General features: G+C 41.9%; 3 protein-coding genes across 9 annotated transcripts in view; all 3 read right to left on the bottom strand.

Moving 5' to 3' along the window:
- LOC308370603 (serine/threonine-protein kinase DCLK1-like) overlaps positions 1-7451 on the bottom strand; it is a gene marked incomplete at both ends in the record, with an annotated part of 47812 nt that extends 40361 nt beyond the window's left edge. For all 4 annotated transcript variants that reach the window (XM_080845280.1, XM_080845281.1, XM_080845282.1 and 1 more), the window contains 2 exons: positions 5693-6042; positions 7091-7451. In XM_080845280.1, the coding sequence (XP_080701406.1) occupies positions 5693-6042; positions 7091-7451 (711 nt within the window). The remainder of the gene's footprint in view (positions 1-5692; positions 6043-7090) is intronic.
- Positions 7452-20727: 13276 nt separating this feature from the next.
- LOC308370565 (spartin-like) lies at positions 20728-30742 on the bottom strand. 4 transcript variants are annotated; one of them, XM_080845228.1, is made up of 8 exons: positions 30606-30742; positions 29136-29962; positions 26195-26500; positions 24172-24310; positions 23658-23852; positions 22995-23153; positions 22735-22825; positions 20728-21802 (listed from the first exon to the last, which is right to left on the bottom strand). In XM_080845228.1, the coding sequence occupies exons 2-8, from the start codon at positions 29958-29960 to the stop codon at positions 21559-21561; spliced, it is 1959 nt and encodes a 652-aa protein (XP_080701354.1). In that variant the 5' UTR covers positions 29961-29962; positions 30606-30742; the 3' UTR covers positions 20728-21558. The 4 variants fall into 4 exon arrangements, with proteins under 4 accessions (XP_080701354.1, XP_080701356.1, XP_080701355.1 ...); XM_080845230.1 differs by having other exon boundaries at positions 26303-26500; XM_080845229.1 differs by having other exon boundaries at positions 30617-30732.
- Positions 30743-63574: 32832 nt separating this feature from the next.
- The window catches only part of postnb (periostin, osteoblast specific factor b), a 14677-nt gene continuing 6162 nt past the window's right edge, over positions 63575-72089 (bottom strand). The window contains exons 7-21 of the mRNA XM_080844194.1: positions 71791-71932; positions 70374-70586; positions 70106-70240; positions 68242-68390; positions 67900-68036; positions 67527-67657; positions 67275-67405; positions 66371-66473; positions 65951-66018; positions 65702-65747; positions 65583-65612; positions 65202-65426; positions 64981-65001; positions 64586-64675; positions 63575-64292 (exon numbers count right to left, since the gene is read on the bottom strand). Coding sequence (XP_080700320.1) covers positions 64225-64292; positions 64586-64675; positions 64981-65001; positions 65202-65426; positions 65583-65612; positions 65702-65747; positions 65951-66018; positions 66371-66473; positions 67275-67405; positions 67527-67657; positions 67900-68036; positions 68242-68390; positions 70106-70240; positions 70374-70586; positions 71791-71932 — 1689 coding nt within the window. The 3' untranslated portion in view covers positions 63575-64224. The remainder of the gene's footprint in view (positions 64293-64585; positions 64676-64980; positions 65002-65201; positions 65427-65582; positions 65613-65701; positions 65748-65950; positions 66019-66370; positions 66474-67274; positions 67406-67526; positions 67658-67899; positions 68037-68241; positions 68391-70105; positions 70241-70373; positions 70587-71790; positions 71933-72089) is intronic.

Here is a 72089-nt window from a genome sequence, read left to right as displayed (position 1 = left end):
TTGGCAGCGCCCTGTCGATAGATGTGCGTTCCGTCACAGTGAGTTAATGAGGGAGCAGGATGACTATGGAGGCTCCAGCTTGGCTGTGGGTGTTCATGAGGTTGAAGTTCACTGAAGTTCATTCAATTATTGTGAATTTAAAAATTGAAAAACTTGTGAATTTACTTTGAATACTAATTCCGCAGTATATCACTATTCGAAGTATGTCAGCATATTTCATGAAGACCTATCTGGACCACTGAAGCGTTTTATAGAAGGAATGCTTTAGGGATTGTTTTTATTTTAACTTTGTTTTCTTCGCTGCTGTAGCTTGTCTTCCTTCTTGTTTTGGTGCTTTTTTCCTTTCATCCTTTAGTCCGTCTGTGTTGTTTTCCTCATATAGACAATAAGGATGTTCTTAGTACCATAGAAAAAAAGGAACCCCATTTTGAGTGACACAAACACTTTCATATCTTTGATGCTACACACAAGGTTTTTTTTTTTTTTTACCGGTTTTTGGTCGACAATCTCACCTACATAGACTTAGACATCCACATAAAACTCGCCATGATTGTAGCTTCACAAAGCAACTAATAATCCTAAATTTTATATAGACATGCATTTTTTTCCAAAATGTAAATAAATGGTGAGTACAGTTAAGCAATGAGCTCATACGGTGGCTTATACATAAATAATATACATGTGTAAACTTCACAAAATACTCAAATTTACCACAACAATATACAGCCGCGGAAAAAATTAAGAGACCACTTCAAAATTATCAGTTTCTCTGGTTTTACTATTTATTGGTATGTGTTAAAGTAAAATGTACATTTTAGTTTTATTCTATAACCTACTGGCAACATTCCTACCAAATTTCAAATAAAAATATTGTCGTTTAGATAATTTATTTGCAGAAAAATGACAATTGGTCAAAATAGCAAAAAAGATGCAGTGTCTTCAGATCTTGAATAATGCAAAGAAAACAAGCTCATATTCATTTTTAAACTACACAATACTAATGCTTTAACTTAGGAAGAGTTCAGAAATCAATATTTGGTGGAATAACCTTGATCTAAAATCACAACTTTCATGTGTCTTGGCATGCTCTCCACCAGTCTTTCACATTGCCGTTGGGTGACTTTATGCTACTCCTGGCGCAAGAATTCAAGCAGCTCGGCTTCTTTTCATGGCTTGTGACCATCCATCTTCCTCTTGATCACATTTCAGAGTTTTTTTTATGGCATTCAGGTCTCGAAATTGGGCTGGCCATGACAGGGTCCTGATCTGGTGATACTCCATCCACACCTTTACTGGCCTGGCTGTGTGGCATGGAGCATTGCCCTGCTGGAAAAAACACTTCTCAGAGTTGGGGAACATTGTCAGAGCAAAAGGAAGCAAGTTTTTCTTCCGGGACAACGTTGTACTTTGCCTGGCTGAGGTTTGTAAAAGACCATAAGAATTGAACCAAAGCCAACTGGAGGGTCTCCTAGTTCGTCTTCTCTGATGAGTCCAATTTCACAGTAGGTGCAAGACTCTGTGGCTTGTAGGCCTCTCCAGGTCTTCGTCTAACCATCAGACGACCATGTGTTGGGCAAAGCTGAAAATTGGACTCATCAGAGAAGACGAACTAGGAGACCCTCCAGTCCGCTTTGGTTCAATCCTTATGGTCTTTTACAAACCTCAGCCAGGCAAAGTACAACGTTGTCCCGGAAGAAAAACTTGCTTCCTTTTGCTCTGACAATGTTCCCCAACTCTGAGAAGTGTTTTTTCCAGCAGGGCAATGCTCCATGCCACACAGCCAGGCCAGTAAAGGTGTGGATGGAGTATCACCAGATCAGGACCCTGTCATGGCCAGCCCAATTTCGAGACCTGAATCCCATAAAAAAAACTCTGAAATGTGATCAAGAGGAAGATGGATGGTCACAAGCCATGAAAAGAAGCCGAGCTGCTTGAATTCTTGCGCCAGGAGTAGCATAAAGTCACCCAACGGCAATGTGAAAGACTGGTGGAGAGCATGCCAAGACACATGAAAGTTGTGAGTTTAAATCAAGGTTATTCCACCAAATATTGATTTCTGAACTCTTCCTAAGTTAAAGCATTAGTATTGTGTAGTTTAAAAATGAATATGAGCTTGTTTTCTTTGCATTATTCGAGATCTGAAGACACTGCATCTTTTTTGCTATTTTGACCAATTGTCATTTTTCTGCAAATAAATGATCTAAATGACAATATTTTTATTTGAAATTTGGTAGGAATGTTGCCAGTAGGTTATAGAATAAAACTAAAATGTACATTTTACTTTAACACATACCAATAAATAGTAAAACCAGAGAAACTGATAATTTTGAAGTGGTCTCTTAATTTTTTCCGCGGCTGTATCTGTAGCTGCCACACTCATCCTAAGGTCTCAAAACCGCAGAACGTAACTCACACCGCATCAGTGTGCAGCCAGTAAGTCCAAACTAATGTTCCCTACATTTTCACCCGGAATGGGATATACAACAAACGTTTTTGTCTATTGTTGCCAGAAATTCTTTTCTTGGAACAGAACATATCTTGTAACTTCACTTTATTCTTGCTCAATCTCTCACTTTAGTCAACACCACTACTCATTAATTCAACACTGTGGATTTCCCTAATTAATATTAAAGAATTTTGCATCAATAATAATAAATATTGTCTATAAAGCACTATCACTATAAATGCTGTCATCAGTAAGACATGGAACAGGTCTCAACAGTAAAGACAGAAGTAGACTGGAACAGATAAAGGCCACATCAGTGCCAAAACTGATCCTGGATCAGTTGCTCTCAGGGGAAAGTCCCTCATTCCTGTACTGCAGCTCTGTTCCTGCCTCTCCTCCAGTACAGGCCTGTGTGACATCACCACTGCACCTTTCTGCCGCAGAGGCTGTTCCTTAGCAACCAGTACCAGCAACCATATCACCATAGAAACCAGACAAGGGTAAAAAAGGAAAGACCAAATCACAATTTCTTTGAAATGGCACCAACGCAGCAGAGAGGCAGACAGTCTAATAATAGGCCCCACGCAAAAAAAGAAATGACAGCAAAAGGTGGAAAAAAATGTTTTAAGAAAGGGGAGATCATTGTCTGATGTTATTGCCACACAGTCCATATGGCCTATTTTGTTGAGTTCCTAGCTCTAATAAGGGAGTTATTATCAGTATCAATACACCATTAGGCCTACAGTAAAATGTAATATTTTGTATGGTTCAAACCTTGCGGCTTAAAATCCTTTTAATTTTACATTTCTGCATTTTATCCTCGCTAATTAATTTCATTGATGGAGCCCAGCCCTTCTTAACCGTTGTCTAATTGACTAATAAAATGCCTAAAGGGTTTAATTAATTTCTGTGGTTTTAAAGAACATGGCATAGAAACTGAACCAGACACAGCGTGTCACCATTCCATGTGACACTGACCATGTATACCATAACAACAGAACCAAAATCTCAACCAAACACTGTCCCAGTGTCTCCGCCTCTACCTCCAGATTAGTGGGTTAGCAAAGTGTGACAATGCTGTAGGGAATCTGCAGGCAAGGTTCCCCAGCAACCCACATCTCATTTGCCTCTTAAACAGACATTTTCCCACACAGATAATTACCGTAGCCCACTTCCCTCTGCCTCCAGAGCCACTGCCGCCCTGGGACACTAGACAGCCTACTGTGAGAGACTCTCCCAAAAACCTCTTCCTGTTCTACATCACATCACACAAGACACAGTTATGCGTGGAATTTTATGCTTAGTCACCAATACTGCCATGTTGGATCAGATGAGACACAAGCATTACAAGGGCCAATTCCACACTGATGGGGAGAGAAGGGGGAGTGGGCGCAAAGCCATGCCTGACAGGGGTGGAGCAAGCCTGGCTAGCAAGGTGGCACACACTGGCGGTGAGCCACAAGGTCTGGAGCTGACAGAAGGTCACAAGCTCAGCCTGCTCCAACTGAGACCAAAGGAAAGTAAAGGTCACTGTTGCGGCCTATAGTGCCTGTGCTAATGTCTCTGTTAGAATTACAACATGTCTGCTTGCATGCAAAGACAAGATGGGCAGATGCATGTTCCCTGTATTTGCTTTTGAATCATATGCGCTTAGAAAGACACTAATGCACACGTGCAAGTTAGAAGCTTATGAGCTTGTATACAACTGCATGTAGTCTCTCTCTTTTTATCTCTGTGTCTCTCTTACACATGTCACAATGAAACAGAAAGAACTAGTTTGATTAGATTAGGACGATCTGTTTGGAAGAACACATACAAAATGCAGCTAATTCCTAATGACATTAGGACACTCAAAACACATTTATGTTCCCCTCATATAAATCATTTAGCACCCTAAAAACTTCAGATTAATGTGCAGCCACACTCCCTACCCCACAGATATGCATGCTTCTAAATATGGACACCGAATGTCCCCCAAACGCCTCGAGCTGAGAGGAGGGTCATCTGGAGGAGAGAATGTGAGCTGAGGACATAGTCTCCCTGTCAGCTTTGGCAGGATTTTTTATGAAAGGGAACAGCCTGACCCCAATCGGGCTGCCGCTGACGCAAACACCACCTCACCTCGGCGGAAAAACCAGGGCAGCGTGCTGCTAAAATCAGATTGCCCGGTGGTAGTCAGAAGAGCGAGCAGAGGCGTGGGAAGAGACACGGCGTCTCTTACTCTCCCAGTAAAGGCCCAAGGCGGCAGCCTCGACTAATGCCTCCGGTATCATGGTAAGGGAGGCCAAACACTAAAGCTCTGAGGAATATTAGAGCTTAGTGGAATTGAGCATAGCTGTGGGGATAAGTGACGGACTACACAGGAAAAACTGATGAGGAGTCACATTCGTTTCATCCTCAGTTCTGCAAATGTGAATTTTGAATACTCAGTGAAAAAGGGGATTAATAGTCTTCCTCTGCTGTGGGGCACACTCCTTTATAAAAGAGAAAATTTATCTGTAATTGGGGCAGACTTCTTTTCCTCACAGCTCCCTTGAAGCAACTCAAAAACTTCACAAAGGCTGTCTTTCAGATAAGGGATACATCATCATCTCTGCTGCCAGCTACACAAACGTTATTTAGAGGAGACAGTAAGACCTCTTAAGTATTAGAAACCCATGCTAGAGCAGACTTAGGGTTCCCTTAGTCATGAAAAGGGATGGGATCTGAACATCAGAGCACAGTCACGATGGAGGACAAGTACAGAGAAAGACCAGCACCTAAAACTCTAAACTGCTGAAAGAGTTTTCAGACTGAACCATATCACACTGCTACAATAACACAGTTCTTAAGCCATTTAGCATTCTGCCTCAGGTTGATGTTTCTCTTTGTAAAATGCTGAGCAGCTTGAGAGCCCACCCAGAAACGAAACAAACAGCTGACACATTCTTGTTTGTTTAAATTGTAGAGGTGACACACGCTGAAGTAAAGCCAGACATAACACCCTCCAGAGTACGAGCACCTCAGAGCACCACTGTATGAAATGCACGCTTAAAGCTGGAGTCAGCTGTACTGGCGGAAGTAACCGATTTGAAAGCTCAACAGCCAAACAATTGCACCCCACATCTTCTGTGCTCTACCCTGTTTCCATCCACACACACTGCCTTGGCTCTGACACATCTGAAGGCCAGACAGGATTATTCATTGTCCTTGCTGATTGAGTCTCAGGTCAGAAGACATGAGTGTAGAGTGCAGAACTGGACCTACCATTTTCCCATCAACGGTGTAGAGCCTCTTGACGACGCCTGAGTCCAGCTTGATGGCCTCGGTGATGTCCGTGAGCACCTGCTCGAACGAGTGGGCCGTCTTCTTGTTGAGCAGGATGCGCACGGCCTTGCGTGGCTTCACCCCGCTGCGGATGATGGTCACCAGCTTGGGGCGGATGAAGTCGTGGGACTCCCTAGACTCGGTGGAGCTGCCTAAGGAGCTGGCCAGCGAGGTGGGAGTGCGGCCGGCGGCCAAGACCGTCTTGACGTTGACGGACCAGTTGGGATTCACATTCTTTGTGTAGTCCAGCTTCTTGTAGGGCTCTATGGAGCCACACACATAGCTCTCACCTGTGGATTGGCAGTACAGTAGTCACTTACAAGCTGTTGATGTGGGTCACAGAGCAGTGTGGCATTGTGTGTCTGTGCTGAGGGCTGTATGCATTAGTAATGCTTGTTTAAGTGGTGCGATCACAATCATGGACAGGGCCAGGAAACATATACAGCTGTTATGTATGCATCTTTAGTCATTACAGGCACTTGCCAGTAAAGTATAGCAGCCTGGGACGGCAGAGCTTAGACATACTTGATGAAGTGAAGGAGTGGCAAAGGGTCATCCTTCATGGCCACATCCATCTAGCCTACTCTATTATTTTCAATGTGGTTACTGTTACCTTAATTATCAGTAAGGTCAAAGCTTGGTCAGTGGTAAGGGGTAATGGGTTAGCACAGCAGCAGTCCATTGAGGTCTCCTCTAGACAGATTGCCACCCCTGACCTCTCCCAATGAAATGACTACACCAGGTTAGCATTAAGTCACCCTAAAGACCATGCTCAAGTGAATAAAACATTCACAGGCAGTGGTATCCCTTGACAGATCAGGCCCTAATCTATCACAAGATAAGGTCTGAATCTGTTTTAAAGGATATACTTTACTTTGTGGAACGTATGTGATGAAACATTATGCACACAACTAAATGTTTAGTCTGATGTGTTTGTTTGCTTGTAGGCCCTAAACATTACACTACATATTGTTTATTGTATACAATATGTGTATACTATAGCAGACATAACATATTGGTAGTCAGGGACTGTTGATGTTGTGTGTGTGAGAGGCATGTTTGTGTTCAGCATGACAAAAGACTATCTCTACAATTTGTGGCAGGATGCATGTTTCCTTCAGATATACACATAAAGACAGCGAAACTGATCTGTATAGCATTCACACTCTCTTATCAAACGTCAGATTCTTCATGAATTTGTGATGAGAACCTTCTCCTTGTCATGTTGCAGCAGTCTGAATCTTATCTACCCATAACAGCCATACCAAGTACTGTTGTCTACATGTGAGCTTTCACGTTAACATGCAGAAGGGGAAAATCCAGCTAGTTGAGCCTCACCCTCCTCCAGCAGTTCCATATCGTCGATCTTCACTGCCCCATCAATCGAGTATATCGTGCGGACACCTTGGGGCAAGTTCACATTGTCGGATAAAGAGCGTGTGAGGTCAGCCAGCAGGGCTTCGAAGGACCTGAAACGGTCCTGGGATATGGCATACACAATCCCATTGAAGTACCGGTCCCCGTTGCGGTAGAAGCGGACCTTCATGGCTTTCTTCTCTGAACTCAGGGCTTGGAGGGTTCGGGTATGGTACAGACTACAATGTGCGCTGTGCGTGGGACTGGGCAGGCCGTTCGCTCGAGTGCCCCCACGGTTGTGCCTCTGCGCTTTGTCCCGTTTGTCAAAATGTTCCAACTCCATGTCGCCTTAGCGCTGGAATAACCTTATGATAATCTACAAGGGAAGAAATAATGTCCGTTTAATGATGTCGCGTGAGTTAATGGATATCCCCATAGTCTTCACAACCCATTGTCATAATAATACACATGCCGCACAAATACTATGTTGGTCATATAGAATGTTGATTAAATGCGAGATTATAGTTGGCAAACACTCTTTTCGCGATAAATGAGACAAAGAAAAGTTTTGCTTCTTGTTTTAAAAATGAAGTGGTTAAAATCATGCAAACACGCCCAATCTCGGATGTCCACTGCAGGACAGAGAACAGTCCATCTTCAATGTAAACTGACAATTGTCAGAGAGCGCAGGTGTATCATTTCATTAAACAATGAAGATTTAATTTAAAACAAAATCTCACCTCAATGCGCTATCTGCTTCTCTCTCAACGAAAATCCCAGTTACTGCATGCAGCACTTCGGTTTCAATGGTTTGGGGTTTGGTTAAGGCAGTGGAGAGAATCGTGTGCCTCTTTGTTGCCCTGTGGTTATTACTCGTGTTCTCCCTGCGAGAAGGAGGCTGGGCTGCAGCTGGTGTTCGTCCCCCTTTTGGCAGTGATTTACATTAGTCCGTCCCTCAATGAGATGCGGAGCCTCGGAAACAGCACACGCCTTTACCGGTCGCCTCGGTTAGTATCCCTGGAGATGCGCTTAATAGGACGCGCTGCATTAATCTATCTAACCTATCTAAGGTAGTCCAATGTCTCATTTAAGAAGATACTGTCGGCGAAGACACGTTAGATTCAAAACTACAGGGTTAAGGAGTCTCTGCAATGGTTTTCCTGACCGTGAAAACAGTTATGCTAAATGAATATGTCGTGGCCAAGCAAATTGATGGACATGAAATGCGTGACACTCAAAATGTATGGATGTTTAATTGTGGATGTGTTAGCCGCTAAGGACCCACGTTTCACATGTTGAAAATTGCTGTTAGATACTACAGTTGCTTACATTTGTTTCCCACCATAGCCACACATATGTCCACGTGTTTGACACACCCGTTTCATTCTCCCCATCTTCCCCGCTAAACAGCTGAGGGGCGTGGCGCTAACCGTCGCATAGATTAACGGAAAATATATCATGGATTGGGTAGGATAAAACACCCTCTTTACCTAATCGCATTCTAATCTGAGTGGACCATGAGGCACCTAAAACCCCATGTTCCACACAGATATTTGTGCAAGTGATGTCTATTGTCTGTAGCAATATACACAGTATCATGTTAAAGTGATCTTTGTCCACTTAAACTTCCAAATAATATAATATATTATAATTAAGAGCAAATGTATTAAATGTAACCGAATAATTAAGCACACACCCCTTTTATTACTGCAAAACAAGTACAAGTACTCCCAAACACCATACCAAAGAGACAATTACTCCTATCTATTCAACTTCATTTGTCAAATATTTGTTGCAAATCTATTGTTTAAATACCCATTTAATTTTAATTCCTCGTCATGACAGGAGGGCATAATGTTAAACTAACACTTAATCAGCACAACACAAAGAGCGCCAGCTGCACCTGGATGAGATACAGTATATCTCCGGTGGTTCTTCCCTGTTGTACCATGGTAGCTTCACCCCCTCCACCCCCACCGTGATGCTCCTGGGTGAGGGGAGGCTGATCCCGGGGTCCCTGGCATGGCAGCTATGGGGTGGGCCGGGCATGCCACTGGAATCGACCCTGGGTCTCTGCGGAGCAGCCATGTCTGCGATCCAGCACTGCATCAGTGGTTTGACGTGGCCGTTGAGCGGGGAATGCTGGATCGGCGGTGGTCTCACCTCTGCGGGCTCCAAGCGGGGACATGGCACCAGGTAGTCTCATCGAGACTCTTGGAATCTGTGCTTTCTGTCCCCTCCTGTTGTAGCTGCGCAATGAGCTCTTCAATCTTCTGTAGGATCAATCTTCAAACTTTCTGACACCAATGCAGCGAGCTGGGTTCTGTTGGATGCAAGCCTTTTATTATGACATCGACCAGACACAAAAGGGAAACACAAGCTTAATAATCTGGGGACAGAACACTAATGAACTAAGCTAAGTGGCAGTCTCTTGCCCCACGGCAAGCTGGGAGGCTACGCAACAGACTCTCCCACCGCCAGGCCACCCCCAACACACTACAAGGAGTTACAACATCTCATATTCAGTGAATATTTGTATAAGGGAGGTCTGGAGATAGCAATGCCCACTGACCTAATTGTGTGCCACCCCAGGTGTTTAACCCCCACAAGAATGAATAGTGACACAGCATGAAGGGCCAAATTTGCCAGTTGTAGAGTGACTACCATGCCCCCAACTAATTTAGTGATTTTTACTTAAAAATGATTAAATAAACATCCACTCAAATCAAAAGCAAAGAGAAAAGACCAGCATCTTTTATGATCAGCATCAGCATCTTTTACGGAGTCAGTCTAAGCTTGAGAACAATTTCCCTCCCATTCAGAATAATTACTTTAAATATACACCAGAGACAAAGAACGAAATAAATGGAGTAGGACAGCTGAAATATAACTGACAAAATATGCCCCAATGGAGGATTTAATTGTGTTGTCATCTTTTAAATGACGAAAGGTAAGTAGGCATGTGGAAGATTCTACAGAATTACTATCAGCCTCACTGGTGGTTAGTTAAGAGGAGGGGGACTTGGCTTGTGTGTGACTTTGACTGAAGGAGATTTTGACTGAAGGAGTGGATGAACAGAATGTTTTGAAGCCCACAGATATGAACTCCACTGACTGCACGTTCAATAAAGAAAGTGCCCAAGGTTATTTTGTTTGTTCAAACAATGATTTACAGCCTCTCTTCCTGTCCTCAAATCTTCACTGTCCTGTCCAAATAAATGCATAAAAGCCAAAAATAAATCTTGATATACAGAATGGCAAATCAAAAAATTTCAAACTAAAATTTTTAAATATCAGGTATTACCATTAAAATGATAACTAGCTCCTGATCTGATGAAGGGCCTCTACCTCAGGATACTAAGGAGAAACAAGTACAGCATCAAAATGCATCACTTTTTTCCAAATTTCAAAATAATTATGCCTCTCCATCATCAACTCCTAAAAATGTGAGATGTTCTGTCTGTGTTTGACTACTCTGACCTAACATCTCCCAATGTTATCCATTTCAGCCAGCCTGAGATTTGTTCAATGCAGTTGAATTGTATTTACATTGCTATTGGACGTTTTTAAGTAATCAGATAATTAAGTTAGACTTGCACCCAGATTCAATAGTATTGAACATACCATTGAAAATGTGTAGTTTTTATTTGTCTCCTCAGGACATTAAGACGTCCAGTTGGCATTACTAGTTTACAGTACTACTTTACTTCAAATGAAGACATCAATATGAAGACATCAATAACCACAAAATGACCATCAAACATTTTCTATGTGTTTAACTTAAAATGTATACATTTGTGAGTTACATTTGCTGAGAATGTAGACAGACAATCAATAGTTGTACTGGATAACCAGGGTCAGTGCAATAATCTGTGTTTGTACTAAATAGAGTTACATTTAGCCCTTCCTTGAGTTTGAAAAGTACATGTGACTGATTGATGTCATCCAGTAGTCTGAATATAGACTATATATGTAATAGTCTGAATCATTGAGGCTAGAAGAAGAAATCTGGCTTGTAACTTGATATTGCTTTATTTCTGAAGAACTGAGTTTCTTCCACAGCCTCTTGGCATACCTTTGTTCACAACCTGGACCATCAAGCTGCATATCACTATCCCCATCAAGATCTCGAGAACTGGACGGATTCACAATGCTGCCCATCTAACCCACCTCAAACGCCTTTTAAGGTTTCATTAACATGTGTGATGTGAATGAAGACTGGACTTAAAATTACTCCCTTTAGAAAAATGTATTTCCTGTTTGTAGTTGTTCAGTCGGCTACACAAGTTCGCTACATCTTCACACTGTAATTAGCAAGTCATTTTAATGACTTAGATTCCGATGGCTATGTTTATAGTTTATAATACTCGTGCTGTCAAACCATAAAAATATTGAATCGCGATTAATCGATTCATTAATTTATCTATTCAAAAAATAGATTTTTATTTGAATGCTCTTATCAACATGGAAAAGTGGATTGGCTTGCTTTATGCAAATGTTTTATTTAATTGAAAAACAACATTGCCAAACAGGGTGGTACAAAATCTAATTATAAAGTGCACATTTCAGGTAAACAAGGACATAGCAGTCAGTCAAAATATAAATAAAGAATATTGAGTATTTGAAAATTAAGATTATACAAAATAATATGTTATTGAACTAAGCTTTTCTGACTGTGTAGTTAGGCTGCAATATTAGGAAATTCACATGTCATTGAGCCGGGCTGGAAATCAATCAAGAGGGTGGCACCTGCTAGCCTATATATATTTATTGAGGTATTGTTCTTATGTCGACACTTGTTATATTGGAACTTCATTCATGAGCCTATACATGGGTTTCTTGTATACAAACATTGAAGGCTGCACGCGCAAATCCGCGGCAGAAAGCCATCTACCCTAATACAAATGAATACAGAAAGCCCAGTTTAAATGTATTGTTTATTACTTATTTAGCCTACCGTTCCATATTCTGTTGCCATGAATGCTTGCACACACCCTCAACATATTCCCAAACGTAACCTTGTACATTGTTGAGCCTTTTTCTATATTTGATTCGATTTGATATTTTATTTTTCCTGGCAAACGGATGCTTCCTCCTAGGTATACTGAACATCTTACCAGCTCTGTTAGAGCAGTTCACCACTCCCTGTCATGTTGCCTTCCTCCACAGCTTTCTCATCCACTTCAACGTTATCTTGCTTCTTTCTGCCACGAGCTTGCGCACGCAACCAGTGATGACGTAGCCGAGAAACCCATGTGCAAAGTCATGTCGGATATATTTTGAATTTTTTTATGGTTTATTCCCAAAACTTTGTCCGTATGTATGTTGTACCATATCTAAAGTACACATATCTAGTAAAAGAACAGTCAAGTTGTATATTGTATTTTCAGAATGTGTTGGAATGTTTTTCCTCTTCCAAAAATTGTCACTACCGAAACATCACATTTACTATAGTAAAAAAGTATTATTATTGACCTGTTCAGATTATGTTTCCTTCCCTTCTCTGAAGAGTATTTTTAAAAATATTTCTTGAAGGTTTTCACAATGAAATCCATAGAAATGAATTTTTTACCAAATTTTCAAGTTCAATCAATTTATCTGTTTCGGTAGTGACTGCACTGTTTCGGTAGTGACTGCACTGTTGGATGGATGTTCATTTCTCTCCCAAAATCATCCAAAAGGTGCTCTGGTCCGCCCTTTAGTCCACACAACTCATTTATTTAAAAATGATGGGATTGAACTACTTACCATTTCATTTTGTCACTACCAAAATCATCTTGTCACTACCATATGTTTCGGTAGTGACTGTTTCGGTAGTGACAATTCTAGCTAACTTTAAGCATAAATAAAGAATTCTAGCAAGCATACGGCTTGCAAACACATCTTTGAAGAGGTGAACACACATACAAACATAAGATTTTCCATGAAACCCCAAAAGGTTTACTTAATTGAAGAAAACATGCGTTTCGGTAGTGACAATTCTTAAGGTTACACGTCGATTTTCAGACTTTGGAGCACATTTATATAAAAACTATGGGATTTAGCTACTTACCATTCAACCATGAGGGACAGAGATGCAGTGTCACTGCATGGTCAAAAATGCAGAGTCGTGGCTAAAACACAGGCTCAGCCAATGGACTAAAACGCTTGTGTTTCGGTAGTGACATGAAAACTAGGGACATGATTTTTTGAGTATAGTAAATTGATTTAAAAATTAAACCCACAATAAATCTAAATATTCCAAGTTCTGTTTCAACCCAATCATAAAGATCTTTGAAATTAAATCATTGAAAAAAATTTTAAAAAATTGAAAAGTGCTATTTAAAGGCATTGAAATTTAGATGTCAGGGTTAGGGACAGCTACGTCCCAATAGAAAGTACCCTATAAATGATGATTTTGTATATATTTAGCTTATCACTATCTCATGTAATGCATTGGGTTTATATAGACCATAACATTTTCTAATTAAATATCTATGCCTAAATACCTAATTGTTTTGTAAATAGTTTTTATTGTTGAGGGACTGCATATTACACGAATTCGGTAGAATGGCCCATACACAAGTGAGAAAATCGACTCGTCTGACATCAATGAACAGGCGACCTCCACCCTAAGAGATACTTAAGAACTTGTGCACGTGGCGCTCTAAACCTGACTTTAAGATAGTGATTGGAAGTTCGGATCATTTTACCGACTCGAATCTTTGAATCTTGTTCAGTAAAATGAACGAATCTTTTTTCGAGTCATTCGTTCATTTCAACAGGGTTCATTTTATAGCCAATTCCCTGGCGTAAATACGTCCACTACAAACACGTATCATATTTTCATGGAGGTTACTGCATGTAAACCAGCAGGGGGGGGGGGGGGGGTGCTGCTCAACAACCAGCAGATACTAATTTAAAAGAAATTCCTGCATTCAAATAATGTATTATGAAAGTTTGGATGAAATGGTCATTTATTATCACATAAGCATTTAATTATCACGGCAAACAATTACGCTGCACTGAACTGTAAGTAAAGTTTTAAAAAGTTACAATAACTAAACCTGTAATTATTTCTTGTGAACGAATATCATTCACGTCTTACTAAACATAGACACTCGAAAGTGAACGAGGTTAATAAGTCCTTTCTGTTTCATCTTCTGAGCATATGCAGGTTACGTGAAAAAATATCCAAAGACCCGTATCCGAAGACCCAGTCAAAATGAACGAAACATTTCGGTTTTCTCTAGCTTCCCATGCTGAGCCTATGCAGATCACGTGAAAAATGATCCAAATACTTGCATCCGGCAGATGACCTAATCGGTCACCTCCCGAACGTGTCTTTGGATCAACGTTTCGTTCATCTGCCGGATATGGGTCTTTCGTTCAATGATTCGTTCTATTGCCGGATATGGGTCTTTCGTTCAATGTTTCGTTCTTTTGCCAACCGTGTCTTTGGGTCAATGATTCGTTCTTTCGCCAAACTGTGTCTTTGGATCTATGATTCGTTCATCTGCCGGATATGGGTCTTTCGTTCAATGATTAGTTCTTTTGCCGGATATGGGTCTTTCGTTCAATGATTCGTTCTTTTGCAAACCGTCGCTCTGTTCCGATATCCATACCCTCCGTACCTACCATCCTTAGTTTGAGTATGTAGGGTGTTCCGATTTCGATCGCGGCGAAAAGAAGTATACCCAAAGGACCCGTATGTGTACTCATAACGGACAAAACGCTGAGTTTCCATTCTCAACGGCCGCTATCTTGTCTACGTAGCGGAAGAGACGGAGCCAGGCAGAGCTTTTCGTTTTATTTCAAAATCAATGGCGGACATAATGGCTACGGTGGCTACGATAGCAGAGTCAGTACACCACAAGGCTACAGACCGTAAATGTCAATATCAGCAGTAATTAAAACAACTGTACTGATATTAAATGTACTACTAACATGCCATTCTCAAATTAAAGCCAGTGACATGAGTATTTTGGTGGTTTTTAACGATGTATACCGACAGTTAGCATACCTAGCTAGCCTAGCTTGGTAGCATTACCATTGGTTCTGAATGGCAGTTATGCTAAGCAGCTGCTACCCCCCCACCCGGGACTGTTAACTCTTTGTAGAATTGTGGGAGGTATACTCTGTAATTTCCGGTAAGTGCACCACGGAGTATTAGATTTGGAACAACACTCACCTGCTGAGAATCTGCGTACCTAGTAAGTGTGTACTGTGTATAAGTATACTCATGGAGGTAAGGATAACGGAACATAGCACGTGTCTTTGGATCTATGATTCGTTCATCTGCCGGATATGGGTCTTTGGATCCTTTTCCACGTGACCTGCATAGGCTCAGTACCATAGATATATAGGTAGACGCCGCCTCCACTGCTTCAGCCCGTTGCCTCATAGACCCATGCACATGAATGACTGGCGATTTAACTAGCGAGATTCAAAGTAATGTAGAGGCAAATCTTTTTCACACACTTCACGTAGAGCATAAACCCTTGAATACTCCATGAACTTGGTTGCGAAATGTAAAAGGTTATCGTGATTTGTATCCAGATAAACCGCAGCTCCTGGCAACTTGCGGTTGTTTGACACGTTTGACAGACCTCTGGCGTCAGAGAGCTCCTGTAACAATATGGCGGCGACGCGTTTCGCCGAGAAGCAGTGGAGGCGGCGTCTACCTATATGATGTCTATGCTCAGTACAGTCAGCTAGAGGAAACAGAAATTATTCGTTCTTTTTCCGACTGGGTCTTCGGATACGGGTCTTTGGATCATTTTTCACGTGGCCTGCATTCAACGAATCATTTCTGTTTCCTTGACTTAGCCAATGCAACAGTCCAGATGCGCAGTCATGAACGAGAAAAAGAACAAATCTTTTTTTGAGATGACTCGTTACTCTCGAGTCGTTGTAAGGATTCGTTCAAAATGAACTTTCTTTGAATGAAAATGAACTTGAACTTTGAATTTTCTGTCTTCAGTGTATAAATCAGCTAAGGAATCGGCAATCATTTGACTGCCCAGACTGTCGAAGAATCTGTCGAGATAGAAAAGAGATTGTGAGAAACTTCAGACTCCAGAACATTGTAGAAGCATATCGACAAAGTGGAAATACCCTGGTGCGTATACGATGAACGAAGACAGTCTGTAAAATTTCGGACTTCTTTATATTTTGTCACATTAGATGGCTATCGTGTCAACTCATTGGCAGCGTAGGCCTATGCTGCGTCCCAGACAACTCGGAAATCGAGATTGAAACTCCAAGTCGTTACAAACTCGGGCCAATTAAATCTACATCGACTTCACAGTCGGAACCGAAATTTCAAGTCGACTTGGAGTTCCGAGTTGTCTCGAACGCACCAGAATGGTCACCAATGCATCAACAACTGTTTATGAAACAGGTAGACTATTGTGAAATACTTTTTCATACAACGGTGATTGTCCAGCTATTAAGTGTGTGAGTAACCTCATTATTGTTAATGCTGTGTTTCCTTTACTAGAACATACGTCCACCTTTACCAGCAGGAGTGCAGCCAGGAGCACATAACTATTATTGGGTTCTTCTCGTCATTTTACTGCTGCTGTTAATTTCTGTGTTCTGTGTCTTCCTCTCTCTCTCTCTCTCTCTGACTTTTGTTTTGTCTTTATTTTAGATATCTTGTACAATTGGAGATATGTTGTAAAATGTGTTAAACTCATATTATTCTGTTGAATACTTCAAAGAATAACAACCTTATATCCTCCATCTGCACAGGTTTGTTGCGGCTACAAAAAACGGACCAAATCCCTCAAGATCCTCAGTCTGTGTTAGACTCAACCTCTCAACCTGAACATGTAGACCAGGTGATCCCCCCCCCCCCCCCCCCTTCCCTTCTCATCACAAATTTGTCCGCACTTTTGACATGTAGGCTGTGTCGTGAGAATGTATTTCCCTGTACATTTAATAGTTGCAACATGTGACACACACTTTTTGTTTATGTCTCCAAATTACTTTCAATTTCAGGCAGCTGACTTTCAAAGGCCTCTCTTCCTTCTCCTGGCCCCTCTACTATGGCTCTGGATACTGGGGGTGTATGTGTTCATGTGTGTGTGGTGGCTCATCTCCTCTCTCCCATGGCTGGTTTACCTATGTGTGTGGTTGGTGTGTGAGTTTGTTAAACTTGTGTTTGTACATATTTGGGAGCTTTTCTATGTTGTTTGTGGTGTCCTGATCCATTCCTACATTTCTCCAATTGTGGCGTTGCATCGATAACAATATTTATTTTGAGCGTTATGATGTTCAGAAATGATTAGGGAATACAGAAACCAGGAAGTGTGATTCATTATCCTATTGTGCCTTCTTAAAGCCCCATTCTGCAACAATTATACTTCAGGATTAGGGTTAGGATAAGTAGTTTAACCTTAAAATAACAGCTTAAAAAAATTTTGGGGCGCTACAATGACTTTTAATATGGAGAATCGCCTCCGTGCCATTGCCATAGCATAGGCATATAACTGCGTTCTGTAGTTTTGCCTGCCGCAGCCCGCCGGCCTGACTTGTTTACTTTCTGCTGATCTAGTAAGTAGCTTATTTGCCGTCTTGCTTTGTCTTGTGTTGCACTTGCTTGATGTTTGACTGTGTAAGGACAGTCGTTGAGTAACTAGTTTGTCATAATGTCAAAGCCAGCACAGTAAAATGTGGAGACTGGAGTCAGCTGAACCTGTTCTTTAATTTTTAAGGTCATAATGCTGCTGGAGTCAGATGAATCTGTTCAATTGTTAAAGTAACAGTTACAGTATGCAACAATTATACTTCAGGATTAGGGTTAGGATAAGCAGTTGTACCTTAAAATAACAGTTTGAAAAAAATTGGGACGCTACAATTACTTCTAATATGGAGAATCGCCTCTGTGCCATTGCCATACCAGGGTCCGTAGGCATATTACTGCTAAATGTAGGTTTGCCTGAAGCCACTTTCTACTGTCAGCACATTTCAAGAAATGTGTTAGTTTTAGCCGCTAGCATATCGGTAGCGATTAGCAATTGCTCCGGAATGCTACTTTAACAACTTTGCTGTTAGCTACACCATCTGCTTCGCTTATTTTAGAAACCTGACTTAATGAAACAGACCTAAGTTAACATCTGAAATGTCAACAATTCGATATAAATGCAGACAAAACAATACTGGACAATATCGGGAGATAAGCCTTACGTTACCTCCTTGGTTAAACTCCACGTGGACTGCTCTCTTACAGAAGCTTTGCAGTTGTGCATCAAGCTCAGGAATAGCCAGTCAGGTCATGTCGCTCAAAAAATAGTAGTATGAGCAGTTTGAGCAGTTGAGCAAAACAGAAACATTAGTATTATGTTCCTGGATACTAGTGACTGAACCTGTCAAGATGTGATGAACTTAGACCACACCTTGACAGAAAATAAGGTTTACTGCAAATAAATTAGTTATCTACTGCTATTGGTAAACCATTATCTGTGGATTTACATGAGAGGGGATGCCTATTGAAGGGTATTTTCTAAATATTAAAGTGTTGAAAATCCACAGTACAATTACAGTAATTCTTTATAGCTGTTTTGGCAATTATGAAACATTAGAAAGCATGACACAACTGCTGACATGTCAATGTCAAAACATGAGGTAATGAGTTTCACATTACGAATCAGTCTACATATCCATCATCTGGTGGTTTTACTGACTACAAGTCGACTGGGATAGCAAGTTCTGAGATCGTTCTGTAGCTCTAGAGGGCACCTGCCTAAAAAAAACCCGGCATCAACATTTCAACTTAATGTTGCCAAATGTTCTCAACGGTTTAGACACTGTTGGTAGAATGATGGGAGGGATTAGAGCAAGAGATCTGTGTTGTCAAAATGTGACCATCTGACTGCAGAGAGGATCAGCCCAGAAGTGTGTCAGACACATAGTAGAGTGTTGGACATGACTTCCATCACGTCCGCACTGGATCAGTAAGTGGCCTATGTAATCTGCAGAAGGATTTGTTAGAAAGTGGGCAACTCTAATTTATTTCTGAGCTGAAGACATTTTATCATTAGCAACTACTGCAAGGAAGTCAGGCTGTGGATGCAAACATCTGAGCGGAGGTTCCATTCAGTTGTGTCAAAGAGATGCTGGATGCATACATTGTCGCACTATTTGTGTAAAAACGAATAAGTAAAAACTAAAAACGATTTATGTTAACATCCACGGGTGTATATGACTGTATAATTCTGTAGGCTGGTGTTATAACAATATGACACGTGTGTTATGAGTGCCATAGTGGGACTTCTGTTTCTTTGATACATTATGACCACTAGGTGGTGCACACACTCTTCAATGACAGTTTGAGGGTCTTGAATAAACTACATTCTAGTGATCAAATATGCACAATTTCAAAACTTGCGCAGTTGGGTCAATGGGTCTACACTGTACATCTGAATCAAATGACAAGGAATTGAACTGAACATTTTGAACACCTCCTAATTTTGAACTTTGCAATCTTCCCAATATATGCATAATGAACCATAGGGTCAGATCCATTCCTCTATCTGTAGACACCCCGCTCCCTGTGAACATGTTCTCCCTATGTGTATGTGACTTATGTATGTATATGTCTGTGAGTCGCACAAGTGCATAAGTGTATAAGTTACTATGGATGACCGAAATTTCCCACAGGATTAATAAAGTATCCATCTATCTAACTATCTACTGACAAATCCGAACCATTTCATATATAGTTATTACTGGTTCACCCCCTTCCATTGCAATCGCAGGAGCCTAATTAGGAAGCAAATAGGGGAGAGTGGGGTAAGATGAGTGTTTTTGTTTACTTTAGTTGACCTATAGGCAAGGGAACATGAGAAAACGAAAGCTTAAGTTCAGGAGGTTCAAGTTCAGGATGTGTGCAATCAATTTAAGCCTTAGTAGTGGGCCTAATTCAAATGGGGTACCAAAAACATGTTAAGGGTAGGTTGATCCAGTTAAGAGGGTAAGCTGATAATCGCAAACTTTGTAACCAATGGCATAAACACTTAAGATGTCACTTACACAAAATGCCCCTTTATGTAGCAAGGCTGCTGTTATGCTACATCTAAAATGTGAAATGTCATACTATAGGTCATCTTTAATTCATTGTTGTATGCAACACTGATTTCATTACCAAATATTTGACTTACTTAATTTTATGCAAACCGGTGGTTCATCGTACCCCACATTTTCCGGCTCATTTCGCCCAACAGCTACCATTTTTGGGAAAGATGTTAGTAACCCAGAGCAACATTTTCTAACACAGGGCCAGTTTAATGTCTGATATAACTTATTAAATTGAGATAAATTATTTGACTCATTATACCTGATGTGCCTAAAAAGAAATCATGAAAAAAATATGCTTACCATTTCAACATGGTTCTTTCTCTAATCTTTCTTCCAAAGCAAGATGGAAACTAAATTTAGGGTCACATGACAGAAATTGTGTCAATTTACCCTGACTGCTATCAAATATGTCATACTATGTAAAGGAGAAGTAATGTGCAGTTTGACTATATTACATATAACTATTAAAAAAGCTCACCAAACAATTGTGTGTTCAAACAGTTTGACATGTTTATTATACCTTCACCTTCAAGAGGCTTTCAATTTAGCAACACGTCGCGTGGATGATGATCATATTTAGTGGACACAACATTGCAGTTCAGGAATAACTATTTAAGCACACATCTGTAAGTGTGTTTGTAATGAGAGACAACACATCAACTGTGCTAAGTCACATTTTTCTTCACAGGTTAAAAAGCCAGCTTAAAAATGTTAAAAATGTCAGGTTCTAGGGTCCAACTCATGTTCACTAGGCAGCTATTTCAAATGTCGTCAGTTTTATCAGTGAGAATGAGAAGAACACTTCTAATGTCAGTGTTTAATTTACAGTGAGGACTAAAGAGAGGTGTTAGTGGTGATATCGGTCCATTAAACCTGAAATGTTTTAAGGCTCTAGAACATGTAGTTAACGTTACCGTAGTTACCGTTTGTCCCTGTCAGAGTACCAAAGCTATCGCAATCAGGTGTCAGTAGTTATCCTGACTTTATATGGTGGTCTCACAACATTTTAAAAACATAATTTTGCCCATGATCCCTCTTCATACTTTACCAAAAACAGTGTAGACAAAAAAAAAAAAGACAAGAAAAAAAAAAAAAAATCTTACTGGTCCTTCCTTCGTCATAACAAGTGCTAAAGTGCTCCAGGATGTGATATCAAACCGCAGTAAGACATTTTAAATTTTTAAAATCCATATCAGCAAAATAGGTGTAGTAGGCAAATAGAAAATATTTGAGTAATATAAATAAATGTCTTTTTAAAATAAATATATCTTCATAAAATATGAATATAGATAAAGATTTTATAATTACTATACTGATATATAGATATATATTAAGGCTCTCTGGAGTAATAGCACAACCATAAGGGAAGTGAGGTTGTGAAGAGATATTCATGACTTTTTGGGGTCTTTCTGGGGTTTCGCGACTGGTTTCACGGCTGGTTTTGTGACTAGTTTCGATGGTCCAGGCCCCTCCTGGATCTTGTAGTCCTCCAGAATGGCGACAGCCGTCTGCTTGCCTGTCTTCTTCACCATGGCCTTGATGCCCAGGTTCTCAATGTTGAAGGCGGTCATGCCCACGTTAATGGCCGAGTTGACGGCGTGGTCGGTGGCCTGTCCAGCCTCTGCCCCGTACCTTCACCGCGCATGGCCAGAAGGGAGGTAGGGGAGGGGGGGAGGGGGTGAGATAGCAGCAGTGGAGGGGAAAAAGAGGGAAAGCAGAAAGCGGTGATGAGATGAAGAGAAGCCCGTGGTGGGTTAAAGAGAGAAGAGGACAGAGAAAGAGAGAGTGTGGATTAGCACATGCAAAGCCATCAAACCTTTGTCTGTGTTGATGCCTGTGTGAAACGGTCACTAGAAAAACCTCCAGCAGAGGGGTAAAAACGTCCGTTCATTGAACAAAAATCCTTCAAATTGTAGGCATCCCAAATTTCAGGAAAGGCATATTATTAGATAATGAAAAAGCTAAATAATTAATACCCAACAATTAATGTATTAATTAATTTATCTAGGGATAGCGGTATTCTCATTTCAGATGCCATCATCTGCAACTGCAGCATGTGGGATTTTAAAACCAACCACAAACACCAATCCAACTTGTCAGACTGTGAACCGCCTACTGAAGCCTCTGTGCCTGACAGATTGAGTAAAGTCAGACAACTCAACATCAATTAGTTGTTGTGATTAGCAGAGCGGTGAGCACAGCCAAGCTAGGCAGCACACGCAGAAGCACATCACTCATCGTCACGCCAACCAGTGACTCACTGCATTACCCAAATAGCCAATTAGAGGCATTGCACATAAGCCTGAGCCATGCCTGTTGCAATGACGGGTTGATTTGGCATTTAATCGTTTTAATTGAATAAAGGACAGAGGGAATAGGAGCTACTTCTGTACTGGAGGGTCTAGGGCCGCATCTAGACCCCATCTGTAAGTGAATGGGAAAAGGTATTGTGAGCACGTATTGTTTTGATTAAAGTACATGAGCATTACACGTAAGCCAGCGAGCAAATGTTCATGGTTAAGCAACAACAAAAAGCAACCTTACTAGACGGTCAAAGTTCTCACTTGTGTTTGACTGTGGTGACCGTCTCTGATCCAACATTTTTTGCGATATCTTTAGCTGCCACTTCCAAGCCTGTCCACACCGTAGCAAAACCTGTGCATTAAACAGGCAAGCAGACACAAACACACAACGAAAGACAAATATTAGCATTTAAATATGCCTCTAGGTTCAAATGGTTGAGTATTACCTTGACAGATTAAGGTCAGATGAGCAATGCGTGTCTTCACTACAGTAAGGTCACCAGTAGGTGGTGCTGTTGTACCTTGAACGCCACTGGCAGCCACCACCATGGCTCCGTCCATGTTTGAGCGGCCGTCCTTGTCTTTCTTCATAGACTCCGGGATCAGTTTGCTCCCGTGTTTTTTCACATGGGGCGCCAGCTCTCGCCCAACGCAGCCTGCCACCGTGCACACCCCATCCACTGCCAACCACAAAACAAACAAACAAACAAACAAATACACAAACAAACATCAGCATCCACTTTCACTAATAGAATAGAAACTGCTCTACAGCAGTACTGGAATGATGAGCTGGGGACATCCTTTACCTGCTGATATCAATAGCTTACATAGAGAGTCTTCAACATCAACAATGTTATTTTCAATGACAAAATGTTTTACACATTCCCCTCAGTTATTTACACCCCATTTTACATGTTTAGACACCTCTAACCAATTCAAACAATTGTTTTTGACAATAAATGCTACATTTCCTTATAATGAAACTTTTCTTTGCCAGTTACTGACATTGCAAAACAGAGTTTAAAATATTTGTCTCTGGCAAACACAGGAATCTCAACCCATAATTTTTTCCCTCACAATAATTATTGCTTCTGCAAATCATGGACAGGGACGAAGAGCAGGCAGTCTCTAGCGTTGTCGTTCCTAACCCTGCTTCCCAGTCTCCGCGCTCAGCATGGGCTTACCAAGAAACTGGCTGACTTTGACGGCTCCGCCGGTGGCCTGCTTGGCCACCTGCAGGCTCTTGGTGACGCCGGGGCTGACGTGGGTGGGCTTGTCCTCAGGGGTGATGTGTTCCCGCAGTTTGGAGGCTCCTACATTGATGGCCTTCCCCGTGTACTCCGCCCCCTTCACCAGGCCCCAGCTCAGCCATGAGGCCCCTATCAGCAGAACACACAGAAATTACATTTAGTTCAACTGAATTACTCCACACCGGTCTAATCTTCTCTACTCATTGTAATTTTATAATGGCATCATCTTATCAAATATATACGATATGTTTAGGCATACCTTGTATTCTGTATCTATAAATGATATATAAACATGCTAATGTGGGAGACTTCGGTTCAATTCCACTATTTTTTGTCCATTTGATATGGAATCATCTAGAAACGTATCCAGTGAGCTTAAGAGTGTGCCTACATCAGTTGAGCCCTTTAAAGAAACACTTCCCAGAGATACGTCTCGCCCGTCCCTCACCTGTGAGGATGCCGTGGGCCACCTTCTCGCTCCACTCGGGCAGTGTCCTCTCGTCTCCTTCGGGGGGCGTTGCGGACTCCGGGGTCTGCAGGGGCACCTTCTGGCCAAGGTTGATGACATCCGCCTCCGCCCCTGGGGCCTGTGGGAGGAGGACAGCAGCAACCACCCAACCCTTAGAGACCCGCTCGAGAACATGGCAACAGGCACAACAGCTTCAACACACAGCTGCAGGGCTCTTCTAGGTGCGCCGTCATAGCATAGCATAGCATAGCATAGCATCATCTTATGCTTACTTCATCAGAGCCACAGTAAAAGCAAAAGCAAAAGGGCCAGGACGAGGGCAGCTGTTCTGCAGCTGATGTTTTTCTACTGCTCATAGTTTTCCACCTGCAGTCATTAGAGCTTTCCGTACTGGCAGGCTAGAGTGACGTGCTCCGTTCTCCTGCCCTGTCATCTCTTCCACTCAATGCTGTTTGTTTTTTTCCAGCCGCGCTTCTTGTGATTACGGAGCGGTCACAAGGAGCGGGCGCAAGGCCGTGCTGTGCCCAAAACAATGGAACGGACTGTTCTGTTGTTCTTTGGCTCGTTTGGGAAGAACAGAGGCCACAGTGGCCGTTCCCTTCCCTAAACCCCCACATGCTTTCCCAATCTTGAGCCAGCTGCCTGCTCGATTTAGGGATTCAGTATCGCAATGCTTTACGTGATGCCTGTTCCAAATCAGTCTCTGCGGTTAAAAACACCATCAAGCATTCAGTGGTTGGCTATGTGGATTCCCTTGGGATAATGTTTGTTTTTGGGGGGGGGGGGGGGGGGGGGGGGGGGGCGGGGGTATAATATAGGAAAATAAATGAAATGAATAAATGAAAAGTACAGAGCACCTGCCCTAAGATCTGTTTGAGCATGTTGATCGGTTCTCTCCTTCCCCTCTCCTACTCTCTCTCCCCTTCTTTCTTTACATCACTCCATTCACTTACATTCTATCCATTCAGGCATGACTTGCAGAATGAGGTGGCACCTGGCGGGCCAAGGGCATTACAGCTCAGTAATGCCTTTATCCCCTGCTGGGCCCAAATCCTCCAGAGTGCTGAGGTGAAGACCACAGAGCTAAGTAACAGGCAGCCCTCCACACTCTCTCTCACTCTTTTCTCTCCATCTTTCACCTTCTCTTTCTCACTGCCTCCCCCTTTCCATACCTCACTCTTTCCCTCTCTCTCTATGTGCATGGCCAGCATAGCTCTGCCCATCTTTGACTAGAAGTTCTCCATTTAGGCGCCGCTATGTTTTGCATTGGAGTAGTAAGCATGGCCGTTCAGAGTGGAACGCTGGGAATACCACGTGAAATTCCAAGTACGTTGGGATGAAACTATTCGGAGAGCATCTGAAGTACTACTCCCGTTCTTCAGTTGTACTCTACTCATGGGCTAGGATCAATGATCTATATAAGATATGATGTACTTTTGAAAGCCTTATTCTTTACTATGACACAGTATAAATAAAATGGTCCTGAAACCAACGCAAAAATGTAAGTCTCTCTCCTGAGAGTGAGAGAGGAGTCTGATTTGACAGAACTGGATTAAGATTTTAGTAATATCCACCTTTTCATGAGGTAATACAGACGTGTCTCTGAGATTACAGAAAAAGGTCTTTGAGTTCAACCAAGCCCTGTGACCCAACACTTGGAATTTCAGTGGCATTCCTGGTGTTCCCATTAGTACCTGTTTAAACATATCTCTCAATTTCTCAAACACCCCTGTGACCTGGAAAGGACAAAAGCAGCACAAGCGTATGTTCACATCACATCAAATCAAGTGGAATCAAATCCAGTCAGTCAGACAAACAGACAGACAGGCAAACAGACAGACAGGCAAAGACAGGGGTGCACATCAGAACCAAAGCGGAAGAGGACAATCCAGCCGCCCGGTGATTGGAGTTAGGAGCCGCTGTGAACATGCGGGGTTGATTGTTTGCAGAGGGTGCTCTGTGACGACATTTCGGCGTGCGTTTTACCGCGATGATACCGCACCTGTTTGGGTGGGAGAGGGGGGGCAGGGGCGATGGTGGTGGTGGTGGTTCTGCCGGAACCAGCGGGCGACCCCTGGACAGTGAGCGGGGGGGCACCGACGTCGCTCACCTGCACTCGGAGGTCGGTCAGCTGCGTGAGCAGGTCGCAGAAGAGCTCGCGCTCGGCTAGGGGCAGCTCAGACGACAGCACCACCCCCACGTACGAGCCCGGCTGCGGCGCCATCATGTCCGGGAACATGAACACACCCGTGTTGCAGAGCAGGACCGGCGAGTCGGTGGCCATCAGAGGGTAGAGCCAGTCACACACCTGCACAACCAGACACAGGAAGAGGAAGAGGCAGAGGCAGGTGATGACAACTGATGTTTGAGTAGTTTGCACCCTCGCACAGCTCTAACTATTTCTATGATTCATTTAGCTAGATAGATAGATAGATAAATACTTTTATAATCCCGTGGGGAAATTCTGGGATCTTGCAGCTCTCTCATATTTACAATAATTACAAACAATATATACAGACAATATGATACAATACAAACAATCCAATTCAGCTATGTACAGTGTAGGATGATGGATGTATGGTGAATTTGTGTTTTCTGGTCTCGTTTAGGTCTGGTAATTTGATACTAATCTCTACTGACACACCCCTTGAGCTGATTCATTCAGGAATGATCGGAGATAAATCTAACCGCAAGAGCAGGAAGCAAATAACTGGAAAAACAAGAACAATTTGCATCCACCTAGAAATTACACACAGAAGTGCACATCTTCAATTAAGGCACACTTCTGCTCACGAATCCTTAATATTTATTCTTAATAATCTGAAGCATTCCGCCAGACAGCGGATCATAAATCCATGAGAAAATATGTAACCTGACTATTTGCTTGCCTCTGGGGAGGGTTATCAACATCACAATACACATTGTTTACAACAGATCAGTTCAACTAATACAAGGGCCTAACATCCTTCAAAGATCTCACTTGAACACAATGAGAAAGAGGAGAGTGATATTGTGGTTGCCGTGCAGAGACATCATGAATCTCTCAACTAAATCACAAGATCAAGACGTGCAATGGGCTTTAAATCTCAAGGTCAACAGATAGAAAAGCAGCATTTATCATGATGACATTACAAAGCAAACATTTGCCCTGTGACAGGGAAATAAAAGGCATTTCTATTTTCCCCTAACTAAGAAAGGGAGAGACTAAGGGACCACATACACATGGAGAGTAATATACAGAGAGAGTGAAAGGAGAAAGCACAGGTGAATGAATGTCAGTGAGAGAGAGTGTGAGTGTGAGAGAGAGAGATAGATAGATAGATAGATAGATAGATAGATAGATAGATAGAGAGAGAGAGAGAGAGAGAGAGAGAGAGAGAGAGAGAGAGTTCATGCACCCGGCTCAGTGTGTAAGTGGCTAAATCATGGTTGCTGGACGGAATCCATGTCCATTTTCTTCTCGGCTCCTGACTGCCTGCTGACAGCAGGATTAAAGGATACGGGCAGATCTACATCACGATAGTGGCGTGGAAGAAGTGACTTTACCCACCTATCCACCCAACCATCCATCTATCCATCCATCCATCCAGCCAGCCAGAAAGCCTGTGGAAGACGAACTATCTGTCTGGCTCTCAGCTGGGAGTCAGGAACGACTTGTGCCCACAGGCCTGAGAAAGCCATCAGAACAGACAGTTGTTGGAGCATCAGGAAACCAGCCTGAAGCAAACAGCCACGGCTGCAGCTCAATGTGGAAAATCCTGGCCATAAATACATCCATTTTATGTGACTACTCCACCAGGCCATAACTAATTCAAGCAAATCATCTTCACTCAGTTGCCCCTTTAGAAGTAAGGGACTTTTATTGGGGCTTTTTTTTTAAACTGGCTTAAAAGCGGGGGAGGGGGGGTCATATGAAAATGCTGCCCAGTGTTGTGCAAAGAGCTAGAGTGCCAACAACAGCCTATCTAACGGAGCACTCAGAATAACAAGCCGGTGTTGATCGTGCTTGAGCTCCTCTGACACACTGGTGAAAGGTTACTGTGCTTTGGTTTCCTCCAGCACAACTGCTTTCTGTTGGATACATGAGACAGATAGTAGCCTATCAGCCGCCCGTGAGGGTTTACAACGTGTACATATCCATTGCATATTCCAACACCACACTGACAAGCCCTAGTGGGACGGCCTGCCTTTGCCTATTATCAGCACCTTGTGAGTGCGACCAGGCCAAAGTTTTATTATCAAGTTATATGGGGTGGGTGTGTGTGTGTGTGTGTGTTTGTAATAGGACGGCGTTACAGTGCTTTGGAACTCTTATCAGCAGAGTAGAATCAGTCAACTCGTGATGGCGGCTTCCTATGCCCTCATACAGTAGTTAGGTTAAGGGCTTTCCCCCCCTCTGGCATGACATCACATCCCAGAAGTGCTAATGGATTAGGAGCAGCAAATGAGTAAGCACTCACATGATCCCCAGCTCAGGGGACAGAGATAGGCCTGATAAGCAATGGAGGGAGAGCCAGAGAAAGAGAGGGGGCGGGGGGGATATGGGAGAGCGTAGTAGGTTACAGGGTAAGGGCTGGGAAAAGCCCAGGGAAAGTTGGTTTCTATCAGCTGACAGGCGGTAAACAGTTGTAATTACATAATTACGCACTGCACATGTGTTGAGATAGTAGGACTATGGAGTTCTGCAGCTCTGGACACATTCCAAATTCCATCATCCCATTCCTAGAGGTTATTCTTATCTGATGCTACACCGTTTCTGGATAGTACTGGATTTGTATTATTTAAGTCTTAGTCTACTGCATATATTGATGTTCAGTGATCCCTCTTGCTGTTCACTAAATAATGCAACAGCATGGTGTATTCTACAGCTTGATGCTAATCACTCTGGTATGCAAACTCATTTCCCTGAGCTCCCACCTCACCCAGTCATGTTTTTATCTCACCTGCAGGAAGGCAGGTGGACGGTGTGGCATCCTCTCGGAACTCTCGTTGGTGAACTTGACGATTCGCAGGTACCCCGGGTACGAGGGCGCGCTCACATGCCCCTCGGGCGTCACAAAGAAGATCTGCACCCCGTGGGGCAGGAAGAACACCTCCTCGCCTTCCTCCCCCAGGCTCTGGGGTGACGGAGGCACGTTGGGCGCGTGGTTGTAGAACTCATCCCCCACCAGGGACCGCTCCCCAGCGTCCGTGCCGTAGGAGATGGACATGTGACCGTCGGCAGCCTGGGGGGAGTATACAGGGGGGAGGTCGCCTTGGAGCCGCTGGGATGGGGACGCTGGAGCTGTGGGAGACATCGGGAGAGGAGCTCCACTGCCTTTACCTGAGGAGGCACCAGCCGGCTGGCCACTGGCGCACGCCACCTGAGGGGGAAGAGGCCGTGACGGCTTCTCTTTGGGCAGATGAGGGTACAGCCCCTGAGAGGAGGCCCCATTCCCAACAGGGGCACCAGCCGGACCCTCAGGCTCCCCTGATGTATCCAGGACAGCCAGGCGTGTGGTGATGTTGTTCAGGGTCTCCTGCATCTTCTGCTGCATCTGCCGGGCTGAGTCCCAGGAGCTGCCCACGCACTCCACGCCCTGCGAGGGCACGCTGATGGACCGCAGGAGGTGCTGCCGGCCCTGCCGGTAGAGTTCCAGAGCATGAGCTCGCTGCCCGGCTTCGTCCTCCGACAGACCCTGATTGATGCACTCGAAAGCCTGCTCGTAGCCATCCTGGATGACCTGCAGCCGGGCTTTGTCAAAAGCCTCCTGTTTGGCTTGCTCCATACCTGCAAGAGGTCGAAAGAAATTACTTGATTTATAGCGCAGTTACAATGACTGACTACAGTTATGACTTTGACCATCACTCTGACGTTTCAATGATTAACATTACACAGCTGAGACCGTCCTACTGTGTCTTTTATACAGAGGGTAATCATACGAGTAAGTCTGAGACAAAACAATCTCACCATAGAGAAGTGTTAATACTCTTGAAAAGCCATTTGATGTTGATCCAAATAAGCATGTATAGTCTTTCATTCATCCTTGGAGAAACACCTTAATAGTTCCCCAAATAAAGGGTAATCAACCAAGCTATAGTCTCGAGCTAGCTAGCATACTGTGACGTTGCCAAAGCTAAACTACTAAGTAACTTACTGTAACAACAATTTTCCTCGCACAGACCACATGTTGGTAGAATATCCATTTACATTACAAGGAAGAAGTTATAGCCAACTGATTCAGCCAATAACCTCATGTGTTGCTTGACAAGGAATCAAAACAGCGTCTGTTGACATGACTAGCAAGCTGAATACCAAGCTAGCTAATTACAACTAGCTAGTTAGACGGTCAAGTTTTGAATGAAAAAGTAGCCAACTTTCACAGGTTGTGTTTCTGGACAAATTCAAGTCATAAGAGAGCTAATTAACTCACGGTCAACTCACTGTTGCTTGCCAAGTACCAATGTTCAGTCCACCGGCCGACGATCTATGCCTTTGACAGCGTCTCCTCTTTAGTTATAAGACGACACACTCGCCCGATCAGACTGATTGGTGACCAGTGTGGTCAAATAGGATCGCATGACTCATACATCCCTGGAGAAGCACTTGTTTTGAAAGCCACCGTGAGTTGGTTACGTAAACAACAATGGGGCAACAATGTGCTCATGGATTCGCTGGCTATTATTCAGTGTGGAAATCAGCGAATCACGTAAAAGCTAAGATGTCGCCAGACAAGGATACATTGTGTCAAAATAAAAGTATGCGTTCACAGCTTTCACATTGTATAGCAGACTACAACGTCAAATGCCTTTAATTTTCAGATAACACAGCAATTTCGAAAAAAAGTTTTCACAAGTTAAGATCTTTGTATATTCAAGAGTAGACCGAATTTTGCATGCAAGAGAAATAAATATCACTCAATTTAGGAAAGATGGAAATGTTTGGCTCCCTCGTCCGGTTGTATTAATAAACACAAAGTAACAAAGTTGACTTGCCTATAGACCTACATCGTGGTGTGTAAATAACATGGCAAAGGATGGGCCAAAATAAACCAAATGTTGTACATTATCTCCATGATGTCATTGTAGATACAATACAGTTTTTTTTTTATCAGCCCAGATTTTGAGAGCATTAAATCAGTAGAGTGCAAACAACTCAGACACTCCCTTTGAATTGGTCTGATGGTGTTAAATTAGACAGAGTTGCACACACTCATATCTACACTTGTAATGTAGAAGCCAAGTAATGCCATTTTAGCAGTGTTATCCACTGAAGATACACAATGTCACCCTGCCAAAGAACACAGGCTGACATATTGTGTGAAAGCCCAAAATACAAAGTCACTGAACTTGAGTATTTTGATGCACAATCAAATTCAAAATCAAGGCCATCAAAAACAAATGACTAAATACTGTTTTAAAAATGCATATAAAATATCTCACACCCACAAATCAGAAATCCCTTGTTTACATAGTTGACTATTATGTAGATTTACATACTCTACATCAGCAGTAAAACATCCTCAACATTCACAGACAGTGTCAATTACTGCTGATAAAGCCATGTCTCTCCTGTAGCCTATAACTACCCAAAAGCTTTTCACAGGGAATATCAGACTAGTCCAACTTGCACAGGTGACATACAGAGATAAGTTCCCAAATTCACTCAACACTCATAAACAGTACTGAAGTCCAAACCCAATAAACTAGAGTTGTAGTGTACCCTGGGAAGTCTGAAATCTGAACTGATTCACATTTTTCCAAACACAGAAAAAAGTGGAAACAATCTGACACAATGCAATTTCTGGGTTCTGGGAAGACTTGTTAAAAACACTCACTTGGGACAAATCTCAGTTTGAATCAAGAACATGTGCTACACAGTCTGCCATTTGAGAACATTTGACGTCAGAAAGACGGAAAAATTATGGCGTTTTCTTGCTAACAGGCATTATACAGGACTCCTGTAGCTTCACAATGATTGGATCAAGCTGAGTGATAACCAATCATCCTTAGGGATCCGATATTATTAACCTGTCCGTAATTCTCGTCAACATTTCTTTGAAGTCAACCTTTTTTCTAAAGGTGTAAATCATCTACTGACAGTTTGATATTTGTAGTTATGGGCTGTAAATTCTTCTGTCAAAATGGATGATTAAATCTTGAAGGAATTCTTACAGCGATAGTTTACATTTTTTCCAATGTCAATAAATTATCCACGCTTATGTGAGTTTTTAGGGTTAGTGATCTTATGCTAGCGAAAAAGACTTTGAGATCCATATGGAAGCTTTGGAAGGCCTGTGCAAATTTGACAAGTTATTACCCAGTGTGACATTTCGTACACGTGTCATATTTTCATTTGGCTCGTCTGTGAGTAGGCTAGTGCTCAGATGAGAGCAATCATGTGTTCCTTAAAACTTTCGAGGCTTAAAAATAAACATTCAATTTCTAGTCTTTTTTACACGTAGTAAGTTTCAATTACTCCATACCATTACATATCGACATTCCAGGAGCAAAGATGAGACGTCGTTGTGTGGTGAGAACTGATAGAAAAAAAATCGATATCAACAACAATCGCCGCCATTTTCTTTATTTATCGGAGCCCACAATAAATAAAGCAGGATTCAAGTCAATAGAAAAATGGCCTCTCCCCACCGGTGATTGTTGTTGTTTACGATTTTCTATCAGTTCTCACCACACAACGACGTCTCATCTTTGCTCCTTGAATGTCGATATGTAATGGTATGGAGTTATTGAAACTTACTACGTGTAAAAAAGACTAGAAATTGAATGTTTATTTTTCATTGAATGTTTATATAAAGTTGCACTGGGTGCCTTTAAGCTCTAAGATGCTCTATCACAACAAAAACACTGAAGCAAATAACTGAATCCTGTTATTTGTGTGGGAAAAACTCCTCTGTCCACATCCAGAATTTTAGCACAGTAGAGAAAAGTATAATCGTTTGGTATACATCATTCCGCCTTAAACCATGACTCAAGAACACAAATCAAGGTGAGATGATGCAAGGCAAATTAACATTTAAGCCTTTCCACTAGACACAAGGCCAGTGAGTTTTTGATTTAAATTCTGCTAGAGAGGCCCTGCATAATGGACGTAGCCAAGCTTGAGCGCTTCCCTGGTGAAAATGCCTGAGCTCAGCTCCTGCCATGGAATGTGCTCTGCTATTGCGCACCTGGAAGCAGAGAGCCCAATGCTGACTAAAAACTTTAGCCAGCTGTAAAGAGTAAAAACTCTGATGGGCTCCAGGCCGACGAATCAAAAGCAGATATATGTTCACTGCGTGTGCACTGGAAGAGTTGAGTATCACAATCATTATTCTCAAAAAAAAAGAAAAGCTACAAAGACATTTCAACATATTGTTAGAGTGTCTCTGGTAACATGATGGCGTGTATTAGAGTTGCCTGTGGGTGTGATTGTGGCTGTTTCTGCACCCATGATGTTGCCTTGAAGAACACATTTCTTACAATCAATATGAGCGTGTCTTAGATGGCGTGTCTTAGAGTTGCCTGTGAGACTGTGGGTGTGATTGTGGCTGTTTCTGCACCCATATATTGACCCAAGATGGCGCCGCAGATGGCTGACACGGTGTTGCGCTCTCTTGTGCTTTTTATGTTTTTGTTTATTTGTACGGTCTTCGGTACTTCCTCTACGATTATATACTCCTGATACTTTTTTAGATTTCTTGGACTGTTGACCATAGCACTGTTGTATTGTTTTGTTTTGCACTGCTGTATTGTTTTGTTTTGTGTTGTGTTGCGTTTTATATTTTGAGTATTATGTGTAAGCACAGGAGCCACTGCACCAAGACAAATTCCTTGTATGTGCAAACTAACTTGGCCAATAAAATCTGATTCTGATTCTGATTCTGATGTTGCCTTGAAGAACACATTTCCTACATTCAATATGAGCAACATTGATGTAACATGGATTTAACTCAAAAAGAGTTAAAAAGAATAGAAAATACATTGACAGTTATGTGGCCAAAAGCTTCAAGATACCAAATCAGGCAAACCTAGAACCAAATAGCTGTGCCATAAATGTTCTGTTTGTAGGCATGTCCCCCTTTTACTGGTGCTCCGTTTGTGTTTTTCATTTATTTTAATGCTTTCAACTTGGAAGACCTCCTCCAAACCGTGCACTTCAGATGGTTATGATCAGCCTGCATATTTATGGTTATAAACTGCGCTGCTACTAAGATTAACACAAAGGTCAAACTTCCCTTTCCGGAAAGAACTAAAAGCCATGCAATTATTTTAAGACTGTTCCTGCTCCACTTAAATGTTGACATGCATACAGTGCATTAGTTCACTTTTTAACTGGTGAGTCAGATGATATCAGACTACACATGGTGCAGTAAAATTAGAATAATATATGAGGCTTAAACTAATCAGAACCTGCAAGGAATGAGTTTGTCCTGAAGTCTAGAAGCTTGTATGTCAGTGTCGTCTGTTATAAAACAGCAAAAACAACATGCGGACAAATTACAGATCCTTGTTCTGCATGGTACGTAAATACTTTATTTAAAAGTTAAAGTTAAAAGCGTTAAAAGTTAAAAGTGTAAGTATTTGTACAGTTCAGCACAGTCAACTCACTATATTGCAACCATTGCCCTCTTGTGTTTGCTATCTATAATGACAATGTCAAAACAGGAGGTATGAGGAACATTCTGCTTATAAGGGTTGTTCCTGTTTCTAAGTGCTTGTACATTTTTTCTGGGGGGGGGGGGGGGGGGGGGGGGGGGGAAGATAGGCTAACCCGTCTAAGTACTCTCCAGTGATCTGTTGTTTTGCTTTAACCATTGCCTCAGAGCCCCACTGAGAGAACCAACACTGGAGCCTCCATGTTGTTTTTTCAAAAAGATAGAAAGGTACTGCGTTATGTTAGGGAAAGCAGAGCACCATGGGAAAACTGAACTGTGCAAAATGAAAAAGAAAACTGTGTATGTTCCATTCTGGTTTGCTTCCAGTATGACGTCGTTTTTGTAGGATGCAAACACTGTTAAATCTGAATGACACCCCCGAGGACTAGACTGAGAAGATTTATCAGTTCATTGAAGGATCAGTGAGAAGGTGGGAGTTTTACAGTGTTCTCTAATGAATGTGTTTACACATGTTTGCCTGGTTGCCTAACAATGGACAACTCTAACATTTAATGTAGAAAATGTTTATGTTTTATGGTTTTATATGAATGTGTATTTTTACCTCAAGTATGGCAAGGCAAAGAAATAAACAAGGACATAAACATTAGTGTCATGTCACCTCCCAGCTATTCTGCTAAGCCAAATGACCATGAACAAAGGACTGTTAACTTGACAGCGTGACGATTAAAACCAGACACACTTCACACAAAATAAACAGTTTGCTATCTCCCGATCTTCAAAGGTGACATCACTGTCAAGCCACTTCACAGAGGTCATACAACCTTTCAGAGGTCAATGGGGTGGAAGGACAAGGGTGAAGGATATTGGGTTTGCAGTGGAGAAATCTGAAATGGCTTTAGTCACGCCGTCTATATGTCTGTTGACCTGCCACTTCCTAGTGACTGGGGATCAGAAGAGAAGTGTGAAAAAATGTCACACAACAGAGTGGTTTCTCCAAGCTGAGGAAATGCAGACCATATGGGATTTGGCCTGGATTGCCAGGGGGTGACCCCACAAGTAACCTTTAACACCTTGAACCACGATATATATGTGACGTGATTGCATAAGTGTGAGACAAACATATAAAGACATTTTCAGGCTGCAGTGGATTATTGAATGGATCTGGTTTTGATATTTGCATGAATCCAACGGACCTTTCCAGAATCAGCTCATATGGGGACAACTGCAAGATGAACTGTAATGCATCACACGCCCCACCAACATATTAACCAACTCCCACCATTAACTGGGTCAGTTTTTCATGTGGTCTAACATGACTGGTGTTCTAAATGATCTTCATTTCCAAGTCTGCTGGTGTTATTTCCACAATGTAAAACTCCAAAACAAGACAGTCGGTTGATAGACACATGATCTTTTGAGTGCATTAAAGCATATCCAGACCATCTCACTGACTTATACTGACAACGAAAGGGTTCCCCATGATTCGTCATGGAGACTTTAATAGTCACTCTTGCTTCATTTTCCCAGAAGTAAAACTCTCCCACCTGTTTGCTAATTTCTGTACTCGTCACGTTTGGATTGGAATCAATAAAGTAAACTTCCATAGCAACTCTCTCCATGGCAGCAGTGCTTGTGTTTGTATCATGGCGTGGGAGACTTCACCATCTTGCCTTGTAAAGTTATCTCTGTGGTTGTAACAGATTATTTAAAAGATGTGGCCCGTTTGATTCTGCGTCCAGGAAACTGACATACCCGTGATGACCAGTGAAACGGGACTGTAATGGAATGAGCATGAAGCCTCAAGACACCTCATTAATGAACTGTCATCTTTCCTGTGCTAAGATGAACTCGTGGAAGGGATCAAACAACATTCAGAAAAACTTACATTTAGTTTCAAATACGTTCATTGGGAAACACATCATTCATCACATCAAATTGGCAACATGAGAAATACTTAAATTTGACCCAGATTTCAATAACTGTTAATGAATTGATATATTTTGTATTAATTTGTATTCTTGTCTCCCAACTGGGAAAGAAATGTGCTCACAATATGAATTTCTTTGATTTATTTGATCGCTGGGGAACACACATCCATAAAATTGTATTCTGCCTATACTGTAAGTGTCTGGTAAATGACAAACGTAACTTTTCAACTTAAGTGTCTTTTCACTTAAGTGTCTACTATGTCCATTAACAAGTCAAGCTTGCTTACTAATACAAGTTAGAAGAACGACCTGAAAACCTTTAGTTACCCAGAGCATAGAGGCGGAATGGAGCTTTGTTTTGTCACTGCAATTATTAACCTAAAGAGGGCAGTGTTAGGACACAGACACATTTCTGTTACCATCTAACACTGATTTCAGATGTCATACATAAAAGAAAATATCAGGCAAATTTTATTGCTACCATCCAACTCGATTAAAGTTAGATGTTAAAGCTTGGAGGCTGTCGGGTGAGTGATCGGGTCATGGTTGAGTCCCTGTCCTGGGACCGATATTCTGAAGACAAAACAGCTGTGTTTTTGACATTTTGAGCATTTCCTAAGCAGATGTCATTACAAATTTGCACTCAGTGTGTTTACAATTTTATTTGTTGTTGTTCGTACCAATTCTGGAAAAAGTGTACCTGGAAAAAGGGACAGGAACAAGCCGGTGACAAGTAGAGATGCATTCATCCTAAAGGAATCTGAATGAACAGTCTCAACTTCCAAATGTGTGTTTGGGATATGGCATCCATTAATGTAATTTATGTGTGCATGTGACAGAGAGTGTGTTTGTGCATACAGGTCTATAGTAGTCAGTCATGGCATGGCTGGCCTCACTAATATCATATGGCCATATTACTGTCCAAGAAGGTACAATAAAGGGCATATAATTTTAGTTACCTTCATTTATAGCAGAGCTGAGCAAAGTGCGGCCCCAGGGCCATTTGCGGCCCCTTGGCTGTCCCTGACCGGCCCTCAGAGGTCAATGGTAAATTAGGAATCAAACGTTAAATGATAAAAATTAATATTACAATTCACTTACTATTGCATTGCAAGCTTGCTCTCATGTGTCTGTGTGTGTGTGTTTGCCATGTGTATTGGTCGCCTGGGCACACCTTTAATACTGCAAAAACATGCTCATTTCTCATGCTGAATTGAGTTCAGCCTATTGGTCCGTCCGGCCCTCCACAACAGTCCCACTATCTCATGTGGCCCATTGGGGAAATGAATTGCCCACCCCGATTTATAGTATCACATTTGTCCTTTTAATTCAATTGCAGTATGACTTAAGTTTTCAATTAAATTATTAATGTTGTATTGAGTCGTTGGTAGTGCTGTGACTCCTTTGATTTGAGATAAATGACAAACATCTGAATACAATCTGGCAAATGACTGTCATTCATATTAATAGTTAGAATAAAATGATCAGCCAATGAAAGGAAACTTGAAAGTAGCAGAGACTGTGGGAATGTTGGGACACATGTTATGCCAAAGAGTCTGCTCTGTGTGTGTATGTGTCTCAGAGTCATCTCAGGGAGTACAGAGACAAAAGGGTCCCTTAGGACCAGTGGGAAAAAACCCAGACAGGCTTTTTTTTTAGTTGTTTACCCTCATACTCCAGTAATCCTTTGCAGCATTTACAGGATGCACAGGCTGCAGAATTCCATGGGAGAAAGCTGATTCTCCCTTTGGCCTTGGAGGATCTTTAGAACGGTGGAATAAATATGGTGGGTCCTTCTCCTGCTACTATATCATACTTCCATGAAGTTTGCCTCCATAACTTTCCTCCTGATTCAGTAAGTTGCCCTTTAAAGCACAGAAATAGCCGCCTGTTTAAAGCACTTTAGGACTGGGTTAACCTTTCCACCATCACTCCACATCACCAGACATGGGTGCTCAAGGCTATGACTAAGACATTCCCTAGCTTATCACTTCTAATTAAGTGTTGTTACAAGCCCATGATTCTATCTAAAATGTGAAAAGTAGAGGTGACTAACCCGTACGACTTTCTGAGGAATTACTTGTAGTTAGCTGTTCACCCCCACAAAGGTTTATAAAAACGTTTAGTCGTGTCAGGACTTACACTGATTAAGGTTTGGCCAGAGGCAAAATTGGGAGAAAAGGGGATTAAAAATGAAACGGTGATATCCACATGGCTGGCATATGCGTGTGAGCAATCTTTCCAATCAGTCTAGACCTCACATGGCTTCCCCCGTCTCTCTGGAACCCTGAAAAAAAATGGGGTTTCCTTTAACAAGACCATAACTTTGCCAGATGGAAATGGTTCAATTGGAAATCGAAAACACTTATACTGACGCTATCAAAATAGCTCCCGGGGTGAATCTGTAACGGTTGAGGCTCCTGGTCAGTGGCCAGTATCTACTGTACTGTTATAATTCAGCTTGGCAATCATTGACTATTTATCCGTGCTGAATTAAGTATTCAAGTTATGAATGATGTAGGGCACATTTGATTTACTCACCTCATGAGTAAAATGCTTCCATTGTTTATTTTGTGCTCCAATATAACACTCCCTTGGAACAAGCAATAATACATCATTTAAACAGAGATCATTTAGTCCATTATGAATTATGCATATTCCTACAGAAAGAAAGCTTAAAATGGTGAGTTTATTTTTTCTCCAAGTCCCAGGTTAGAATTTTATGATCTGTTGCTAGACACTGCATGATATTCTTTTAACCATGGCAATTATGAAATAACAAACTTGAGCAATCTGCCATTACGTCTTGCGTTTTTCCAGTTTGAGTACTCTTCCCAGAGAAATAAACCCCTACTCTGCAGCGAATGGAGGAAGAGACCGTTAACATTATTTGTGTTGTGGCCGTCTTTGCCCCAGTGAGCAGCATATACTGCACTACAGCATATCTGGCAAAGGCCCCGATGTCCTGCTACTCGAAATTAGCGTCATCCAAACTATGCGTCTAAACCTCAGCGGAGTCAACAGTCCCGGAGCAAGTTCCATATTACATCTATTTTCCACATTGATTCAGGAAACTGTAAAAAGGTTGCTGAGATTTTCTTTTCTTCGGTACAGATTGATTTACCCTTGACCTAAAGGAACGCGGATTCCACGTGAAGCGTGTAGATTTCTTTCTCAGGAAAGGGGGCGAGAGCAATGGCTTGCAGGATCAACATTTTACTGACTGAAAAAAAACCTCTCAGACTGAAATAAGGTGTCTTTTTTCCCCTCTTTCCCTGTTCCTTGGCTGAGCTGAACACTGTGGAGCGAGGAACCTGATTACCTTCTTCTACCTTGTTTCTCCGGTGAAGGTGGGAGTTTGATAGTGGCGGGATCCAAACACAACCTCCCCGCCAAGGGGCTGAGCCTTTCAAACATCATACAGCCAGGTGGCAAAGGAAACTGATAGCCCATAGCTGTAGTAGCTCAGACATGCCCTCCTGCGTTTGATAATGCACCCTTTGTCCAATTACCAGTAGCAGTCGTCAGTTCAAATTACACTGAAAATTGATGAAATCTACAGACACGGTGCAATGTACAGGAAAATATTTTGAACGGGCTTCAATCAATTGCTTTTGTTGCTATGGTTCACTGTGTTTGATCAAACTTAAAAGCAGCTTCAAAGTTAGATACCCCCACATGAATAAACAATAAAGCAAATGTTGACAGTGTAATTACACAGCATGCAGATGTTGGACAATGTGTTGCACAGTATTGTCTAGTGTCTGGCAAGGTAAATAATTTACGAGCATCATAGCTTATCAAAATATATGCTGTAAGATGCCAACATGCATTACAGGACACAAACTGTATGATAATTACTGGCACACATCACCAAATTGCTGCAGACAAAGTTAAAGTTTCACAACTTCACAAAGAGGTATGAAGAAAGTATACAAATACTTTTTGGAAGAGTAAGCAATGGCAGCTTTAATGAAGAGCAGTCTTCAGTGCTGATGCTAAACAGATACAGTTGCATCTCTTTCCCAGGCTTGCTGTAAGACATTTGAGACCACCTTTGAAGTGAAAGCTAGCTATGCACATGTCGATGCTGGAGGTATTTCTGTACAGGCCAGACATTTAATTCTACCTTTAATGCTAATAGGTTGTGTAATTAAGCCTAAGTAGAACAATGTCCTTATTGAACCCTGTATTACTGCCGGTGCACTGCCCACCACAGTGCTTTATAAAACTCACTTGGTGTCTCGTTTAACTAGGAGAGCACAGGCTCCAGGATAACAGCCCACTGAATGGACGGATAAGGCCCTGAACTGACATAAATGTCTTCCAGAGTTGCCTTGTGTGCCCCTCTTGTGTGTTTTGGAATGGTTGCGGTTAGAAGCTATGGTTGTAAACAGCTATAACCAATGGCTACTTTAAAAAACATAAACAAACTAACACCAAGACATGTAAGGACAAGCCTATAGGAAAAATCAATTAGAAAGGCACTCAGACTAAGCCAAATGTCCTATCTCACAATGTTAGTGAAAATGAAAAATAAGTAGTGGCCCCAGTTTAGTTTCTGCTCCAAAATTGTATAGGTTCTTCCTTAGCAAATGCTTAACCTTTCCACCAAGTTTTATGAAAATCAAGCAGGACATTTTTACGTAATTCTTGCAGAGTCTTTGGTCTTCTCTTGTGCACTATTTTCTTGAGCTCAGCCCACAGGTTTTCAGTTGGATTTAGGTCATAGGACTGGGATGCCCATGGCAAAAGCTTGATTTATGTTCATTTAACCATTTTTGAGTGGATTTGCTGTCCTGCTGGAAGGTCCAACCATAACTAGTTTTAGTTTCTTGGTAGAGGCTGCCAGATCTTAAAATCACATGGTACCAGTGGAATCTATAATACCATGTAAGTGAACAATACGGCCAGGGCCTTTGGACGAGAAATAGCACCACAGCATCATTTCTAATGCTTGGAATGAGGTCCTTTTTTCTGAACCTTCTTTATTTCTGTGCCAAACCCACTTTGAGGGTTTGAAGTCAAAGAGCACAATTTATGTCTCATCTGACCACATCGACCTGTCCAAGTTAAAGGTCCATTGGCTCGTGACATAAATGTAGGGGAGGCTTCTTTCTGGTATACCTTACAAACAGTGGTTGTGGATTTAGAGACATGGTGACCCCAAAATGCTGCGAAAATCTGAATCTTTACGGATTGTTTTACGTCTCTCACCATCTTCTCACTGTGTCTGCTGACAAAATAATCTTGTGGCCTATGATAGTGGTTCATGATAGTTTTGAATTTCTTCAACTTCTTAATGCTTGACCCAACTGTTTTTTTTTAAGTCGAATAGCTATTTTCATGTATCCATTCCCCTTTGCCATATTGCAATGGGAAAACATGTTGAAGGCTGTTGTAGTGTCATCTTATGGCTTTTTATATTTTTAATTGGGTGAAGAGCTTCTATACGCCATTATGAATGAGTCTTTGAAATGTAATTAAGATTAACCAATTACACTTACGACGGCTGATTGACGGCAAAAAATGTAGCGATGACATTGCCAACCAAAAGTTATTAAAAAAAGGTAAAAGAAGAAAAACAAGAAGAAAAAGTAACCTCGATAAACACTACATGATCGCCTGCACGCAATGGAAATTGGCCTCCTTCCCGTATTCTGACAAGAGGCTTACTGCTGTTGATTAAGAACAAAAGGAGAAAAGGTTAGATGCTCTCCAAGTTCAGTTTAGGCAAGGGTCTGTAGTGTATATGCAAACTAAGGGTTGAGCTGTGCCCAGGCTGGTAGGTTTATCATGGCACAACGCATCCAGTGGAATTTTTTAATGGCAGCATCATTTTACCTTCTGGGCCAGCAACAACTTGTAACTGTGTTTGACACATTATGTGATACTGAAGACAATACTAGAAGACAAACTCAGGAATAAACTGCAAAATTGCGAATTACTTTTTATTTTTCAATTTTTGGTTAGAGTACTTACACGGACAGAAGACATGGTTAAGTGACAGCCAGTATCTTTTTAAGATGCCTTCTAATGTAACCATGTCAGTGTTGTTTATATTGCACATAAACACTTCATGAGAGGGAGGTTGGGGGACAATAACTGGTTCATGTTTACTGAGCAGGACAGAGACAGAGAGTTTTGGGTACTTATTAAATTAGCTGCGCTCTGGGGTGGATAAGACTGAGGGGCCATGTAAGGTAAAGGAGTCTGGCTGTTGTCCCCAAGGGCCACTGTCTAAAAGGATGTCTCAGTTCTCTAAGACACATTGCTTGAGGTTGTCCTGCTGAAGTTAGAAGGCATTCTTAAAAGCCACAGACATTATTATCTCAAAATAGCTGCCTGTTTTGAAAATGGCAAAAAAAGGGCGAAAGTGTACGTCCGTATTTCATGAGATATGAATACCCTCACTGCACTGAGCATAACCTTACCTATATTAGGCTAGGATATTTGATGAAAACTATTTTAAACACAGATAACAGTTATTGTTTAGTAATCCCCAAAAATTGATGGTTGTACAATAGCATGTTTTGACAGAGCTGTGCTTGCAGTCAGATTTGTGGTCCTTTCTGTGTTCATTTATTCAGTCTGTTCCTCTTCATGCGCTCCAGCTTGGCTGTCGAGGACAAGAAAATCTCGCAAATGGGTGCTATTACAACTCCCTTCCCTGAGGGCACTCATCAAAACAGGGACAAAAAGAGAGAAAATTTTACATACCACCCTCAAGCAGTCGTTTTACAGTGCCTCTCAACATAACGACTGAAGAAAAAATCTCACCTGGCCGCATTTACGTAATAGTCACAGAAATGTAAAAGTTAAGTAATTTTAAGAGAATACATTTATGACAAAAACCATAACTTAATTCCTTAAACGCACCCATGTAATGGTCTACACAGTATAAGCATTGTTCTCTGAACCATAGGAGAAACGTTTTATTGACAGTACTAGAGAATGCTGTTGTTTGATATTGCTGGTCTTAATCCAACTATAATAATTTCGAAACTCTGTAATGCACAATCCGCATGGGTCACTAAGCAGTGGCGGTCGAGAGATGAGAAGTCTAGGCAGTGTCAGAAGTTATTGTACATGTGGGAGCAGAGAAGGAGGCCAAGGTAAACCAGGGCCTTATGCCAGTGCCAGCCAGTCTTCAGACTCTCGGAGCATGCAAAGGTATGCCTCCGCGACTTTGCTCAAGACAGCTTGAAACCTGGCACCCGAGGAGAGAGCCTTACAGTTTGATATAACATGCCAGCGCACATGGCCAAATTCCTGAAGCTCCCTCAGGCACAACTTTGTCAGCAGGAGCTATTTACGAGACAGGGGGTGCAGTTGTTGGAGGCGTCCAGGGCGATATATCTGTCTGAGCTTACAGCGTGAGAAGATACGTGTCACTGGCGGTGAGTGTCAATGATGCAACCATCAGCTGGGCTTCCAGGTGTAAAGGCATGGAAAAACGCCATGGCGGTCTGATCCTAGACAAAAAAAAAACCTGTAGGCTTCCTGTGGGGTCCTATGTGACCCCATTAAGTCTGATTATCGATATGTTCACGTGAAGTATGCAACTTTATTATGCAATAAACAATTCCAGGATTAATCGTATAAAAAAGCCTGCTCATCTCTTCTTGCTCTTATTTGGTTATTGTATTTGTGTCTTCATCCATCCCTGAATCCCAAGGTAAGGCTGTCACTCGGAGGCTTGTGGGAGAGTTTGTTTGAATGACATTGTGGCAGATGGTTGTCATTGACACCTGGACTCACAGATGTGGATTCATAATTCAGACAATGTTAAAAAAACACATGATTTCAATTAAGACCATCAAGATACAAAACATCCTTTTTTTGTATTTCAAAATAGAGAGTACTACAAGACTTTATTTATCTAATGGCAAAGTGAGTAATGATGATTAATTGTGAGTTTTACACCACTGGATTTCAAGGCAAAGCCACTGTTACATTGTTGAAAGCATCTGTGAAAATGCATCTGTCAAAGTCAGAGCAAGACAAATGGTTATAACAGCATCAGTGTTGAGGCTTAGCTGAACTCCCTGGTGTAGCAGGGCTGAAATCAAGGATTAGATCAACCATACACCATCAAAACATCACAGAAGTTTTAGCATTGCCTGTATGGTTAATAGAAACATACTAAAACTTACCTTGTATTGGCTTAACGACAAGCTATTATTTTGAGTAAAAGTATGCCTAGACAGATTTTAAGACTAGGCTTGCACATCTGTGAAACGTAAAGCAATCTGGAACTTCATTAAGATCTTGACACATACATTGTCTTGTATTTGGTATGTGAGGAATAACTGAACCCAATTCTCCACTGGTAAATAAAAAGAGTACCACAGGCAAGCAGTACAGAGTTTTTTGTGACTGAATATCAGGAGCTCAAAACTGTCTAAATTAATTCAACACCTACAGTATGTTCTCCACCTGCTCACTCAATTCATCTAGCCTGGACGACGTGTCCGTAATGCCGACTCTGATACAGATCTGGCCCTGATACGGCACGGCTCTGGCCCTGATCTGGCCAGATCCACCTGAAGTATGATGCTATCAGGAGTGACATTTGCAGCTTCTGTCTCCTCCCTCATCTATTGTGCTGAGGGAGGTGAGGAGATCAAGTCGTGGCAAGATGCCATTCCTGAACTCTATTACTCACGTTTCATTAATGTTCCTACCCTTTTACCCAAATTACCCCATGAGTATACGCATTTACATTAATTTGTGACCCTGCTTGACAGAACAAGAACGCTAATTCACCACAGGTGCAAAGGGTTTATGAGGCCAATGACACTGCAGGTAATGAAACATTAATAACTGGATTGTTGAAGCTTTAAAGTCTACTACATGCAGTCACATTTCAAGAGACACAATGGAAAACAAATCATCTTCGAGTGGAAGCTGTTTGGCTGGCATCATTGTGTTTTGACTTGCTTCATCAGACACATCTGTGGTTGACAAAAGATTAGTGTTTTGTTTCTTGTATTGTCTGGCCACATCCTCCCTCAGTCCTTTCACCAGAATGTCTGCTCACATGTCTCTCTGTGTGCTTTCTTCATTCCTCCCCAACCCTGTCCCCTCAGTCTTTCTTTGCCCCTCTCCCTCCTCCTCCTCCCTCTCTCCAGCTGATAGATCTGCAGTGCTGCCGTTGACATGGTCGGAGCAAACAGCCAAGCCCTGGAGCGCCATGTATCGCCCCAGCTGCTTCTGGCCCGAGACTCCCTGCTCCCCGACTAGTGAAAACCTTGCCAGTCCAGATGGAGGGATTCCCATCTACGTGGCGTTCATTTTCCCAGAACCCCGGCCCGGAGCCAAGGGGGATAACTTAGACATTAATGACTACGCAGAAGCTGGGAGGACATCAAGCAAACCTCTTGAAGGAGATTTTTTCAGTTGTTGTTCTCATGGAAGAGGGCCTAATGCTGTAGATTTCTGATTGAAATATACTTCAGGTGGTCCTTGAGTTAAAGAAGTTACACTGTCCAGTCATTGTTTCACTGCTGTACACTATGCCTCTGGAAGGTGAAGAGTGTAAACTTATGATGGACAAGGGTATATTGTGTTCTTCTCTTTAATTGTGAAACTATTTTCTCCTCTGTTGCAGAGGGGCTAATAAATCCAGCGTACAAGGAACTGAGCCGACACATGAGCTTGCTGGAGCTTTCAAGATTATCTGTGCGGCTATGATTTAAGTCAAGGCTTGAGCTTTTACGCCACATTTCAGGGTAAACATAGCTCCCTGAGGGAGTCCCGTGATCTGATGTAAAAGAGGAGGATTTTTTTGCCTGCTGACCATCTGATATTGTGAAACTGAATTCAATGACCCCTTTTTTCGATAAGCCTCTGAACCATCACCATTCATCAGAAGTCTGGAAGGTTTTCATGGCAAATGTCTGGGAATGCTCAAACTCAACAACTGCCCAACAACAGTCAAGAGATGTTAGAAAATAAGTGAAACAAACAAAGGGTCAGAGTCAGGTTTGTTGGGAAATGATCTTGGTTCTGCTAACTACAGTGAGAGAGCAAGTGCAATCACTTTATCCCAAGGTGCATCCTGTGGACTGTTCTGAAGTGTCTGGCTCACACACAAAAAAAGTTGACACACTTGCCAAACTGGCAGCAACAGTCTCATTTCCCATTGTAGGCCACAGAGTCCGGATAAAACAACAACATCTCTCTTCTCCAGTGGATGACGAGGGGCTGCCAGGAGGTCAAGATGACGCAAGATCTGTGGAGTCCCCTGTTACCAAGCAAAGTGGAAAACATAGTGCATGGTGCTCTCGGAAAAGCCTAATGGCACGAGTCACTTCTTAAAAGACCGTCTTTCTTCCGCAAATAAAGCAGGGAAGTTAAGAATGCATTGAGACCTTTTTTTTCCTAGCCGAGGGGGAAAAATCCATCCAGATGAAGTCTCGTAAAAGGCGTAATGCATTTCACAGTGTTTGGATTGGCATGGATCGTGAAGTGATGATCCATCACCCCCATGCATTACATCAGTGTTAAGGAATTAAGCTCAAACCTTGGCCTCGTTTGCCACTGTGCCCCACAAGCCAGGTACGGAAACACACGGAGAGCACCTGAGGCAGGAGAGGGGCGACTGGGCCGGAAGCAGTAGTGAAGTGAGCCTTAGTAAGTACAAACATTGCTTAAAAAGCCATGATTAAAGAAAATGAATTTTTGTTAAATCAATTCTGCTTTAAATATTTGTCTGGTGGAGGCAATGTGTGAATTCTGGTTTTCCTACTTTTTAACTTCCCTACCTATGAACCAGTTCTTTAGTCATCCCAATGAACCTCATTTTCACCTTACCCTCGAGAAGAAAATATTTTGTGCACACCTCAAGCGGAACCCTACAAGTGGGTATTGGAATGGAAAAATCCAGGCCTAGCTATAATTGAATTAAATGTGTCCACAAAGGTAATGTGGCAGAGATGGACGAGCAGGCTGTATTTTGTGACAAGCAATAAAACACATTTAAAATGTATTTTCCATGACTGGTCAAGACTTTTGCAGGATGTGCTGAGCACCGACAAGTGTACTGTGTCTTCCTGTAACCTCTGCATGCTCCGGAAAGAGCAGAGCAGTAACCTTATTCACACATGTGCTAACTACTCTGCATTTCTCTGCAGCCCTGCAGGCCCATGTGTGGTGCACGAGTGCCACTGGTGAACCCAATTTGTCTTGTCGCATGTGAGAAACAGCTCTCACTTCAGGGGGCAACAGCCTGGAAGTCACTTGTCTTCACGTACCCCGCCCCCCCACACACACACACACACATACACATACACACACAGATGCATACACCCACACCACACACGAATATGCACAAACACACAGCACACATATGCATGCATAGGCTATGACACATGTTTGCATACTTACAAACTCATTGGCACAGACACGTGCGCACACTCACACACCATTTCCATCTCACACACACTCACAGACACAGACACACACACACACACACATACACACATACACACACACACACACACACACACACACACACACACACACACACACACACACACACACACACACACACACACACACACACACACACACACACACACACACACACACACACACACACACACACACACACACACACACACACACACACGCATAAACACTCAGTTTCCAATTAAGTAATCCCTCGGAGGCTCCAGGCCAAACTGGATCACTCATCAGCTACCTGGGGTCCTACTGTGCAGGATCATGCCTGTGAAATCTATTGGCTTTCTGGAGACAATGACAGATGAATGGGAGAAAAGAACAGAAACAGGAAATCCCAGAGAGCTGGACATGGGAGACACTGAGAGCATATGGACACATAATCACGCCTGACAGCAGCCAGACTGCATATGACAGAGAGGAGGAAATGTGGTAAAAAGTAAGTTAGATAAGGTGGATGTAAATGTCCAATAGAAACTGGCCAGTCAGACATTACTGCTGAGTGCTATTGACACATATGCAGCGGGGTTGTCATTTGTCTTTTACACTGGGGAGTAGAAATATACTATAAACTGGATATATGTATTTGGGTAATGATTTACAGAGGACCTGAGAGCCTGGTTCATTTGGAAATAGGTTTACATTTTGTTTATATGGATAAATATTTGCAAATTTGGTTTAATCTTGGGTTCAGTGACACCCATTTTTCAAAAGGCATTTTTTAGTGGCCTGTTTTTTTCTGCCCATGGTTTTGCTCCACTCAGCTGCTCATCTTAGGTTTCAGTAAGAGATTATGTGAGAGAAAAATTACGATATAATTACATGTTATCCAATAAAATATTTATGCATAATATATTTGCACACACGCACACTTTATCTCTGTTTTGGCATAGTGTACTATAGAAGTCAATTGAGGCTACAACACACACACATACACACACACACTTTTACCTTCCTTGCATGGCCAGCTCAAAGGGGAGACAGCAGGCAGACACAGGGGCTTGGCTGACCTGATTGATCATCTGGACGTCTTAGAATGAGGTCAAATCACCTTCCAGCTCTGACATAAGAATCCTAATGCATCAAGCAGCTTTTGAAAGGTGATCTGTTTATCTGTTATCTGCAGTTATTTATTATGAACGTGTCATCACAGAGCACTGAAAAAAGTAAAGGCGACAGACAAAGCATGCTTAAAGCATGATGACATAGGCATCTCTCATCCCTCTGTCCCTCACACAAGGAAATAAACACCTTCTCAATACGAACTCTATGTCAAATTATTCAAATAAGATAACATTTGTGCAGTATGTGAAAGTGTGTAAACATGACACACTCACAGATGAAATGCTGTGAGTAAGACAGGAGTGGGCTTAGATTGCCCGGGCAACTGCCTGTTTGCCCTCCTTAACTGAAGTTGCCCCTCCGAAGGAAATATATACTTGCGATCAGGGGACGGGGGCGTGGCAGCAACGGTTAGTGAGAGTTTACTGTAAAATTATATTGGCAAAATTTGCGATCCGATGACGGGGGCGTGGCAGCCGCTGTGACAAAAAATAATGTGTTGCCCCTTTTTTCCAGGGCAGAGGGAACTGCCCTTCAAAATTCCTGTGCACCTCCCTGAGTATGGTAGATGGTGGGAAGTCATTTTCAATAGAAATGCTTCATAACACCGGTCAACTTGGCTCTGTCAATTACAAAAACAGTCAATACTGTTTGAGGACTTGCCAGAGCCAGCTTTAAAAACATTACATATTATTCAGGGGTTTTGCAAGGTGAAGAATGCTATCTGTTTGACTAGCTGTGTTCACAGAGTGATAAATGATAGGAAAATCTGATTAAAGCTTCTGGCAGCGATGTCCAACTCCTCCTGGTCAAACAGCCCATTAGGTGAGAGCAATGCATGTGCGGATAGACATGTAATGGCTTCAAAGATGGAAAAACAAAAAGAAAACAAGTGGCCGGCTGTCTGGTAGCTAGACTGAAATGGACATTTAAGCGTGACTTCCGACCTTGAGTGTACAAATGGGAGGAGAGCAAGAGAGAGGGGGATGAAGAGAGAGCGAGAGAGACAGAGAGAGAGAGAAAGAGGATAAAGAAAACAGACTTGTTCCACTCTCCCTTTGTGGCTGTGGGGTCATATGGGGAGGACGTCTTTAAAGTGTAGAAGGGGAAATGTGTTTTTTACACAAACCATGTGTGTGAGTGTGTGAGTGTGTGTGTGTGTGTGTGTGTGTGTGTGTGTGTGTGTGTGTGTGTGTGTGTGTGTGTGTGTGTGTGTGTGTGTGTGTGTGTGTGTGTGTGTGTGTGTGTGTGTGTGTGTGTGTGTTTGTGTGTGTGTGTTTGTGTGTGTGTGTGTGTGTGTGTGTGTGAGCGTAGCTTTTCACTTGCAGCCCCGGCTCCTTCCCCCGTGTCCATCTCCCTCATTGCCTTCATAACGAGTGAGACCACGTGAAATAAATAATGTGCTTTCCTGTGGAATTCATGAGACATTTGGATAGCAAAATTACTGTATGAAACTGGCTCCCACAGAATAGTGTAACTGGAGCAAACTAGGCTGCACACTCAAAAACATGAGCTCAGAAATACGTCAAGTTTAAAAAATATATATATATAAATCATGACTTTCATAAGAATCCATCAGCCAATCAAAGACCATGAGTTGCGGCTCAAGTCAAACACGTGAGGGCTTCACACACGCACAGGGAAGAGTTAAACGTCCGTGTTCACCACCTGACCACTATTTTGTTGTCATAGTCACGTAGAAACGCATGGGTTATTGTTTCACTGTAAAACTGTAGCCATCAAATTTGGCCTGTCGCTGCAATGAATGCCAGTCAGACTAAAACTCAATTGGGATGGGGGAGTTAAGGGTTTTTTCCTCATACATTAAATACTACTATTTTTAGAGGGGGGGGGGGGGGGGGGATAGTGGGCAATTTACAGCCCTCCAAAATGTATCCGCTGGAGCCACTCCACTCCACTCCGATGTATCATACACAAGTTTTCCTGGACACGCCACCAAAACCCTGTCCCAGGAATGTTGGCTGGGGCAAACATGGAAACCTGAATGATTAAAGCTGACTTTATTCCCTCATAGAAACAAACAAATCCCTATCTTAAGGAAGTCTGATTTACCATAGCGAAAAGTCGTTTAGTGTCTCACAAAGAAGCACATTAAAGTTAAAGGAAATAAATGATGAAGACTATTTATTGCACTGTATGTGCAGCAGCACTAATACATCATGCATGTTTAAATGTATTTATGATTTTTTTCTTAAAGTGTTTTTACTTTGTGAGAAACAAAAGTCCCAGCAGATTCTCATATTCTGTTTTCATGTTCTAACAGAAACCACATTTTTAATGGTTTTTCAATGGCAATAAATCACATATTTATTAGACATTAAAAAACATCTTGGCTGCTTGATTCTACATTAAAGTCGTCGTTACAACGGTTAGTAGAGTGGTGAGCAAGCCAGAATCCACACTGTGAAGATCCCTGTAGCTGCCTCTCATAGCTGATGAAACAGGGTGGGCTATACAGCCTAAAAAATAAATAATAAAAACGCATTACATTTATTACAAAGCTTCCAATAGTAGTCTACACCCTTGCTTTGCATTGGTTGGGCAAAATAGCAGAGTCTGACTGAAATGTTACTGATAATCCCACATCACCAGTGACAGAGAGGCATCTGCACCGAAATCCACGTCTGTATCTATTTCTGGAAGTGGATGGCTGTCTAAGAGTCATGTATTGTTACAACACGGGTAAATTAAATCAAGCATTCTGATTGGTTGAGATTGAGTCACGGGGTGTGCTTTATTGAGCGATAAAGGTACTGCACAACCTGTTTACATTTAACTGAGCGTTCCATATCAGTGCGCACTCAAATTAACAGTACATTATTGACAATACAGTACTGCCTCTCTGACCTTATTGCTTAAATACGAGCCAGTCTGATTCCAAATGCTCCATCACTAAACCTTCTCCAGCTGGTGTAACCTGATTGATGGGATGCTGCTTGGTGTGTTCAACCTGATGGTCTGAAGGGTTCTGGAACACAGGAGTCAACGGCCCAAAAAACAGCAAGCAGATGCATCCGCCTCCTCAAGGAACTGCGTTCTGGCTAAGGAACCTGGTGGGGAGAAATATTAATTAAATTCCTTTGAAATGAAACATGGCTTCTGGCAAATGTGGTAGGATTTGGAAAATGAAATTGGAAAAAAAGAGAGGAATGGTAAGGCTTGAACTATCATTCCGGTCCCCTCTAAGAGCGCAGGTGTTTGTGATTGCCTTGCTGTCTGCAGCTTGCATGATGGCGCAAGGAGACTGATTGCTGCTTGAACACGCTGAAAGGTCTGTTTCTTTCGAATCTCATGCTTGGGAGTCCATTGAGATATGGAAAGTTAGCCTGGTGAGCCTTGCTATCCATAACCTACTCTTATTCGAGACACTCCTTCAGGAAAAGTAATATTCGGTGTAGCAAGTGTAGTAATAATGGTTGTAATAATGTAATAATACTAATATAATAATAATAATAATAATAATAATAAGTAATAATGGTAATATTCAGTGTAGCAGGTGTAGTAATAATGGTTGTAATAATGCAATAATAATAATATAATAATAATAATAAGTAATAATGGTAATATTCAGTGTAGCAGATGTAGTAATAATGGTTGCGTGCTCATTGGTGTGGTAGAGGTTGAGGTATGCTAGACTGTCTCCTGGCATTGGACCCAAAATACAACATTAGACGTGTACAATTAAAATGTTCTGCTCTGCCTCTACTGGTGAATAAGCATTGTTTGGCAGTGTTACGGTTTGATTGTAATTGTATCTCTCATCTTGCAGACACTTGTTGGCTGCTCCTGTGATGCTTCACACTTGGCTGTTTGTGCTGTTAACATATCGGATCTCTCCTTCGCCGCAGGGCTGCCTCCCTGCTGCCTCCCTGCTGCCTCCCTGCTTGCTGTTTTTTTGGCTTGATTGCGCCGTCTACGGCCTCACTGCCACAGTTCAACCTGATGTCACAGCCCTCTGTGTGAACTTTCTGCTATTGTGTCGGCCGTACGCGCATAACACAGGGGTGCTTTGCTTCGGGATTGCATGGTGTGGTTGTGGTGTGTATGGTGTCTGGTGTTGTGTGCGTGGCTGTCTGGGTGCAGGATTAGTGAGTTGTTTGTGTGCGTGCATGATCTGTTGTCTGATTTGTGTATGAGAATAAAATACTACTAAATGTTTTGAAATCCATTTTGTGGTAGTTACCCAATAACTGAGTTTGTTTGGTTTCAATTTGATTTTGACTCATACCACTGGTCACTAATCCTAAAATGAAACATCAAACTGTTTTCTTTGTTTGTTGGATAACACTGCAATTTTACACTCTTTGTTCTTTCTTTTTATACACAGCAAGACTACTCGTTGTCATATCAGACCAATCATGGACCTTGCCATAGGTTGTTTCATATTTGGGCATATCCAACACCTCTTCTCCAACCTAATGTCGAGTCAGCACAAAGGGTGCCAGCGGATGATCTTGACCAAAGTTTAACTCCTCTCTATGTGAGGGGCCTGTCTCTTCACTGCTCCTGTCTGTCTGTGTGAGGGGCCTGTCTCTTCACTGCTCCTGTCTGTCTGTGTGAGGGGCCTGTCTGTGTGATGGGTCTGTCTGTGCACTGCTCCTGCCTGTCTGTGTGATGGGTCTGTCTGTGTGATGGGTCTGTCTGTGCACTGCTCCTGTCTGTCTGTGTGATGGGTCTGTCTGTGTGATGGGTCTGTCTGTGCACTGCTCCTGCCTGTCTGTGTGATGGGTCTGTCTGTGCACTGCTCCTGCCTGTCTGTGTGATGGGCCTGTCTGTGTGATGGGCCTATCTGTGTACTGCTCCTGTCTGTCTCTGCACTGCTCCTGTCTGTCTGTGTGATGGGCCTGTCTGTCTGTGTGATGGCTCTGTCTCTTCACTGCTCCTGCCTGTCTGTGTGATGGGCCTGTCTGTGTGATGGGCCTGTCTGTGCACTGCTCCTGCCTGTCTGTGTGATGGGCCTGTCTGTGTGATGGGCCTGTCTGTGTACTGCTCCTGTCTGTCTCTGCTCTGCTCCTGTCTGTCTGTGTGATGGGTCTGTCTGTCTGTCTGTGTGATGGGTCTGTCTGTCTGTCTGTGTGATGGGCCTGTCTCTGCACTGCTCTTTTCTGTCTGTGTGATAGGCCTGTCTGTGTGATGGGCCTGTCTGTGTGATAGGCCTGTCTGTGTGATGGGCCTGTCTGTGTGATGGGCCTGTCTGTGTGATGGGCCTGTCAACAGACACGAGTATTCCCAAGCCTGCCTTAGACTGCATTTCTAAGAAAGGTTATTACACTTCACACAAATATTTAACAAAAGGGCACACCCTCTGAGCTACTTTAGTGAAACATAGATACTTCAGTGTTTGGTTAAACTACCATAGAGGTTACATGGACACATAATATACTTATTTTAAATCCTTTCTTGCTTGTTCTTATTAGTCATTCAATCAGCACCGTACTACAAACTGACTTAGCCCATTCATATTAGCATTAGCAAGAGTAAACCTCACAGTTTGAAATGATGGTATAGTAGCAATATGTGCTTGAGTGAGCAGAGTGATAAAACAGACCAGGCATTTATGGGGATGGGAGGGACTGTTAAAAATGGAGCATGCTACATTTAGGGTAGACAGGGTCATCAGCAGGTCCTAGATCAGCCATAGTGACTTCAGCTGACGAGCTGTAGAGACCTAGATAGGAACGCCAGTGTGTGTGTGTGTGTGTGTGTGTGTACATACTAATGACTGTAAATAACAGTGTGGAGATGTAGCCTCTCATTAGTTAAATATGGCAGGAATACATCAGGTAGATCTATGTGGTTCAAGATAACCACCATCTGGAAGTCTAAAGCCTAGGAAAGAATTTGTGTTTTAGTACGTTTCTCAACATTTACTTCTTAACGTCTAAACGTCATCTAAGTGTCCAGAAACCTAAAAAACAAATGAGAGCTGAATGTGATGGAAAAAAACAACAGGAAAATGTTATTGGAACAATAATGTCCACAGAAAACTAATGGTTTTGACCACTGCTGTATTATCAAAAGACTAGCCTTTTAATGTGTTATCCTTGACATCTGTTATTTCCATGATACAATTTAAATGGTGATTGTAAAGCTATCTCAAATATTCAGATGTGGTATTCTGACTGATGACTGATACAATTCTTTTGGTGTGTTTTTCTGCATGGTTCTGTGACCTACATTAGTTTTCTATACTATTCACATTCACAAGACTGTCTACAACAAACAATGAGCTCTAAAAGAGGTCAAACAAGGGTAAAGCTATAACAAATATGTCAGTGAATGACATCAATGAGAAAGTCTTTACCACAGCAATTAGTATAGTTAGAAATGAATACTCAAATTATTATTCTTCCCTCTGTAACCAGTTCATCACAGTTTCACAATTTCGAGAGACAAAAGCATTGGACGTTTATTTTAAGAGTAAATGCTGAAAGCTTTAAAAATAAAACATGTCAATAGCAACATCTTGCTCTGAAAGCCATTAAGAGTATTATTATGTCTTTGGACATAACAGCAGAGATGCCCAGAATCTCTCTTTTTTGTATTTTGGAGAGGCAGATGAATTGGGCAACAAACTGACTTGACTGATGTTTCAGGATGCAAATAAGTCACATTACCACATTGCATAATAAAGTGAATTTTCCAATGGTTTCCAAGCATTCCAAAATGGGGTTTCTGGGAAAAAGAGAGAGATATGGGAAGCAGGAAAAGTATAAGTGTGCTACAACCCCCTGCCATACAACTCACTGATACAGCCTCACTGACACAACCTCAGCAACTGCTGTCACCATCAGAGCAAGACCAAGTCACAGTTTCAGCCACATTAAAGAGCCTCAGAAATACTTTGTTTATTCTACCATTATATGTGTTTATGCCAAAGCTAGTCTCAAGGATGCTCCCAGATTTCAGCAAGAGGTTTGAAGTTTAGTAGGGTAGGATGTTTTCAGCCCTTTTAAAAAACGAATATGCTCACTAGTTTGTCCAATGGCATCCACTAAAGGAGGACTCTTAACATTGGTTTACAAAGCCAGTTCTGAACTACTAGCCCATTTCTTTATGGTTTGATATTTTAGTTTGTAAACAAGTAAAACAAAATTGCGTGATATCCCTCAGAATCCAGAAGTCTTGTCACACAACTGGAACAATATAATGTTGTTCTTCGCAATCTCCTATTCCATATTGTCATAGTTATTTCTTTGGAATTGTTGAGCATGAGAAATTCACACACTTTAAATCAAAGCAAACTGGCTGGCTGCATCCTTTATTACCCTTAAAAGCTTCAAAGTTTGTACCAAACATTGGATGTACTGAGCATTGCATCAACATCAGGGGAAAGTTAAGAGATCACAGAATTTTCATTTTGTGTTGATTACCATATTTTAGTGGTATGGTTCATTTGTTATTGTTCTTTACCATATGTGGAAATCCTGATCAAGCACTTCTCTAAACACAAATGTCCCTCTTCTGATTCCAGAGTCAGAATTATTTTGTGGTGTTATAGACTTGTATCACACCCTTTCCTGAGAGTACTATTAGCTATAATCGATCTAGATTTCCCTAATACCACTGGGATTATGATTTCTTACTATGTCCGTTGAAATTGCAACATTTTCACAATTGTCTGATACCAACTGGTTGGCTGAATTATGTTATCGTTATCAAGTTACAGACACTCTCGGTTTTCACAGGAATTGAGGTACAAATGTCATTAACATCTCCAGTGAGACTAGTCCTTGTGTTGCCTCAGGTAATAACTTGCCTCTCTGGCACAGATATCATATGACTTAATTAATGTCAAGGGCTTCAAGCCATTTCAATTCTGCAGTGCAGTGTTTCTCTGACTGCATGCTAACTAAACACAGTAGGTGAATCAGATACAAATATCTTTCACATCAGCTAGTTACCATCAACATCCATCTCTAAAGGCATACATGTTAAAGAAGCAAGCTTGTGAAAGGTCTGCGGTTTGATCCCCTGGACCGGCAGGAAAAATGTGGGTGGGGGAATGAATGAACAGCGTTTCCCCCCTCCTTCAACATCCATGACGGAAGAGCCCTTGAGAAAGGCATTTAACCCCTAACTGCCCCCCAGGTGCGGCTCTGCTGCTGTCCACTGCTCCCTGCTTCTAATGGTGAGGATGGGTCAAATGCAGAGGTGAAATCTCACTGCTCCTTGAACTTAAGCTAACCTATCAAAATTAATAGAATGACAGCCAGGGACGTGCACAGGAATTTTGAACGGCCATTGCCCTGACCTGAAAATAGTTCTCCCTACAGCCATTACAGGGAATCAGCCGTCTAATTACACTGGGAACCAAAAAAGTGTTCACCCTGTTTTCCGCAGCGCTTCTTTGACCTTCTGACTGACAAGCCAGACGAGGACACGAACCCCGGAACTAAGTGGACAGAGCCAGGCCGAAGTTAATTAGTAAAAGGTTGGGTTAAAGCCGACCAAGAGCATTTTCGCGCTATCCCTTTAAACTGCATGAGTGAGATGGTAATTCAATGTAAGATGAAGAAGATGGCTGTATTTTGTTGGGTTCTGGTTTGTGTTCCCCAGGAGCACTTTAATAAGGAATAAACTGTTTCTTCTGTTGTTCAAAACAACATAATTTGTTGACAAATAATTGTAGCTTGTCAGACCTTTTTTTATGTCCTAGCTACACCCTTTTAAACTGACTGGTATGTTGCTAATCGAGAAAAAAAACAAGAGCAGCAATGAGGGCAAGCCTACATAAATGGGGAATGCACAAGATCTAGGGATTGTGAGCTGTGTTTATATTGATGAACTTGAACACCTGCTGACTGAGCATTTAGGTCAGACTACCTATTTGCACCACTCTTTCAATAAAGGGAACGGGATATTTCTTGCCAGACATATATTACACTTGGGCAGTGATTGGTGCCGTTTTCACCAACCTTTTTTGCCCTCAAACTAGGGCCCCATAACTTGAAAAACAAAGATATGGATGGTGACCAGAGGGCCATTAAACATTTCTCAACCAATGCTGCAACACCTCATCTGTATACTGTACAATTTTAAACACTCTACAAATGCTCAACAGTCAGTAAATCTTCATTTAATTTTAAAATATGTGTCAAATAGCTGTGAAGAGCCTGACCATGACCTGACGTTTACCCTAACTCTTTCCTCACTCAAACCCCAGACTTAAATCAGAACTTTATTCACACTCTGACAACACTTAATAGACGGTCTGTGGAGAAAAGAACACGGTAGCCAAATGAAGTGAGACTTGAGGTTCCTTTGCATGGTCTAATCATTACCAGCCTTTGAAGAAGCACAAAAATTGACTTCACATTAAGTTGAGCAACTGAGGGTTCCTGCTAATTCACTCAAGAGAACCGCCTCTTCGGGTAAGTGTTTGTAATGACTAAAAAACGGCAGCTTTCATTTAAATGCAGACCACCCACAAGCCTCTTCTAAGAGAGGAATGCATCTTGTTGTTTTGGAAAAGTTGGCGAGCATGTATAGACAACAAGTGCCTTCCTTGGAAAAAGACAATATTTATATTTTATATTTATATTTATATATGATTAAGAAACTAAAACAATTTAAGTATCCAAACTGGTGCTTTGCTGATGCTTAGTGTAACTGCAATGGTGCCACTACTGGGAGCTGAAGTTCTCTACACATCCAGACTGACACAGTATTTGGTTAAAGTGTGTACTATGTGCCACTTCACAAAGCAGTGAACAACTGATAGAACCATCAAATTGGAACGTTTGTAAATGTACTGGAAATGCGAAATAGAAATGGGAGTAAAATAGATTACTGTTAAAATAGCTCCCCAGCTCTTGTAATGTAAACTTGTGCATAATAAGAAGTTAAAATCTACTTTGACATAATTCAAGCCACATATATTTCCATTATCTTGGTGCTCAAACTCAACCACACTTGTTAAAAAAAAAAGTGAAGGAAAAAGACAGAAGAAAGATGATTTGTTCACCATTCTTCAAAACTTTTTTTTTTTTTCACCCAGTGAGCCTTTAGGCAATGTCTGGGCCTGTGCAACACATGGTGGTTGGAAAATGGTGAGAGGTGGTGTGCTTATATCACAGCAATTATTCTTATTACCTTCTCTAATCACAAACCTTTTCCCTCAGGAAAAAGATAACTGCACCCAATTTTCCCCCTTCTGATTCTTGGAGCCAGGACATTTTACTGCTTTTGACATCTGTTTGAATGTCTCTTAGATTCCCCCCCCCCTCAAATCATTCCCCTTAGCTAGAGCAAACGTGATTTCATGCTGTCACAACTCCCCGATCAAATAGCCTGAATATTAATCTCTCTGGCTACTAGCAATGCTCGTCTAATGAAGGCAAGTCTTGGAGGCAGGTGTTTGAGTGTGAAATGGCAAAAAAAGGGTGAGGTTGGTTTGGAAGAGTCGAGTCTGGGCAGTAATTAGAGCACAGTAGAGTCTAATATGTGTTCTAATATGAAATGATGGCCTTTCGACTAATTTGGATAATTCTGCTGACAAACACAAGTTTTTAAGTTAAGGGCTGGAACAGGGTCTTACATAAAGATCTCCCATTTTGCTACTTTGGAGGCCCTGGCATATTGCACAGTGTAACCTAGTAATTACAGGTGATGCGCACAGATCTGAGCGGTCCCGGCAACACCCTTTGGATAAACCAGAGCGGATTGTGTAATATCAGGCATTGTCGGCACGCTCGTGTGTATGTGTGTGCGTACAGAGTGGGAATCTGCCTGGGACAAGGCATCAGTGAAAACGTGGTATGGAATTGCATTCATTTGTGCTTATTTTCACTAAGCAGGTGAAATGGATTTGATCATGAAGCAGCGACACAGCGCTCTGAAACGGGCGGCTAAGGGCAGCCCCTAAGGGCGAAGGTGGATGGGGTGTGCATCTTCAATGTCGCTGTCGTGCTGGACCAGGCTGGTTCAGTCTTCGTCTCTGGCTGTGAAGATGTCGGTGAACTGCTCCAGGAGCTCTCTAAGCTGCCTTGGCACAACTCCACGACCGCCTTGCCTAGTCTCAGCTGTCGACAAGGGCTGGCTCAGCTCGCTGTGGTGCTGCAAGGATGCTTGATCTTGTGGCCACGCATTACTGACTCCGCTACGCAGTAATAACTCATGGCCACGCAAATATATTTTTCTCACCAATGTTCCCAGGGGGGCTACGTAGAAAATCCATGCTTCATGCGTGATAATAGCCCTTATCTCATGTCATGATATGGCCACAATTGAGTTATCACGTTCCCACATCTTATTAACTCATAGCCACAAATGAATTGTCTTATTCCCATGCCTTACTTACTCATGGCCGTGATTTATTGATCTTGTGGCCATGCTTTACTAAATAGTGGGCGTGAGTTGTTGATCTTGTGGCAATGCATTACTAACGCGTGGCCACACAATTATTTTTTCCCATGTTTAGGGGGATAACCCGGTTCCCCAGAATGATGACTCCTGGGGATTAAGGTGGCCGGAACAGGAACAGGCTGAGGAACAGGAACTGGATCTGGAGAATCAGGCACAGATCCAGGACCCCACAGTGAAGGAGAGCCCTGCCACCAGAGTCGGTGTTCCCTTGAGCTGTTGAGCTTGGGGCAACAGCTGCCCGAAGCACCGAGGCAGCTGTTCATGCAGCAGGCTAGCCAACAGGAACTGGATAAGACTGAAGGCTAGCCAACTATGACCCTGCAGCAGGAAGGGAAGCACAGAGGAATAAGATGAGGCAGGACTAACTGACTTGGGGTTCACTGGGTGAGAAATAACTCACATCTAGGGGAGGCAGCGTCATGGGCAAATAATGGCTTACATCTAGCGGAAGCAACCTCATGGGCAAATAATGGCTAGCAAATGGAAAAAAGTTGGTTCCTTGTCAAAAAATGTGTCTCTGCAAACATCAAAATGAAGCTTGTCTGCTGGGTCAATGTTGATCTGTAACAACTGCAGGAGTGCTGGACCCAAAGTACGACACACGGCACACTATTGTTGTGGCTAGACAGCCAGCTAGCTAACTTAAGCTTCTACTGTAGTAGGTTACTGTACATGATAAGGACCACATGTTTACTTAGTAGGTGGCAAACAATGGAATACCATTCTCTTTTGATGCCTCAGCACACCTGTCTTGTTTTAAACAGGAAAACCCAAAAGAATGTTAGAGTTTCTTTTGTTATGTTGCTTCATGGAAAAATAGGAACAGCTGAATTTCAATTTCTTTGGCAAAGAGTAGGTGAGGTTTATTTGTTCAGGTGGAATCCACAAGTATCCATACTCATCTTGTGCACTGAGTGAACAGGAGCAAATTCAGCAAATTCAGTGGTGAGAAAAGAATCTGCCCATGCACAAAGATTTCAAACACACACACACACACACATATATAGATATACTGTATATAAATATAAATATAAATATAAATATAAATATAATTATAAATATAAATATAAATATAAATATAAATATAAATATAAATATAAATATAAATATATCATATATCATACATCATATATCATATATATAATTTAGCTATAGCTATAGCTAGATGTTTTTGACCATAAAAAAGAAGGAGTCTAGTTTTAATTTGACATGCAGTCATGTGCTGTTCTGTTGTGTTCTGTTATGCTGCTCAGTGTCTGTAATCATCTGATGACAGATTCTGTTTTTTTTTTTTACAAAAATGAATCCACATGTGCCTATGAGTCTTAGAAGCCTTGCATTCTACTGCTCCTGGTCATGACTCCAATTAACATGTCTCTTGCTAGGAGCAAATAAGAAACTCCTGATCGCAGCTCCGTCACTGCGCAATAAATATTATTCACCAGTTGAGGCTTAGGGTCAGCTGTTTATGATTAAAATGTCTACACAGTTAAGTGTGTCATTAGCTTCCACGGTGAAGTATATTGGCTAATCTCAGGGATCACAGTCAGAGAGTGGTAGCAGCCTGCTTACAGATGCCTGTAGGGAGTACCAGGTGTTAGGTGGCTGAAAACCTATATGGCTTTAAGTACAGGTTTGCTTTGTCTTAATCTGTGTCTACCTTACAAGGTCCAGGGTTAATGCGAGAAGGTGTTTAGGTTAACAAGGTGCTCATTAAGACCTGCAGTAGTTCATGTCGGCACGGTTTAACCATTCATCATGCAATAGCCATGACCAACATTAATGGTAATGATAGGCTCTTTTGTAAATATTCTGTGAGTCACTAGGTTACAGAATGTATTCTGTCCACATATGCATCGGCTGCTTGAACAGTCATAGACTTTTGAACTAACACAAGTTTGATCAGCCTTTGCTGCTGATTGAAGATATTTTATAACCTGCCAACTGCCAGATGTATTGGACTAAAGACCTATCGAGCACATCATACCTTCAGGAATAAAGGCCATGGACATAATTCATTTTGTGCTTTGGCAAAACAATAACATTTATGAAAGTTCAAACAGCCTTTTTTTGTGGACAGAATGTAAAATCCCTTTTGTGCACGTCATAATTTCAGTAATATAGCAGAACTGTTATGTGGACAACATTCAATGGCACAGAATTATCATAGTGTAGGAAATTGTGCATTTTTGTGTCACAGAAGTATAAATGTTGGCCTAGTATATCTATTACGTGGATAATATCACTTTTGTTTGCAAAACGGGTAGTATAATTGTTAAATTACATTTGACTCCTTGCACTTACAGCAGATTCTCACCACTGGGTCAAATAACATGTCAGCAGCAACACAGTTATATGATCGCACAGACATTGAGATGTATTATGTGTTTGCTTTCAGGTATCTAAAGTGAAGGACAGATGTTAATAGCTGTAGTATTTTTGGTATTTTACAGTATTAGACACTAGTATATCTTCATTCGTAGGTTATTAAATCTATCACATATTTTCAGCTTTTTCCAAATAAAACTGGATTTCAAAATGATTTGATTTCATTCACAGGCCATGTATCTATCCTGATGAATATTTAGTTTGTGAAGACTTACTTTTTACTTTAATAAGGATGTTGAGGAGAAAGTGTCTCAACATGCTATCCTGGTTAAGCATGTAGTTCATTTGTATAGCTGTTATCGTTTGGAACACTAAGAGGGATTTAGTTTCCCTGTAATGTATCCGCAAAAACACTGATGGCTTTGTGAAAAGCTATTTCCACTTTCATATCTCAAAACAGGGTTTCAATAGATAGTTTGTTTATAATTTCAGCATCTGTAGACAGTCTATAGAGGACCATCCAAATAAAGTGTGACGTTTCAAGCGACTTGTGAATTGCAGAATCAACGGAAAAAGGAGAGCAAGTGCAGGTACTGAGCTTAAGGAAACGACTTCTCCTGGAAAATGTTTTATTGGGCACTTTCTGAACATTGGTATAAAACAGCTGAAAAAAAAATGTTGTGTAGCTGTGTACATTAAAATAACAACAGCAGCAGCAACAACATTATGAAAAGGTTGAAATCCAGCAACATTCCCACAGGGACCCTTAGTACAGACACCTCAGATTCAGAAAAGGATGCAGAAAGCCCAACTATTGTGGAAACGAACATATCATGACAAACTATTTGGGGATGTAGAAAAGTTTGTCCAATAATTATTTTAAGAAGCATTTTTTTCCAAACAAAATAGCACCATAAACCATGCAGAGGTATATCCCAGCCATACGTCTACTGATAGTAATTGACAACAATCATCAGTCCATCCGTTGACTTAGTGATCAGCACATTCTTTCCTCATTTGCAAAACCTCAGTGGACCAGTTTACAATATTTACATATCACTTGGATGACTTGATGGAACCACTTTTGAACCAAAATGTCTGGCAGTTAGCATTCGCATTACATTGAGGCAACCCAATTAATCAGATTTTTAGTTCAGTTAAACAAGTACGATCTACAAGCCCTTTTGCCTGCGTGGATTCAGATCTTCACTTCACAGCTAGCTGAAGTCTAAATATGTTCGGTCATATTGTGCTTGGACTCCTTATGCCTGCTGCCTTGGCCTGGCTCTGCTTCTAGACCTGCCACTTGACGCGCCACTAGGCACGCCACCTAAAGAAAGAAATGCAATGAGTATTTGTTAAGTTCATTATATAGTTGTTATATACAAGTCTATTACATCCATAGAAGTATACTTTATATATATATATTACACCAATATTTAAATAGGTTTACAAACAAACAAATGCCGGAAAGAACTTGTGATTACTGTATAGTTAGCTTATTGATCATATTCTGATTGATTCTAAAGTAAGCAAATGAAGAAAGTAAACCAATGAATTAGTTAGGCCTGTCACAACGATCCCAACACATACACAGGCAAGAGATTTAGAGACGAGTCTGACCTTGAATCATCTTGGTGAGTCTGTCAGATTCTGCTGCGGTTAGCTGGGGGTTGCCATCGACGCTTGTAGAGAAACTGGAGAACTCAAAGCCTGGCCACAAAAAGGTGAATGAAAGAAAGAACGAACAAATGAATGAAATGATTATCTTACACAATTTGTGTATGAAGTGTTATCCCAAACACTCAGTATTGTGCATACATTATTTCACATATACTATGATGCATGGATTTAGATATGGTGATAAAAGAGGAGGCTGGATTGAGTTATTATTAATAATATTATTTATATTATATATATTATTTATATTCTATTGGACAGTTTATGGCCAGAACATTGGCATTACCACTGTTATCACACACTGACCACAGAGAGCACACTGAAATGATGTTACTTACCCCCTGCATCTACATCAGAACCTACCAAAGACAAAAATGCATAATATTAGCAGGTTTGGCGGTTTGAATTTTATTATTTCATTTGCATGAAAGCAGGTATTTGCTTGCTCTCAAGTACTGATTGAATGAACCAAGGACTATGTATATGCACGTATATACACATTAGCCAGTCACACAGCCAGTCCTTGTAAAAAGTACAAGCCGCTTTTCAAAAGATTTACCTGCGACGACAACTCTAGTCATGGTGGGTTCACCCTGGATGACACGTGTGACCTTGGTCATGGAGGGCTTTCCTTCAATGACCCTGGTCACTTTGGTCATGGTGGGCGCTCCTTCAATGACCCTGGTCACCTTGGTGATGGAAGGCTCTCCTTCAATGACTCTTGTTACTTTGGTGATTTTGGGTTCTCCCTCAATCACCCTGGTGATTCTGGTGACCTCAGGCTCTGAAGAAGCCAAAAGGTTTAAGTAAAAGTCAGAAGAGCATTTTTTGGGGGAATATATTACTTCCCCCAAATTCTGTGTCTGTGCTTCTATAATCTTCACCTAAGGTCTTCCTGTATGATACATTTGAGCTTAAATGGAATTCTGTGCAACTTTACCTCTTTCGACGAAACGAGTAATGGTCCTCTCTGTAGGAAAAAAGTGCAAAACAGTAATTCAGTCAAATTTCCCTCAGTTTTTTTTGTAACATAATGATAGTTATTATTTGCATACTTACTCATGAATGTCAGTGGAATCTCTTGGTATCTGTATCCGGGGACATACTACATTGGAACAGACAGAGAGAGAGAGAGAGCGAGACAGAGAGGATGAGTTTAATGACTTTCTGTGCAAAATGCTTGTCCCCAATTTGCCTCTGTCTTCATGTCTGGCCCTGTTTAATCATTAGGTTACATTAAAGCCTCCAGCCGGGTGCTGGCCTCTCCCTGATGTGAAATTGTTGTATGGGCTTGTCTGGATACCATACCTGGATCTCAATGTACTTGATGATCCTCCTCAATAGCGTTAACAGGTCCTGGGATCCAACTGGCATCTCTTCAGAGAGAAAACACAAAAGACAGCTTTAGAGCCCTCTGTACGTTCTGTGCTTTTGCACTCTTAGTTTAATATAGTATGGAAACTCCAGGTTAAGATCAACAGCATCTGGATTTGCAGACTTGCATTGCTTTTGAACCTGGCGATAAAAGTTTGGAGTGGAATCATCTATCATCTAAGCATAGTACAATTGCGAGAGGACAGACATGGTAGCATAATACCAGTTACACTCAAGCCTTCTCCAACATGGTTTGACTAAGTGGTGAAGTATTTTTCTCCCTTTATTAATCCAATTAAAGATAAAGGAAGGATTGTTCAGAGGAAACTTAGAGAAGTAAAAGGTCATAAATACCTCCGGGGTACAGAAGGCTATTGACAAAGTGAACGACTCCATTGGTTGCCATAATGTCAGATTCCGGAACTTTGACAGTGTTCACTGTCATTGTGTTGTTCACCTGAATGAAAATGTGTTGCCACAAAGACGATATTACAACAACCATTTGGCAGCCAGTTACAGATACAATTCTGACAAATCTAAAGGGAACTAAAGTTTGCTGATTTCGATAAATCTAGTTAATCCGATTGAAGACAGATGTCTTATTTTTTGTTTGCTGTGTGGTGAATGTACCTAACACTGCATGTGAGGACTGTCATATAAAGGTGTTGAACTTCCTTTAGCTATTCACTCCATTTGTCTATCCCATCACCGTAGTAACAACAGAACTATTATTTTTTTTCTCGTTCTGAGATTAATTAAACAGCTGGGACTCCACTGTGGAAATAACACGAGCCAGCTTTAACTGCAACCTGGCGTACCCTGTTACGGCTCTGCACGGCTTGTCAGATGAAAATTAAAAACAGCTGTGACACACATCTTTACATGCTCGCTTCAGTTCTCCTGTGAGAAATCAGAAATATGCATGAGGGAGGGGGAAGTCCTCACTAAATGCATGGCGTAATTTTTTGAATCTCTTTTCCAGGATGGACTGTCAGACATCCTCTGCAGGCCCGCCAGGGCATTGTGAATGCAATACATGGCAGAGACTTTGAAAGTGTAGAGAAGCAACGCTCAGAGTTTGGTTCAGGACATAAAGCAGGAACTCATAGGAACTGATACGATTGTTAGGCAGATTTATACTGTCTGCAATGCATTTGTATGTGATCGTGCTTTTGTTTAGAAGCTGTTTGTATGAAGAAAATGTCTTTCACTTTATATTGATATACAACTAAATAGTACTCTTGTACTCTGTACTTACCATCATAACCTTGAGGTTATTACCCTGCAGTGTCTTGAAGAGGTTGGTGACTCTCATCTCCATTCCACCCCCGATGAAGACGCCATTGGTTAAGTGGTAGAGCAGGATGTTACGCAGGGCACCAGTGTCCCCTAAACACGAGGGAGAAAGACTTTACTCTCCTCTTCACAGGCCCAACACTGACACTGTTATTTTTTTTGTTCTGCTAGCCCTTACATCATTGAACAGAAGAGTACAGAGTCTTGGACGTACTTGTCAGCATGTCAATGTCACGTTGGCTCAGGCCAGCGAAGGCCTCGTCAGTCGGGGCATACAAGGTGAAGGCTCCCTCCTGCTTCAGCACGTCAGTCAAGCCTGCAGTCTCCATCAGGGACAAGAATATCCTGCCGCCAAGAAAAGCAACACAGTGTTTGTATTACCATGACAACAGTTACCACATGTCATGTTCTGCTAAATCTCACAGAGACAGTTTAAAGATTTATCAACCGAAAAATCTGCATCATAATAAACCTTAGTCAATTTGTTAATTACGAAAATGAACACACACACACACATACACACACACACACACACACAAACCCACACACTCATGACTATTGAAGCCTCCAAAGTCTTATTCACATACTTGAAGTTTCCATTGTCATTCAGGATCTGGTACATTGATGACTCAGCTGGCGCCATGAATTCATGCATAAGGTGAAGGGCTCCATTGCTGCCCTCTTTACTGCCTCTCACCAGACAGGAATTCTCAATGCAGACAGCCTGCCAGACACACACCATAAAGAGAAGAAGCGGCACTCCTCAAGACACCAGTAAGCACACAAGAAGATATGTCACCATCACTTGCCTCCTGTCCCCTTAAACACCCCATCAAGAGAGTCCTTAAGTTTTTAAACAATATCCTTAGGAATGGAAGATGTTGAAACGTGGCCTGAGGATGTTTTCGCTTAGTCATTTGAAAGCTTACAGTTCTATAGACGTGCACCCTGAGGAATTTTCCAGAGATGGTCTCCAGAAGCTGGCCATTGTACAGCTGGCTGAGCACGATCTTCTCCTTCAGAACATGGTTCTCCAGGATAATTCTCAGGAGACTCTGGTCCATGGCCATCACCTCGTCTGCGAAAAAAAAAAAAAAAAAAACTAGCTCTGTCAGCCATGACATGAGCTAAATGGACTTTTGAGAGCAGACAGACACGCAAAGGTCAGACTTTGTAAACTCATAAGTTGACCCAGGTAATATACGCTGAGCTATAGCTTGAGGCAACTCCTCCTCAGACCATAAACCAGTTAATTATTTTTCCATTAATCACAGGATGACAAACACAGACTGAAGTTGTGAGACGTCTCCTCCAACCAGCTTTTTGGGAGGTCATTGTGCAACTGGTGTTCATAGAAAGATACTTCCGGAAAAAGATGTGCACCTCTGTGGCGGACACATACGTTTTGTAATTTGATGTATGTAGGCAACACGGTCCGAGTATCAATCATTGTATTCTTGGGCACGTATTGGTCATTATGTGAACCCACTGCTGCCATAGCTGAACTGACAATGTCGCTGTCATGCCAATTACATGGGAGGTGATTACCCAGTGGACTTTTAAGGTATATTTAGCTATATTAAAATTTGTTTTGCAGCACTGTCAGGTTTCCACGGTATAATTGGGGTAATTGACTGTATACCAAGAGAGACTGATCAGTTTGATAATTGCAAAAACTTCTATTAAAGCAACACCATAATTATTTGAAGCTCCTCCATGACACTTACCAACTATCTGGATGATTAATTAATCCTTTGTTAAAGCAGTGAAGGGTGGAAAATGCTTAATGGACCAGGCTAACATTAAAGCGCAAGTTGCAACGAGAGCCATTTTCCCCAGTGCAATCGAAACGATTGACTGCGCACACATAAAGGCATTGTCAGAGGTAGAATTTTACTTTGTTAATAGTAAGCATTCTTATTCATTCAGTGTGCAAATGATCTCTGATGCAGAAATGCGACTTTATAGTGCCAAGGTGGCCTGTATCAACTCATGATTCATTTATCCTACGTTGACAGGGTGCGCGGTTCTTGGGACACAATACATTTAATTATATTTTTTTAAATATATGTTTGCAGTTATTTTCATGTTTAGAACTGCCCATCAAGACACCGTGGTTATAAGACGTGGGGTTAATAAACACCCTCACCAACTCCCAGAGTGACAGGGGATTATTTTGTGAGGTTCCTGACCCCCTCCACATTAATAACCCCTGCCACACTCTGCCCGTTTCTCATAAATGCAAGATCACAATTGCAGAATAAAATTAGTTTTCTTGAATTACATTGGATAAGAGCACTCTCATATTCACTGAAACCTCATATTCAGTGAAATTTACTTTTTGACGAAAGCTTTTGTCATTTTGTCTGAATCTGAGCACGGGGGTATCCTTGGCCTATTTATATTCATTAGTGTAAACAAGTGTGACTGAGGATGGAGTGGAGAGTGGTCCTCATGCATGTGCGTTCAATTTCTCGTTGATTGGGGATGTCCAAAAAAAAAAGGGGCATGGAATCTTGCATTTCATACATCTGACTTGTTTTAGTGCATATGCAGCTTTCCAACCTCGTGCACATGCTGTGTTTTACTATGGATTCTACAATGGCCCCTGCATCGTTAAGCTCATCCTAGGGGGACCCCTTTCACACCTCGAGGACCGTGAGTCATCACCAGGCCAGGGAAACCAGATGTTTTTTCCAACCTCAGCAGTGCTGGAGTGGAGTGTTTGTGCACCTGCAGCTGCTGGAGAAAGCAGGGGGAGAGATGTTTGGGACGGTAAGATAGATGACTCACCCGTAAAGGCTTTATTCATGGGAGCCAGCAGAGTGTATTCGGCCTCCGCTCTCATGGAGGAGGCCAGACCCAACTCAAACAGCATGTCCCCGAAGGTTGACTGGGAGTCGCCCACCAGCTCAATGACCTGTTTAGCTTAGAGGATTAAGGATTAATGTCAAATTAGTTCAGGAGTCTTTTAAACATGGGAGTAAATTGGCATTTTGCAACATGGCATATTTTAAAAAGCATCAAATCAAATTAAAGAGGTTAATCAATCTATTCTAACCTGAGTCTGGCATGAGGACCTCATCGATAAGGTGAATGACACCATTGGTGGTGACAATGTCCTTCTTCAGGACCATCTTGACACCATTCACAGTCAGGCTGTCACCATCACAGCCAATCTCAATGTTGTGGCCCTCCAGGGTCTCGTGGGAAGCTCCAGACATGATGGCCTCTGCGCACTGGACCGTGTTCAGGAGGTGATAGTTGAGCAGGGCTGAGGTGAAAGCAAAGAGATGAAGCTATGAGTTCACCTTCTCACTGATTTCACTCCCAGCTCATCAGAGTTTGTGACGTTTATTGTTGAGAAGTAAGCTAGTCATTTAACTCAGGTTTAAGAGCAACAACGTGAATTATATTCTGTAAAGGCGCACTGTGTGTATATGTCTGCATGACATGAGCATGATAACGCAGTAGGTAATTCACGAATAACATTACAAGTCTGTTGACATGAAATAGTGTTTTCGTTTCCTGTGCTGCCTCTAAACCCATTTACAGATAATGAGATGAGCTGCCAAAGACAGTAACCTGTGCATTTAATTTTACAGTCTTACAACAGTGTGTTTATGAACCTGACAACCCTTATAACCCTCGGATCCCACTGGACCCTTCCCGAGGCAAGCCTTGTGTAAGATGTGCGCCATTGATCTTCAAATGAGGCAGTCTGATCTGGCAGTAAAAGTCAGATGCGGGACTCATAAACTGGTAGAGACTTGAATCGATGCCAATTGTCACTGGTTTGTAAAAATGAAGCAGCTGCTTTGTGCACTCAGTCCTGTGTGTGTAGTGTAATTCAAGTGCAAGGATGCTCACATGAAACGACTTGCTGATCTTTATGAAAAGTACCCAGACACATGGATTTTTCCCCCCTTACAGAGACATCTCTGAAGCACTCCTTTTGAGGAGCGGCTTACTTCTACGTAACCGGACTCCTCATAAGACTCATGATATTGAGACTTTGTGAAATTATGGGAAAACACTGTTGGATCTAATGCAAATTTAGGAGAACCTTTCTGAAATAATCGTTGAAATCTAAACCTCCTTTTCATTATCTTCAATATGTGGTTGGCGGAATGTTTTCCAACTGTCTGAGAGTTTCAAACCCAACTTGAAGACTAAACGGCCATCTCTCATCTGTTCCAAATTAAAATCTTTAAAAGAATATACATTTACAAACGGTATTTTAGGTTTTTCTTGGACTGTATAAAAAACCTAGACACTGAAACCGCCCTTTTCCGGAGCCTTCATGTTAGTGAGCTCCTCAAATCTCCAAAGACTTACTGTGTCGCCTGTCAACAATATAACCTTTGAGAAGCGCTCATATACTTCTTATTGTCCCCATGTGTGAGCTTTGGCTCTGTATTTGTCAAAGGCATTCCACTGGGGCACCGGGGCCCTTTTCCACTGCCTACTGCGTTTACCTTGGAGAACGTTCTTGTCTCCCATGATCCTTTCCAGAACCTCCTTGCTGATTTTGCCGAAGGCGTCGTTTGTGGGAGCGAACATGGTGTAGTGTCCGGGCTCGCCGAGTTTGTCCAGCAGGCCAGAGGCTTCGGCAGCATTCTACATTTCATTCAGAGACAGTGTTGAATATCAGACAGGATATACACTAAGAAGCAGTACAATACACAACTAAATGATAATCATTGGTTGCTCCCTAGAAACTAGCAGGATTTTGAGTGTGCAAGTATTCTCAGACAAAGTCTCTCAGTTTTATCCA

Source organism: Sprattus sprattus, assembly GCF_963457725.1.
Source record: "Sprattus sprattus genome assembly, chromosome: 9".
Lineage (NCBI taxonomy): Eukaryota > Metazoa > Chordata > Actinopteri > Clupeiformes > Clupeidae > Sprattus > Sprattus sprattus.
Note: the sequence above shows the minus strand (reverse complement) of the source record. Positions and strands in the feature narration are given on the sequence as shown.

Coding starts and splice junctions, on each gene's coding strand:
- LOC308370565 (XM_080845228.1), bottom strand. CDS start 29,960: ATGGAGCAAGCCAAACAGGAGGCTTTTGACAAAGCCCGGCTGCAGGTC. Junction 26,501..29,135: donor GTCCACCTGCCTTCCTGCAG/GTGAGATAAAAA, acceptor CTGGTTGTGCAG/GTGTGTGACTGGCTCTACCC. Junction 23,154..23,657: donor CAAAGTCAGCCAGTTTCTTG/GTAAGCCCATGC, acceptor TGTGGTTGGCAG/TGGATGGGGTGTGCACGGTG.